Here is a 63,414-nt window from a genome sequence, read left to right on the forward strand (position 1 = left end):
AGTGAAGACACGGGTGAGCCCCCAGGCAGGGCGGTGTCCGGAGTCTGGGCTGGAGTCTGGCGGAGGCCCTCAGCCCACCCCCTGCTCCAGCCCCTCCCCCCCCCCCAGGGGGCCAGTGGAGTGGCTTTCTGTCCTCTCCCAGGCATTCCAGTGCCCCCCTTCCCTGCTGGGTTTTGCTGTGGGCTCAACCCCTGAGCCTCTGCATTCAGCCCCGTACACTTTGCAGCCGCTGCCCCTCCCCTTGGCCTGTGAAGGGGGCTGGCAAGGCCGGGCAGAGTCCGTCTCTCTCCCAGCACAGTTTTCCTTTACCCAGGGGGAGAAGGCCCTGGAGATTTTCTGTCTGGCTCCTTTCCAGGGCTGTCCTAAGATGCTCACAGACCAGCTTCCTGCAGAGGACCAAGGTTAGTAAGCGGGTGCCCGCTTAGGCCGCTGTTGGGCAGTGCCTGCGGTCGCTCCAGGCTGCCAGCAGAGGGCGCCATGCTCCACCCTCTCAGGGAGCCGGCACAGGGTGTTCTCTCCCCAGCGGGCTTCAGGAGAGGGGTGAACCTTCGATGCAAAGGCTGGAGACCAGCAGCTCTCACACCAGATGTAGGAGGGATCCGTTTTCTACCCTAACCTGAAAAACCCTATTCTGTCGTCATCTGAAATACTGTTGCCCCCAATTTAGCTGGTAGCGGTGTTTCTGAAAGGTTGCTCAGAGGAGACAGCCTTTAAAGGGCACTCAAGAAAGCTCTGCTCTATCCTTCAAAAAACAAACTGCAGTTTTCTCTGGTAAAGCAAATTTGTTTTCTAATTCAAATAGAGACAGTGTGCTCTAAGACGGCAGCTGTTTACAAAAAGGGAGCCTCCCTGGCAGCGTGCACATCTGGGACCACACAGCCCCAGGAACGGCCGTCACCTGCAAGGCTGCCCCCTGCCCCTGCCAGCTCTGCGTCCACACTGCAGGCGGCGTGGCGTGACGTCCTCAAGCGCCAGGAGACAGCGTGGGAGTCCAGTTCCAAACAGGGAGCCCAGCACGGGGTGAGGGGCTGGCAGCTCACTTGATTTCCTGCTCAGCCTCGCGCCCCGGGCCCTTTCCCCCAGCCCTCTTCTCCGTTTTCCTTTCCTAGCTAGTCCATCTTTTGGCCCTGGCCAAGGGACCCTCCCCTCCCCGATTGTAGGTCTCAAGGAAGGAAATGCAACGGCAGTGACGGGACTTCAGCTACTAGTAACCTTGAGGCTGGGCAAGAAGCTACCTGGCTGAAAACCTGTGGGCAGAAGAGGAATCTCGAAAGACGCTGGCTGTAGTCAATGGCTTTGTGAAACCAGGGGTGTCTGTGACCCCTGTGGGTCTTGCTCCCTACTGCTACACACAAAGCCTGAGCGCTCTGTCCTGGGTGCCGGGGAATGCGCACCTGTCCTGGCAGGGGCTGTTATTACTCCCACTGCGGGCAGTGGGGGCAGAGAGGTTAAGCGGCTGGTCTGAAGCCACAGTCAGGAGCTGTGATGGGAACTGGGTCCGGGCTCTCCAAACCCACTCCCTAACTCCTGCCCAGGGGTGGTGACAGACTTTCTTCTGACACGGAGACCTCTTGGTGGAGGTGGGGGAGAATCTCCCACATTTCCAGACAGAGGGATGCCTGGATCTAGGAGAGAATTTCCTTTAAAAAAAAATAAGATTTATTTCATTTATGTATGCATGCAAGAACTGGGGTGTAGGACAGAGGCGCAGGGGGTGACGGGACTCACCAGAGACAGAGTGGGGAGCAGGACAGGTGGAGCTACTGAAACACACTGCTGAGGGGAGTAGCGGGGAGACAGGAGAGGTCTGCTGCACCACGTGGGTCCCTCCCTGGCCGGGAATCGAACTTGTGCTGCAGTGGCCGAGGACAGCTTCGTCGTGCTGTGTTTTTACCCCTTGTGCCACCAGGAGGCCAGGTGAGAATTAAAAGTCCATTCAGCCAACTGAAAGTTTGAGCTTATTCTCATTTCATTTTAACCCAGTGGGGTACTGAAGATGATGAATTGGGGTGCAGGAAAAATACGAGTCACTTTGAGTGTGTTCATTCCTTCAGAATGGGTATACGTTTCATAATCTACGTATTTAGAGCCCATCCTTGTAAGTCAGCAAAGGTTCACCACGCCAAGTCAGTGCCCGCTCAAACATTTTCCTTCCCCATCACTGAGAAGACGTTGACTATTTATTGCTCGGCCCGCCTCCTCGGTGTACATAAGCCAGGAGAGTGAGAACCACTTTTGACTGGTCCATCTTGTTTGGAAGCCTCGAGAGCATATAGCTGAAGGGCATCAAGCAGGGCATCTTTTGTGCAAACTGAGTTATAGATTCCAGATATTTCTGTCCGGACCTCCGGTGCTGTGCTGTGCTGGGCAAGAGGGGCTCATGGCGCTGAACTCTGCCCGAGTTCAGCTAGTCCGCGAAAATTGGGAAAAGGAAAAGGCGAGGGGAGGGAAGAAAGGGAAGTTCCAGTAAGACATTAGCTGAAACTTGCCTCATTTTTGCGATGACTTCAAGGGGCTTCTCTGGAGTTGTAGCCTTCAGGGTGGGCGCAAAGGAGAGCGCTCAAGAGGAGGCCAATCGGACAAGGGGGTTTTGAGGAAATATCTCAAGACAGTTCCGCTTTGAGCAGGATCCGGAACAAGCCAGAAGCAGAAGGGCCAGACTGGTGGCCCGGGGCAGGAGCCACACGGCCAGAGCACACTTGTGCCAGCCTTTCCTTACCGTGCCAGGCCCCTGCACGATGTCTCAGAGACATCTGGAGAGGACAAGAGCTGGGGGAGACCTTTCCGGAGCTGGCATTGGACTGCGCATCTCTAGCTGGTGAAGGCACATTTGGCCAGGCTGCTCAGGCTGACAAACCAGTACAGGCTGTCAGCATAGACCCTGCTATTGCGGAAGCCATAAAGGGCCCCCTTTAGAAGAGCTTGACCTAAAAGAACAAAAGGAAAAGAAGAGAGGTAAGGGTGTGGGGTGGGCAGAAGAGCCGTCCTGGGGCATCATGTCATGCCTGCCCGGGCCAGTCCCAAGCCCAGACAAAGGCGAGTGAAGGGAAGGTTTCCTTTGAGAGATGCTAGATGCCTTTTGAAAAGATCCCCATTGAAAACAGTTCCAATAAAAGGTCTCTGAGCTTCAAGAATCAGCCTCCCATTATCTGGCTGCCCAAGGCCTCCCGGGTGGTAACCCCCAGCCGCATAAAGGAAACAGCCTGTTCTATTGGCCCTCAAGTACCTCTGGAACACCCATTCACTTACAGAAGATGCTCTCCGGCAAAACGCCTCCTCCCTGAGTTAACACGGCGCCCCCAGGGCTTCTGCCAGCCAGAAGACCTTGTTACTGGGTATCCATTAGCACAGTACTTGAAATCATAAAGCCGCATTTAAAAAGCATCGCTTGTTAACAAGCAACAAAAAGACCCGAGGCCGCTCACCCTGAGGGCCCTTGCTGCAGGGAGCCCCTTTGGACTGTCTCCACTGCCATCTGCCCCTGGGGAACAACACCTGCTGGCACCCTGGGAGCAGGGGCTGAGTCTTTGTTTGGTGAGGCTTGTCCCCTCTCCGGTCCCCACGCACAGCACGGATGTCAGGAGCCAGGTGCCCTCACTCTGGCCTGCAAACGCCCAGTGACCTTGCCCCCAAAGAGATACGAGAATGGGGAGGGTGCACTGCCCTGGTGCTGAGTCCTGCACGGGGGTTGTGGCGGGTGATGCCTGGCCTGACCCCATCACCCAGCATCTCTCAGCCACACCTGTGGGTGGAGCGGCGGGTCACCAGGCCTGAGCAGCTGCTGTGCTGTGCTGTTCTGTTTCCTTATTTGATATTAATTTAAATGCATTTATTTAGGTATACTTTACTTCATGGTTCTCACTTGCACGATGTTTGCTTTCTCTTCCCGGGTGTGGCCCCCGGAAAATCCCCACCACGCAGGCGCCATAGCCTCTCCCTCCCCGTGCTGTGTTTACAGGCATCAGGCCGATGGCCCATGTTCCCGGCAGGGTTCTGTTTGAATCAAGAGGCCTGTGGCCAAATACACTTTGAATTCTGGTAGCGAACTGGTGAGGACCAAGCCACAGGCCAGGGGAGATATGTCCCGGGCAAAGGACTGGGAGACAGGGATTCCAGGTTCCGAGCGGTAGACCTGGGGGTGAGGAGCCCCAGGAAAGTTGCGGCCTTAGGGTAACACCTGGGCAAGGCAGACTGGCGAGGCCCCAGGGGGTGCAGATGTGGGGTCAGTCCATGAGGGTGAAGCCCTCGGGGAATGGAGCCTCGTAACAGGCCGAGCGGGAGCCAAGAGGGCCAGCAGTTACTGAGTTCCAGGCAGCTTCGCGGGACCCACGCCGGCTCTCGGTTTCTATCTGGGGTCCTTTTATTATTTTTCAAAAGATAACAACTTTATTGAGATAATAAACATACCATACAATTCACCCACCGAAAGGGCACAAGTCAATGTTTCGCTTTAGGTATTCACAGAGTCGGACAAGCACCATCACAATCCATTTCAGAACATTTTCATCACCTACCTGGAGCTCTTGATTCTACAAAGTGGATGGAAAATTGGAGAACAAAGCGACGGGAGGATTACAAAGCAGGAGCTCACAGAGTGGGTGGAGATGGGGCTCTTTAAGGAGGCTGCAAAAATAAAAAATCTGGTGTTTAAGTATGGAACTACTAAAAGGAAGAGAGTTGGCCTTTGTTTCCATGAAGGACAAACAAAAACTGTGCTTTAGTAAAGTAAGAATTTAGGTAAAGCATGAAGGAAGAGAGACACTCAACTTCCCCACGATGTTTGTAAATTCTGGGGTTCAGCTGCCCTTGAAAGAAGACTGGTGAACAGTCACCCCAGAGTGCTTCTGCTGTCATGCTGCTGGCAAGATGATGAGGCGCCCCTTCAGGGCTGGGTGAGCCCTGCCTTTTCTGAGCCTGCCGGGTCCTGCCGATCCGCCTACTAGGCTGGAACTTCTAGAGAGTCCATTCCATGCTGCCGAATGAACGGACATTCCACATAGTAACTTCCTGGACTGATCAACCTGGCGGGAATGAACCAGAACATTCGAGTAGGGCACTGGAGACCACTGCTACCGGGCTCTCCTCCTCCTCATTTTTTTCTGATTAAAATTACGCCTCAAAGAATTATTGAGCTCTTACTGTGGGCCAGGTGTAAGGCAGACACCAGAGATAAACAGTGGTTCTCAACCAGGGTGGCTTTGCCAAGCAGGGGATCCCTGACAATGTCTGCAGACAATTTCATTGAGACAATTGGGGCAGAGAGAGGGCGCTCCTGGCATCTCACGGGTAGAGGCCAGAGCTGCACATCTCACAAGGCCCCGCGCCGCGCCGTCTCTCAAGAAGCAGCCAGACCCAAGTGCCAGTGGAGCCGCGGTGGAGAAGCCTCGAGCGAGAGAAGACGCAGCCCCCTGCTCGCCAAGAGTTTGTTCCTGCTCAGTGTGGTTTCTTAATATGTCTCAAAATGTGTTGCAGCAAAAATTTCTGCATTGATGAAAAATCCTGAAGCCCCTTATTAGATGCAATCATAAATGAAGCCAAATTCTCGGTGCCCTTCGGGACTGACATCACGGCGCTCTTCTTGCAAGGGGCTTATTAACTTATCGACTGTGTTCTCAAGGCTTAGATTTGCAAAATGACTTAGCAGAGTTTCCTTTCTTTCTTTATCAGCAGAATGAGACGACATTGTCATTTGAGTGTATGTATAGACTAGTTGGATGCAAAATAACCTACAAGTGGGCTACTATCGTAAACCTCAACATTTCATCTCTTGTAACTTGAACATGTCAAAATCTTGGCGGGGGGTAGCTAAAATCTCACCTTGTGTAGCACTCCCCTGGTCTAATAACAGTTGCCCATGGATTACTTGCACTATTTTGAAACTACTTTTAAACGCTCACAAGCACTACTTACTATGAAATCGACCACGATCCTAATTAAAATATCAATTTATTACAATGGCATCCTACGGATCTCAAATACACCCTGTGTTGCTTCTTCGTTGTGGGAGTTATTTGACCTGGATGTTCTGGAAATTGCCTTTTTTATTTAAGAATGACCTCTACTGCCTCTTTTTCTCCTGCTGTTAAAAAGTTTTCAGCTTAGCAGCTTTTGAGTGTGGCTGTTAGCGACTTGGCATTCCCCATTCTAAGCTTGAGATCTCCCCTTTGCCGCTGTACAAAGTACTCTGGGTGTTCCCGCGAATGAAGTGGTCTTAAAAATAATTGGAAAATATCTGTAATTCAGACTCTGCACTAATTCATACTGGTTTTGTCCCTGAAGGATCCAAATTCCTGTGGGTTCATTGGGCTTTAAGAATTATTGCAAAGTACACATTTTTGAGTTGTTGATGCGTAGAACCCTTTCACCCTCACAGAAAACTCTCCTGGGCTTCCATTTTCCCCCTTTGAAAACAGAATCTAAATCCTTCCCTGCTGTCTTTATTAATTATGCTGTTGGTGAAGATAATGACTACACTGACATATTTTCCCAGTAACCGGCTACCTTTCCTTCCTCCTTTCCCTTCCTTCTCCTCCCTCCTTCCCTCTTGTTTGGAGTTTCCATAATTGCAGATGTATTTTTTTCAAGCTTAAAGTGTGAGAGTTTTGCTTTTGAATCTAAACAAATCTTTGATCTCACTTTACAAGTTTCTACTCACTGTCAAGGATTTCCCCTGCTTAGGACACTATCTACTCTTTAAAGCTTTCTTTTTTCCCTCTAGATCGTCTAGTTTTTACTTCACCAAGAGCATCATTACCCTCAAATATGGGATTTTTGTAACTTGTTCCAAATTTTTGTCATTTCTGTACTGAAGCCAGCTGCAGCCATCTTGACAAGTCTGTGCAAATGTCAACACTCCTGGGGACTAATCAGATGTTCTGAAAGAGTCTTGAAAGGCAGTTTTTTAGGGACTTGACCCTGCATTTTTTTTTTTTTTTTTTAGGAGAGATGGGACGTTCAGTCATGAGAAAAAGTCTGGGGCTCCTGCATGTGAGGGAAAGAGTAAGGGTGGCCACGGGGGGCTGAATCTAGCTGAAAAATGAGGGGCCCAAGTTTTCCAGTGGCCCACTGTGTGAGCCCTGTGGGGATGAAGTATCTCAGGCCAGGAGCCACAGGTCCAAGCTGGCGGTTGTACTTCGGGAGTGTGTGAGAGGCCACACACTTCTGACTGGGGCGGGGAATGCCAAAGGCAGCCGGCAGGACCTGTAGGCCCATGGTGGCTCTTCCTGATTCCTGCCCTATGGGGATTCTAGTTTCCATCACCTTGGGTAGGTGGGGGTAGAGAGAGCGCCTCACTGCTCATGTAGCACAACCCTGCTCGCCACATAACTTCTGTATGCCGCCTCCACAGATCTCAGGAGCCAAGTATCCCCAACTCCAGGTAGCCCCCACCACACACACTCCCCCAGGGGCTCCCAGTGATGGATGGCAAAACCCATAAATAGGGGTGGCTGGGGAGGCCCGTTTTGGGGAACACATCCTAGGGCCAGGGGATGGAACATACTGGCTCAGCACTCAGGGCTGCCCGTGGGGCCCACGTTTCTCACCCAACCAGACCTGAGATCTGAAGAGAAAGGGCATTCCTTAGTGCAACACGGAGAAATGTGTGGCTGGAGATTCTTAATAAAATGGCAGGTTACAGATGCCTTCTGCGCTATCTAGGCAGTGCTCAGCTGTATGCATCTGCTTCTCGGGGCCTGTGGAGACTTCCCTTCTGCTGAGAAGCAGTAGGTCTTCTGGGTACATCGTGAAGACGGGAATCCTGCCTGGAGCGGCAGGGCGGCTGAAGCAATTATGGACATGCCGAGCAAAGGCATCTGGGAACAGGAACGTTAGGCCCCAGGCACATCTGGTGCTCAGGAGACATGGCGAGAGAGCCATGCGGGCAGCTGGGAACGGGAATGCTAGGCCCCAGGCACATCTGCATGGGTTGTATTGGAAACTGGAATGCGTGTGTCGTGCTCAGGACACATGGCCAGAGGGCCAGAAGGGAGTCCATGTAGAAAAAGATGCTCTGGGTACTTTGGTGCCACAGAACCTGAATAGAGAGCCTGACGAGAAACAGCTACTTGCCCCTTTACGAATAGGTCACTCTTTCCAAAGAAAATTCAACACACAGGACGAGCAGAAAAGAACATCCAGTCTGGGCGTCTGGTGCAGGACCAGTGAAACAGTAACCCTGTGCACGGAGGGGTCTGGTGATAAAAGAAGGCACCGGCCTTCGGTGTCCCAGTAACACCAACACACATCATTGTAAGATGTGAAAGGAAGAGCTTCCTGTTTAAAAATAAGCATGCCACAATCAGTCCAGCCCCCTCCATCCCACCCCACCCTGCACAGTTTCAGACACAAGGGTGATGGCTGCCTGGCTGACTGTCTTCAACGTCCACTCAGTTCCTCACTTGCGTGGGTGGCTTTATGCTGGCGCAGGGGGGTGGCACTGTCCTCTCCTCCCGGGGACATCACTTCCATCCCTGCAGAAATGGCTTCACCAGGGGTTCTTGGCCTTGGCAATATTGACTTCTGGGCTGGATCATCTTGATGGGGCTGTCCTGTGCGTTGTGGGGTGTCTACTAGCATTGGGGGGCTCTACCCACCAGAAGCCTCTTGCAGCTGTGACAACCAAAAGCGTCTCCACACATTGCCAGACGTCCCCTGGGGGCCACGCTCCCCTCCAGCTGAAAACCACAGGGTTAGACTGACTAGGAGAGACTTTCTCCTCCCTCCCTGACCCCACTCCCAATAGCTCTTGCCAAGGCCCGGAATGTCTAGAGACTTGGAATCCACTGACCCTGGACTTGCCTCTGGCCTGAGTGGCCTTCAGGGATGTTTTTTGACTTACAAGACTTTCAGTCATTCAGAATAATGCTGATTGCCTTTGAAAGGAAGGTTGTTTCCCGCTGAATTCTGGAAGAGGGCAGGAAGGAAGCAGGCAAATGTTCCTGGTTGAATGTATGGGAGGCGCAGGCTCAGGATTCTACACATCCAAGGTCAGTGTAGCTGGAGGGGCCCCGAGCACTTGAAAGTCACCTCCCCAGCCCCCTCTCTTCGCCAGGTGTTTAGACACGAGAACACCCAGGTCTAGAGCGGGAAGTGACCCATCCAGGGTCGCCCCTACTCCTTTGATGGAGACATAGGCCGATTGCGTCCTTTGCCCAATTATTCCTGAAGAGTCTGGGTCTCCAAACACAGGTACACAGCAGAGCTTTACAAGGCAACGGTTTGGGTCAGCCAGGCTAGTTAAGGAATTCAAGTTTTATAAATGATGGAATACTGCAACCAATTAGTGCAAACAAACATTTATTGTGAAATAGTCATCCTACCCTTTATTAGGTATTACATCATCAAAGCACTTTGTGGCAATGAAAATAGCTTTTTTACCCCTCTGATTCACCCACTATTCCATTAAAGCTGCAAAAAATGTGCAATCTGCTTGAAAAATAGGTTGCTCTTATTTATTCATTTGTGAAAAGTCAAAAATTAAAAAAGAAAATGATACTAGTTTACAGGGCCCCTAGAGCCAATCCGCCTTCCCACTTCCCAACTACTCCCCCAAATAATTAACAAAGATAATTTGCTTTAAATGCCTTTTTATAAAACCAATGCACCTTTCTCCATATTATAATCATAAAAATGTTAAAAAGCCATCATTTACTTTCTTGGAAAAAAGGTGGCCAGCCGTTGTTTTTTGATCGGGAGCATGTGTATTTCCTGGGAGTTCACTTTCTTTAATTTTATGCTCCGGTTTTTGATGGGTTTCCTAAGGGGCTCTGCATTGCCCATGGACTCTTCGCCGTGGCTGTTGATGTCATAGCCCTGAAGCACGGAGTCTTCTCTTTTGAAGGAGAAGTTTTTGGTGGACACCCCCGAGAGGCCTTTGATCTTGCCACAGAAAATGGCGGGCACAGCGTCTTCCACCGAGACGATCACCTTGGCCGCCTGTGACTCGCTCGCAGCCTCGAGGTTGCTTTCAGCCTTGACCTCGCCGCTGGGCTGGCCGGGCTGCTTGAGCGGCTCGGGAGCCTTGCTGCTGCCCACGTGGCTGTCCAGCAGGGCCGACGCCTCGTGGCGCGTGGTGAAGGGCGTTTCCATGGCGCCGGGAAGCTTCTCCACCAGGCTGTGACGGGGAGTGTCCACGGAGCCACTGCTGTCGCGCAGCGTCTCGGGGGCAGGCTCGGGTTTCCGGTGGGCTGCCAGAGACAGGTCTAGGGCTGCATCTTCCTGGCACATCAGGGGACCAGCTTCGCCAGCCTTGAGCCAGGGCACCGACTTCATGGAGAGGTCCAGCGCCTCGTTCTCACTCCCCATCTTGATGACCGTGTGGCGGCTGAGCTGGAAGTACTCCCTGGGCTGGAGGATGTCGAAGGGCTTCAGCTCCTCCTTCTCCAGAGGGGTCTGGGTGCCTTTAAAGGGGTGCAGGCCGAAGGAAGACGGTGGCTTGGGGAAGCTGGAGCTGAACTTGGATTCGGAACTCGGAGGCACTGGGATGGGGATGGGGATGGGCACCGGCACCGGCAAGGGGACGATCACCGGGTAGGGCACCAAGAGGGTGGCCGGCGGCACCAGCGGGGACAGGGGTGTGTTCAAAGGCTGGGGGGGTGCAGGGGCATACCCAGGAGGAGGCTGACAGGGCGGGGGCCCGAGGGGGCCCTGTGAGGGAAACAGATTCTGGAGCACAGCCTCAAACGGCAGCGTGGCCTCCTGCGGCTGGCTGGGGATCCGCAGGTCCAGGAGCTGGGGCTGGGCCTCGGGGTCCTCGGCCCCCTGGAAGAGGTTGCTGTGGATGGCACTGGAGGAGCATGGCGCCTCTTGCGGCAGCACCAGAGGGGAGTTGAGGTGCTGGAAGACGTGCTGCTCCAGCACCACGGGCAGCTGCACGGGCCCCTGCGTGGTCATGACGTAGGCGGCGTTGCTGTTAGGGGTGAGCTCGGGCGCGGAGCTGCCCTCCACCTGCATGTGAATGGGCATCACCACGGGGCTCTCCCCCAGGCACAGCGGCTGCAGCACGGTGGCCGCCACCTTCAGAGCCATGCCGCTCTGGGACTCGGCCGGCGGGCTCAGAATGGACGGGGCTGGCACCGTCACCAGAGCCTTCTTTACCAGGTCAGTGGAGTTGATGTTCCAGGCCTCTGTGGTGATGAGCTGGGCCATGCCATTCTCCAGTCTGTTGTTGGCCAAGGCAGGGGGGGAGTCGGTCATGTCCATGGCCAGGTTCTGGGACTGCAGGTCATCCATCACTCGGCTCTGCTGCCACTTGGCCTGAGACACAGAACACGCAATATTAGTCTCCCCTGAGGGCCTCTTCACAATTTCTCCAAGAGGCCCTCCCTGGTGGTGCAAAGCACCACGAAGCTGTCCATGGCACGGCAACTTGAGTTCGATCCCCGGCCAGGGAGTGACCCACAGGGCGCAGCAGACCTCTCCTTTTTCTCTTCCTGCTCCCCTCTGCAGTGTACCTCAGTACATTCATCTGTTCTGCCCCTTGCTCTGTTTCTGGGGAATCCTCTCACCCCCTGCACCTCTGGCCTGTACCCCAGTTCGTGTATGCATAAGTAAATAAATCTCAAATTGCTACCAGACTCCCTCTGCATCTTTGAAAGGTTTCCATGATGGAGTGAACCGGGTCTTAGTGAACCAGGGCGCACCCCATTCTCTGTACCATATACGTCACAGGCACTTCTGAGCCTACGCGCACACACCTGTGTGATCAGCTGTGCACGGGAGCCCCACTTTCGCAGGCGATGTAATGACTAAATGGCCAGCTGAGGTTAATGAGAGTATTTTCAAGATTAATTCTCAGCTTATGTTTACCTCCAACAAACACCAACTTTCCTTCCACATTGCTATCTGGAAAAGTTAAGCTATGCAGAGATTTGACTTGTTCCAAGTCAAATAAGCAGCAAAGACTTGCTTCCCTTTGAGGAAAAAAAAGGAAAACCCACTCACATTAGAATATTCCGAGGGCCCTCCCTGGTGGCGCAGCGGGTTAAAGCACAGCACTGAGAATCTAAAGCCACTTCCGCATGAGTTCGATTCCCGCCTGCCCCGGAGGTGACCACATGGCGCGGCAGACCTCTCCTGACCTGACCCGCCTGCTGCTCCCCTCAGCAGCGTACTTCGTCGACCTGCCTGTTCTGCTCCCTACTCTGTCTCTGGTGAATCCTCTCACCCTCTGCATCTCTGTATGAATAAATAAATAAATCTTTTTTTTTTTTAAAGATTTATTTATTTGTACATACAGAACTGGGGTACAGGCCAGAGACTCAGGGGCAGTGAGAGACTTCACCAGAGACAGAGTGGGGAGCAGAACAGGCAGATCGAGGAAGTACACTGCTGAGGGGAGCAGCGGGCGGGTCAGGAGAGGTCTGCCACGCCATGTGGTCTCCTCCGGGGCAGGCGGGAATCGAACTCATGCGGAAGTGGCTTTAGCTTCTCAGTGCAGTGCTTTAACCCGCTGCGCCACCAGGAAGGGCCTAAATAAATAAATCTTTTTAAAAAATTAAAAAAAAAGAATATTCCGAAAGCGGAAGGGGGCGTCCCAATCACAGGATACATTCAATGAGACTCTTTGTGGCAGAAACTGGAGGCGCGCGCAAGTTCCGCGTTCACACGCGCTCCTTCGCGCCATCGTGTGGCCACTCTCCGACCAATGGCCTCGTCTCACATTATTAAATTCTACCCCGAGGGCAAGGAGATAGGAGAACTCGCATGAATGTTCATGGGGTCCAGCCTCAACTTCCCCATCAGCTCATCTGCCAGGCCCGTGTCCCCTCCTAACTGCAGCTCTCGAGGATGGGGGTTGAGGGGCGGTGATGATCCTGGGGCTAGGGCAATGCTACACTTTGGGAAACAAATCCTCAGGAGAGAGAATCTTTCTGGAAGTCTGTGTCTCCTGGGTCGCCTCCCGGGAGGCCAGCAGAACCCAGCACGGGCGCTTCCTGGAAGAAGCAGGACGCGTCTACTCTATGGTTCTCCATGGAAACGTGGCCACATTTAGCCTTGTTGCCATGGAGAAGGCAGGCACCATGTCTAACTCAGGGATCTTTGCAGCCCTGGAGTCTAGTTGGGCTCAGTAACAATTCAATAATCCTCAGGTTAGCTGGGCAGGCTTTGGGCGACTCGGATTCTTGAATTCGCCTGTCTGAGCTGTCTAGACTGAGGCCAGCAGTCTTCTTTTCACCTCCAAATTACCAACACAACCTCCAAAACGGTAAGAGAGGCAGCCCAGCACACCATGGGAGTTGAAATAAACAAATGCGGCCTCTCTACAGGGAGGCAGCTTTAATAAATGAACAACTGTGATATTTCCAAGGCAATCGAAACGTGTCAAATGCAAAGAGCAATTTACTCGGTGTTTCTCTGCAACAGTCTCTGAAACAGGAGGAGGAGTTGCCTCCGAGAGGGAGCTCCAGAGCCTGGCTGCCTCGGGTGGGGCATAGCACCTCCAAAAGCATCAGGTGATCAGTATGCTGGCCAACAACTCTAGGGACAAAGTGAGGAAGCAGCCCGACCCCCAAGAAGTGAGGAGACCTGCCCCAGCTGAAGCACCTGGCTTCTTCTTAGAAGACCCTCAAGCCTTTTCCAGAAGGGTCTACCTGTCCCTATGGTTAGAGAGGCACGCACCTGAGGCCACCCAGCTGAGGAGGATTCTGAGGGCCTGAGATGCAGGATTATCAGGATTATAGAGCAGTGAGGTAAGGTGACACTTTCTCCTAACCACTGCACCTGTTAGTCATTCCAGAAATGGAGCACTCTCCTTCCTGCGCACTCTTTTCTGTCTCCCCCACCTCCGTCTCTCTCCCACAACACCGCCCCCTCCTGGCTAGGGGAGAGAAGGCCAACTTCCCTTCTCTCCCTCCCTCCATCTCTTCCACAACACTGCGCCCCCTCCTGGCTAGGGGAGAGAAGGCCAACTTCCCAATGCCTTCTACCCCTGCTCTTCACATCTACCCCTGCTCTTCACATCCCCCTTCAGCTTAGGTACCATCTGGCATTTCTTCCTCCAAAACCTCATTTTCCTCCCTACGCAGCCCTGGTTCTAGCCCAGCTAACTCTCCCAGAACCTTCCTACTCAGAGTGTGAGGAGGGGCCCTTGCTAGGGCACTTTCCACAAGTCCCTGCTGCTTCCACAGATGACAAGCCCTAAAACTCACCAAACATTTTCTACATTCTAGGCCCTCTACTGAGAATGCTAAGAACATGCCGTGTTTTGCCTCATCTAGTCCTCAGAGCACTCCTACAACAGGACTCCTACGCCCATTTTATTGTGAAAAAAAAGTGATTCCACGGGCAGATTAGATAACTAGTTGAAGGTACATTGTTACTGGGATTAATGTTTAGAAAATAAGTAGGGGATTGGAACAGACAGTTCACTGGAAAAGACAAAGAGAAGGCCAATAGGCACATGAAAAGACACTTATCACCTCTTATTAGGGAAATCAAAACACGGAGGCAATACTTCACAAGGACAAGAAACAACAGTGCTGGTGAGGGTGTAGAGAAGGAATCCCGTGTGCACTTTGGTGGGAATGTAAATTGGTGCAGTCATTACGGAAGACAGTATGGCGTTTCCTCAAAAGGTTAAGAATAGAACCACCATATGGTCCAGCTACTTCATTTCTGGATATTTATCTGGAAAAATGAAAACACTAATTCAAAGAGATATGGATGCATTTCCCTTGCGTGCACGTTGAACGCAGCAGTATTCACCATCACCAAGAATTGAAAACAACTTATATGCCTGTTAACAGATGGATAGTGTTGTGATATATGTGAGTGATGGAATACTACTCGGCCATAAAAAAGATTAAATCCTGCCATCGGCAGCATGGATAAATGTAGAGGGTATTACATGGGACATAAGTCAAGCCAAAGGAAAACAAACAGCATGGTTTCATTCACATGCAGTAAGTCAAGAAACAAAACAAATGAACAAAGAAAACAAAAAACCCTCTGAGACTACAAGAAGGGAAGGGGGAATCAAACAGATACACTGGGTCAACTGTACGATGACAAATGGAAACTGGCCTTTTGTGGACAAGCTGAGTGCAGTATATACAGATGATGATTTAAGTCTGTGCACCTAAAATTTATATAATGATATGAGCCAACATTACTTAAATAAAAACGATGAAATGCTGCCATTTGCAACACACTGTGGATGAACCTTAAGGGGATTATGCTGGGTGACATAAGGCAGACAGTGTATGATTTCACTCATGTGTGTAACATAAAGAAACTTAGCAAACAAACCAAATAAAACTCTTAGAGAGAACAGACTGGTGGTCACCGGAGGGAAAGAGGGTTGAGAGCTGGATGAACAGATAAAGGCGTCAATTCCATGGTGCTAGATGAAAACCCAACTTCGGCTGTTGAGCCTCATGCCACTAGAAAGCTGTGCCCCGAGACTTACATGATGTCATCCACCAATACAACCTCACTGCAGATTTTTAAAAAATCCAAGGTCTATCGCAGGCTCCTCCAGTGCGGAGCTGTGAGGAACACACCCTCCACGCCATCTTGGTTTAGGCGGGAGCGGCCCCAACGGCTCCCGCTCACCAGCAGGTGCCTGTGCCCGCGGGCTTCAAAATGGTGGCCAGGTCCTTTGCTGTTCGCGCCCTCTCTTTTCTCCTCCAAGGCCTCGCTCTGTCCCTCTGGCCAAGTGAGGTGCTGAAAGGTCCTGCCCTCGGGGAACGCAGGCCAAACGGTACCTGTGTTCCCTCTACTAGAGGGAGGCCTCATCCTCTCAGCCCCCTTTCTGTGCCCACCTACCCCGCCCTGGCTTCTGAAGACAGACATCAGGACGGTGGGAGGGCACCTGGGCGCCCATCAGATCTGCTGCTGGGGCTTCACGTCGCTGGGAACAGGGCCGGGACCAGATGGGATGCCAGACAGGCCGGATGCGACATCTCTGGGGCAAAGGGCCAAAACCTCACTTCCACCTCCTCCCACACGACAGCTTTGTCCTATCTGACTACTTCAAGCCAGGATGGTAAGCAGCTGTGCTCCTCCCACCTCAGAGCTACTGACCCCCCAAGAGAGGGCTGAGTGCCCGCTTCCCAGCTGGGTAATGAAGGGGTACCCTGCTCTCATCATGAGCTCCCCCAGAAGACTTCATCTCCTCTTTCCCTCTACTGTTCCTCCCCTGTTGATCACCCTGCCAGCAGACACCCCAGAGCTGGGTCCGCAGCTGGGGGCCTGAGTGCCCCCAGGGAGGCCACTGCAGTTGTTGTCGCTGCAGGAGCCAGTCCTGGAACCCTGTGAAGCCTGGAGAAGCAGCTCAGAAGAGGGGCCCCAAGGGCCAGTGCATCCGTGAAGAAATGAGTGCAGAAGGCAGGAACTGGCCTCCCTGTGATGAGTGTGGGTGGTGCTGCACAGAGGGGACCTTTTGAAATCAAGGGGTGTCCCAGGAGCCAGCAGCTCACGTTCAAGTCAAGGGCCATGGTTGCTTGATGTGACAGGGAAAGGCCATTTGCCAGTGAGTTTAGGGGGGCTGCCGCCCTTTGGACTGGATCCTGCACTCTCATCATTGGGGGGGGGTCTGTGAAGGAAGTGAGCGGCTGGGTGGGAGGTGGGCAAGCTGGAGCTCCTGGAGAGCCTCGCTCTTGACTCCTGGCCAGTGGCCAGGGCTGGGCAGCTCAGGGCTGAGACTCACCCTGCGTAGCCCATGCCCCAGGGTGGAAACTCGGGGGGGAGCCTCAGGGCCCAGGGAAGGTGGGGGACTACCTGGGGCAGTCCATGGGCACAGGCCTCAGAATAGTGCCCAGTCCTCGTGCAGATGTAATACCTGAGGTGCGTCCTCGCTAAGGCCCAGCCCTCAGCCTGGAGCCCCTGGGGCGTCTGCCTTCTCCCAGCCAACGCCAGTGCATCTGTCACTTTGGCGGCTCCTCCTTTAAGATCTTCCTCCACCCTCACTGAGCTCCCACAGTCGACCCCGAGTCTAGTCTTGACCACCCTCTGCCCCTGGGACTGTACATTTTCTCTTTTCTCCAGGGTGGAGACTCCCACCACGGGCGCAACATGGCAGCTCCCACTCTCACTGGCCAGTGGGGAAGTCTGATGAGCCAGAGGATGAGGAAGCCCTTTGGGGATAGTGAAGGGGCTGATGGGGTGGGTGTGAGTGACGTCATCTGGCGTCCCTGGGTTTCTCTGACACCCAGAAAAGGAAAAGCAAAGCCAAGTGGCACTCATGAAGAAGCTGGCCTGCCATGCACCTGTCTCACTGGTTGAGAAAATCAGCTTTGCTCTCCTTACTGGGTGTAACAATTGTCAATTCCTTGGCCCAGTGATTAAATTTTTTGAGTTTTAAAACACGAGCGCAAGGCTGTTTCCTAAAGCTGCGAACGTAATTGCCACACGAAGTGGTCCCACATTGGTTCAAATACAGAGAACACACAAGCCGCTTGCCCGCTCCTGCCTGACTGCCTTTCCCACCCAGAGATCTGCACAGGCCTCCCAGAGGAATGCGACCACCTGGATTCACTTCTGAAATGAATTTACCAGCGCGCTCCCTAATTTATTCAAAGGGTGGTGGCCACGGTGTTTACGACTTCGCGACCTTCGTGACCATGGGCAGTAGTTGGCGGGGACGGGGCTCTTCCGGAGAGGACAGAGGGCAGACTTCAGCTCTGACACGTACTGGTGGCAATGGGCGCAGTGGGCACACACGGTCTGGCCTTGGGCACAGGACACCCCAAGGGGAGCAGAGTCAAGCTGTCGTTCATTCTGCCACCATCCTTTTGAGCCCCACTTTCTGTTTGATAGTGTATTTAAGACAAGACATCCAGAATTTTAAAACGTGTGTGGCTGGGGGGCGTGCTCATCTGTTTTCCTGATGGAGACGCAAGAGTGGCAAAGTTGCAACTCAGCAGGATAAAAGAAACACTGGAGGCCTGAGATTTGCCCCCCCCCCCGTCTATATGAGTCTTGGGGGTCACAGGCCCAGTCCACCCCAACCCCATTCTGCACAGCAGGACACTGACCTGTGGCTAGTGGAGCCGAGAGGCCACAGGGCCCAGACCCCATATGGTCGCGTCTTCAAGCGCACAGGGCATCTGACACTGTGGCCTCAAATTCCCTGAGTCTAGGAGGTCCCTCACTGTCCCTCTGGCGTGACCAGCGCTGAACAGCAGCTTGGTGGGATGTCTGGTTCAACCACGTGACCGTCAAAGAGTTGGACAGGGGCGGAGCTTGATACCAAAGCAACGATAAACCCCTTGACGGCATGATAGAAGGCGCACGTGTGCGTGAGTTGCGTGAGTTGTGTGACTGTGGGACAGTCGTTTCATAGCCCTGGGACTCAGTGTCCTTCGCTGTAGCATGGACTACTGCTCTGCTCTTACGGGTGGTGGGCGGTGACTGGGCCCCCAAGAGTGAGTGCTGTCTGCTGGGAAGAAATCGAACCTGGTCTCCAGGGGACTGCTGTGGCCTGTGCAGTCGGCTGCAAAGGCCTGGCAAGTGTGAGCGAACAAGCGGAATCAGGGGAGGGAGGGGGGTTGGGGGGGCTTTCTGGACCATATCAATTAACCCTAAGAAGACTCCCCTCCCCAGCCTCTGCGCTCCACCGCCCAGGGGTGGGAGAGGAGGGACCAAGAGCATGAAGGAGTGGCTGGAGGACTCCAGGCTGGCTCTCCTGGCGCCCTGAGCCTTCTTTAATCTGGTGAAGGCTGAAAGCAAGGGAGGAGGTCGGGAAGCGCCACTGGCTTCAGTCTGAGTGAGGTCAGTCTTCTGTGACTGAACTTTCCACAGTAGGGTGGCATCTGTGAATTGAAGACATCACAGCCCTGGTGAAGAACATACCACATGCCACACTGTGATCTCTGGAGGGTCTCGGGTTAGGGCTGGGCCTTGCCAAGGAAACAGCTGATTAAAACAGTCTTAACACAGCAAATCTGAAGGGCACAGGGACAACATCACAAAAGCCAACGCTTGCTGGTTTGGTTTCCTACTGGAGACCTTTACGGGTGCCACCAGAGCCCAGGAGGAATCTGGGGAACACCACGGAGTCACTCTGCTTCCTTTTCCGTCAGGTGGAGAGCATGGATGTCTCGGTATGCATCATGTCGGTGCCTACTCCCGACGACCTCTGACTGCCCCACAACGCGTGGCGGCCCAGGCACAGGAAGGGCAGGAGGGCTGGCGTCAAGAACTAGGGTCACACTAGCGGACGCTTTCAAAACCTAGCTGGGCGTCTCTGTGTGCCAGCCAGCGCCCCTCCCTCTTCCTCCACCTTGGAGCCTTTTCTCCATGGGCTCCTTGCCCTCGCTCTTGGCTCAATTCCTAAAGTATTAGCCAACCTACATTCCCTGGGGTTATCTGCTTGTAACAAGGAGCCCCGAAGGCAGCATCTCTTGCACAGGCAAAGGAATAGCCAGTTCCCAGACAACAACAGAAGATGTTAATGCAAGGACCTCAAAGGCAGAGAACGAACACTTATTTTCTAGAAAGGGCTGTCTCGGGGGCTAAGGGGAAGGAAGGGCCCTCCTCAGGTCCTGGCGAGTCAGCAGAGAGTGAAGGGCACACTGCAGAACCACAGGAGGAAATCTGGAAGCTGCAATGACACGCAGGGAGCACGTGGACACTGGCCTGAGCATCAGTGGGAGTGTGTCCCGTGTTGGGTGGAGGCCACAGTCCCCCACCAGACACAGAACCCCAAACACCCCGAGGTGCTGATGCCAGGGAGGTATCTTGCACGGGAACAGAGGTTACGTTCAGGTCTTGGGCCAGAGTCCCTCATCTTACAATGCTGTGAATTGGGGAGGGGGGATTGTTTGGCCATAAAGAAACCTCTTAAATAGGAGTGAAGGGGTGGGGGGGAACCTGTCTCTAAGAGAGAAAATACTTCTAATTAGATTGAGATACAAAGGTTACATTTTTGCTCTGGGAAAAAGACTGTTTATAATCCCGTGTCATTAGCAGGACATTTTCCAGAGACTGGTGTGCCAGAAATAGACCCTCTGAGGGGTCACTGGAGGGAAGGGGTGTAGGTTTGTGAAGCACAAAGGATGAGTTCAGATTTTCCCTTTCTTCTAATTCAAGTGAGCCCTTCCCTGGCCACGCACATGGAGGAGGGCCTGGCTTTTCATGGGGCAGGGCCCTTTGAACTCAGGCCTACGTTCAGATGTCAGCTTTGCCGAACTTTGTGCGCTACATTACCTAGGCCGCGTTTGTGCTATGCCTCAGTTTCCCTGTGCAAAGTAGGGACTCGAAAAAGACCATGGTGGTTGCAATGATTAAGGGAAATAACCTACATAGGGGACTTAGGCTAGCTCCTGGCACATGCAGCTGCCGTCCTCATCACTGTCACCAGCCGACGTCATCATCACCATCCGCACAGTCACGGCCATCAACATGCCGTCATGCGTCAGGGTGTCACATTGTCACCAGGGTCACGGTCATCATCAGGTCCAAGGCCATTAAGCTCCTCTGAGTGTCTTACACAAATGCACCGATTTCATTAACCACGTAAGAACTCAGCTTGTTCAAGGCTCACTTGAAAATCAGCTGCTAGGAACTGAGCCGGCATCTCCACAGTGAATGTCACCTGCTGGTGAGGTTTCCACGCAAACTCCCCTGAGTCCAGCATGCTGGTATACTGACCCTTTGCAGTGAACAGCGAAGACCATGTAACCCTACTGGGGAGGAACGACAGCAGGAAAATGAGTAAGTGCGTGAATCTTATTTTTGGTTCAGGCTGAAAGGCTGGCAGAGGAAGCAGACGTGGCTTAGCCTCAGAAACCGACTTCAAGAAGAGAGGTGTGTTGCGCTCAGGAACATCTGTGGAGTTCCAAGCTACCGCCGATCCGCTACGCGACACCATTCCACTTCAGAGACCACAGTTCCTCCTCTTGGCCTAAGTAGCCTACGTAGCTCTCCTCTTCTGCTTGTTAGGGAGACCAGGGTCCTTTCCTCACAAGAACCAAAACAAGAGTGGGATGGAATGGCAGAGCAAGCAGGTAAAGATAGCAGGGGGAGAGAAAGCAAAGGGATTTTTCAGAAATAAGTGGGCGGGAATTCAAGGAAAGAAGGGGGAGATTACAAAGTACATGCATGCCCTCCCTGGTGGCGCAGCGGGTTAAAGCACAGCACTAAGAAGCTAAAGCCACTTCTGCATGAGTTCGATCCCCACCCGCCCCGGAGGTGACCACATGGCGCGCAGACCTCTCCTGACCCGCCCGCTGCTCCCCTCAGCAGTGTACTACGACGATCTGTCTGTTCTGCTCCCCTCTCTGTGCCTGGTGAATCCTCTCACTGCCCCTGCACCTCTGGCCTGTACCCCAGTTCTGTATGCATAAATAAATAAATCTTTAAAAATAAAAAGGTACGTGTAGGTTGGGCTTCCCTGGTGGCACAGAGGGTTAAGTCTCAGCACTATGAAGCTATCACCAGCCACTACAGCACAAGTTCAATCCCCGGGCAGGGAGTGACCCACATGGTGCAGCAGACCTCTCCAGTCTCCTCACTGCTCCTCTCAGCAGTGTGTTTCAGTCGATCCGCCTGTTCTGCTCCCTACTCTGTCTCTGGTCAGTCGTCTCACACCCTGCACCTCTGGCCTACACCCCAGTTCTTGTGTTCATAAATAAACAAAAATAGCTGTTAATAAAAGCAGTAAGGGTAGGCACAGATGAGAGAGGGTGCTCAGCTGGAAGAGATAAAGCACAATGAGGAAAGCGGTTGGAAAAATCACTGAACGAGGATTCATTAGCTGACCACAAGGGGACGCTGTCGGTCTACAACAGCTCAGTTGCCACTCGTGTGGTAGAGGGAAAGGTGAGGTCTGGAGCTTCTCAGTAAGCTGAGGATGTAAGGAAAGCAAGTCGTTCAGGAGCACCAGAGGAAATAGGAAGGTGGTCCAAATCCGGAGAAAGCTTTTGCCGTTTTTTAAACCACCAGGCCCAATCACTGTGACTTGGCTGTGCGGTCATTCCTAGGAAGAAAGTAGATTTATTTTTCTTGGGTGTCTGACCATCATCTTTGCCTCCTTGGCCAGTGAAAAGTGGGTTACCCTAGCAAAATTAAGTTTTCCTGAAAGAAGCTGAGAAACTCATTCTTACTGAGGTGTATGACTGATAGTTTCAAGCGTTAGGTTTCCTTTATTGGCATGCTAAACACAACTCAGTCGGCAATAAAGTTGTGGACAAAGAAGTAAAGCTTCATTGAGGGATTTCAGATAACAACCCTGGGGAGGGATTTTCCTGTCTTAAAATCTCGTCATAGAAGAAGAACCTACCACTGTGACCAAGTTTCCTGGCTCTATTAAAAGGGACTTGAGGTTGGAAGATGGGGGGGCAGGACACCCCCCCCCCCGTCCGCCCACCGGCGCCTTGTGGGTCTCAGATGGCATCATCTGGAATTATCCTTACTCCGTGGCACAAGACCCTGCTCCTCGACTGTCTACCTCTTGAAACTCTGATCTCTGTTTTACCAGTCTCAGCACAAGTTAGGGGTGCGCACAGGGGCACGCTTCGAGGCACGAGCTCTGGGGTGCCGGAGTCGGCACAGACCAGTTATGGCAGCCATGGCGGGGAGGAGGAGCTGCTCGTTTTCAGTAAACCCAACTGGTTCTCTTAGTTTACATTCTCCCACAAGCAGAATGGATTGACTGAAAGTTGTTTATTTGGGAGACGGTCCCAGAAAATACCAGGAGAGGAGTGAAGCAGTGAGGCAGAGAAAAGAAGGAAGTCAACTTAGGAAGGAAGTTACCACCGTGGACAACGGGGGCTCCGTTCCACTGGGGGGCGCCAGGGGGCGTGGGGAATTCTTGCCTCAGAGTGGACATGTTTTCAGCAACCCCCTGCACCACAGGGCCCGGGCTGCCCCTGGATGGGATTGCACTGACGTCTTGGCCCCTCCAGCTAGCCTAGCTCTTGAGATCAAAAGTGAAAAAAGTCCTCAGGACGAGTGACAGGTATTTGCAGGAAGCAAGCTAGCTGTACAGAGGCGAAGGAACGTAGAGGGAACACTGGGGCAGGGTACCAACCATGTCTGCTACACCAGGCATGCCCTGGAAAGTTCCAGATCTTGTTATGTAACCGCCTCAAACCATCACTTCAGGCCATCATGCAGGGGGGGTCTTCCCCAATGGGTGGCACTTTCTGTGACCCCTAAGAAACACTGCTGTAACAATCTCCAAGACACAGGAAGCCGCTCGCGAGAAGTGCGCCTGAGATCTCGCGAAGAGCCAGGACGTCAGGAGGCCCCAGGCAGCCCTCCCTCCACAACTTGGTCCAGAGACAGAGACGGCCGTCTGGCTAATGCGTTCTTTTGCTAACATATAACGGGGCCCTTGAGAAAGTTCTTTTCATCATATTTGTGCTGGCTGCAAGGCAAGATGTTCCAAGGATGAGTCACACAGGGAGTTTCTCTTCTGGAGATCTTGTGTTCCAACCCAGGGACCCAAAAAAAAAAAAAAAAAACACTAAATAAACAAATGCCACTTCACTTCATCCGCTGCACACTGCCTAAAAATAATAACACTAATAACCTCAACCGAGAGCTACAGAGACAATGCAGGGAGAGGAGCAGAGCGCTGTGAACCAGGGAGCCTTCTCTCTAGAACTGTTTTGTCAGAAGCACCCCTTGCCTGGAGGCAAATTCTCTCAAGAGCAGAACAATGCACTCCGTAGAATCTTCTGTGGTCTTTTGAAGTCCCCACTAATTCCCTCTATTTATCTTAAAGCAAGCGTGTGGCTGCATAAACAAGGCAAAGTTGGGGTGAGGAAGGAAAAGGCTGGTGTGTAACATCTGCTTGGTCGACCATGCAGATTAGAGGTGTTATTTCCTAGTTTTTTGGGGGGGAAAGTTCTGCCATGCACATGTTTACACATGTACCCTCACCACCAGCACCAGCACCCCTAGCAGCACCCCCGCCGTGGGCAAGTAGGAGTGAGGCACTGATGGTCCCTGTAACCCTCGAGATGGGTCCTCAAAGCAGGGTACAAGTCGCGTCTCCTTTGTCCTCACCTGCTCTGCCTGAGTTCCAGTCACCAAAACTTTACATGAAACCTTTATTCCCGGGGGTCACATGGGAGCTGGGCTGTGCCATCTGGGCAGGATTTCAGCTGGAGGGGCTCGCAGAAGCAAGCGGGAAAGGCACCAGGGAAAACTATGCCGGCCTGGCCAGGGGGACAGAGGGCTGCAGTGGAGGGGGGGGCTGTGGCCTCAGAGGGGGCTCTGGCTCTTGCCAAGGGTGGTCAAGGGTGGCCCTTGGCAATGTGCCCTGTGCCATAAAGGATGGCAACACAATTCTGATGTCTTCGCGCTCCCTGATGAGCAGGAGGCCCTGGATTCAGTAGTGAAGCCATTAAGTTGGGAGGAAAAGATAAAGTAGTTAATTTACAGGCCTTGGCTAGCTCGAGCTGTCTCTTGCTCCCTCCCCCTCTTCTCTCACAGGCAGGCACCTCTCACAAGATGATGATAATAAACGGTTTACTAAGCATTTATTTATTATGTGCCAGGCACCCTGCTAAGCATTTTACATTTATTTTCTCAGCCGAGTTTCTCAGCAACCCCTGCAGATCGGTACCATCTTGGTGTGAATTGGTTTATTGGCTTTTCCCTCCTGTAAACACCCAGGGGATGGTTGTCTTGATGGGAGGGAGGGACAGAGACTTCCAGAACGTGAACACTCAGCACAGGAAAGGCATGTCTGGGAGAGAAAGCTACGGCAAGGTTCCTGACGCCAAGGGTAAAGGCAGAGGGGTAGAGGGCAGGAAGAGGCAGAAGCGGCAAGTGCCTCCTGGCCTCTGCACAGACCCTGGACTCTTGGGCCTGGCTCTGCACCTGGGTGGTCCAGCCCGTACTCCCGCCGCCCCGCTGACGCGGCAGCGGCCTCTCCTGACCCCGAAGGATACAGAAGCTGCTGTGGCGTTATGGACACCAAAAAACTCTTCCTCCACCTCCACAAGTCCCAGGCAAGGGTTCCCCCCGACTCTTCCCAGGAATACATTTCACTAGTGGCTGACCCCTTGCCGCTCACCATCTCCACTTCCTCTCTGCATGGACTACATTTCCCAGCCTTCCTTGCAGGCAGGTGTAGCCATGTTGTGGCCATCAAAATGTGGGTGGAAGAGATAAGCACCGTCTAGGCCTGGCTTCCACACACCTTTCACACCTGCTGCTCTCCTCTTTCTCCACCCTTGGCTTGACGCGCAGGGACTTCTGGGAACCACCTGCACGGGCCAGGGAACCTGCATAGAAGGGCCTACATGCCTGCATCATGGCTCAGAGTGGGCCATCTGCCACCAGAACATCCATTTTGAGCTTCATGTGAAAGAGGAATAAACCGTTATCGTCTTTGCGCCAGGACAACCTTCCCAATCATCTGTATCGGCAGCAGTCACTGCCTTAATGGATGAACACAGGGTTCTCTGGGGCCACTCAGTGCACAGAAACTTCTAGGGGCAGGCCAGCTTGCAGCCTTAGAACTGAAGCCCACTAGCTGAACACCAGCATGGTAGAGTAGATCAAGAGCCCAGAGGCCAATTCTTAGCTTCTCTGTGCTCACCTGTCTGCACTAAGAACTAGGGACTCCTCCAGGTGTGGTCCCGACTTGATCTGACCTGTGAAAGGGAGTCCCAAGCTATTCTTCACTTGGTCACTGTACAAGCATCCTCTGAAGGAGACTACCTCATTGGTATTCAAAGCTGGCAGAGTAGGGGGCGGGGGCGCTGTGCGCGCAGCTAGCTGCCTGCACGAAGCAGGAGGCAGGCCTGTCGCTGGCCTTCTTCCCTGGCACCCGCAGGCAGCCTTGTCCGTGGGAGTGGGTGTGGGTGTGGGAGGGAGAACAGCAGGGCCCTGGCACAACGCAGGCAAACAGACCCAGGAAGCTGGTGTGCCTGGCATCTGGCCAGAGGAAATTGCTAGGACCACAAACCCCCTTCTCTCTCTACCCTTTGCTGCTCTGCTGATCTGGAGGCCTGCGCCGTGTGCCCTCTCTCCAGTCGTACCCCAGTCTTTCTAGGAAAGGTCGCTGCGGATATCCCTCTGGGCGAGTTCACTGGAGCTCTCTGGGGCCAGCTTCCCCTTGGTGGGCTCTGTGATTGATTTTTCTGGGCAAAGTCAGCCAGTTTGCTAAAGTGACAGTGGAAAGAGCGCTAAAACTTGCGTGGTGGGTAAGGTGAGGCTTATTTTATTCACGTAGAGGTGAAGATGTACCCCCAAAGATGGGTAAATCAATTGAAAAAAACAACAGAAAATTCTTATCTAAGCAGATGTAAATGATAATAACATTTTGAAAAACTTGCTTTGCAATTTTAGTTTTAGTGGGTTTGATTTCTCGTCATAAGGATTTGACCTGGACAGGAACAAATAAAATTTTCAGTAAATACTGAAACCAATACATAAAAAAGCTCTAGCCTTATGTTCAGCATAACTACCTCTTTCCAGGTTCTTCTCCAAAACAGTGGTCCGTCTGAGGACCCTGCGTCCCGGCCACACAGACTGAAGCTTTCAGAACGCTTTCCTCCACACGGGGCAGCCGTGGCAGATGCCCCGACAGTCCCTGACAGTCAGGCACACCTGACCCCCACCGGGAGCCGCTCCAAGCTCTAAGCAGGAAGCCCTCAGCCCCAGGCTGCAGTGGGGGGCCTGCTGGGAATTTTAGAAAGTTTCTCTTGGTGGCAAAATGGTCAACTGGCTCATCAGCAGTACGACTAAAATGGTTGATATTCAAGAGACACAGATGAGCTGAAAAATGTGAGAGGCAATCCCCACCCTCACGTGGACAGACTTGGAGAACCCGGAAGGCCTGCACCCAGCCCCCTGTCCCCCCTCCCCCCCCACACACACGGTTCTGCACGGGACCACTGCGTTCAAAGGACTTCCGGTTGCTTACGCCAACAAGAAGGTGACCAAATCCTGCTGCAGAAATGTTGTCACATCTGTGTTGAGTAGAGCTTTGAACAGTGTAGGGTCACAGCAGCTGAAAGGGACAGCCAGCTCGGGCTGCCTGGGACTGGCTGGGGAAGGAGCCTGCGCCTGCAGGCCACGTTGCATTCGCAGTGTCTGCACCTCAGAGCACCAGGCCCAGTGCAGGAGCTCCTCCCTTCCCCAGTCCCAGTCTCTCGCCTTCCTCCTTCTGGGGTTCAGCCCTGGGCTTGCCCAGTGGCACCTGCAGGCAGCCCTCGGGGCTGGGAAGACTAGTGAAGGACAGGAGTGATGCGCAGAAACTACCTGTCCATAAAACTGCGGTTCTTTCCTGCTCCCCCCACTCCAAACCTGTTTGGTGTGTGAACTGTCACTGATTGACTGACATGCTGGAAGGTTCTATTAAATGTCCTTTAAGATTAAAAAACAAAAACAAAAGTAAGGGATCACATCCGTCCTTTGAATGCTAAAATAAACAAAGATTGTAACAAGAGTTGGTGAGGCTATGGAGCAACTGGCATTTCTATTATCTACTGCTAATAAAAAAAAAGTGGTCTAGTCACTTTGAAGAAATTTCAGGTGGTTTCTAATGAAGTTAAACAACGGCGTCCCCTCTGGCTCCGCACTTCTACGCCTAGGTATCCTCCCCAAAAAATAGAAACACGATCACACAAAAGAGATCTGTATACTACGTGCATAGAGGTTCTGGTCTTGAGAGCCACGGATTGAAAAAACCAAGGTCAGCAACCAGCAAACTGATCAACACAGAACACAATACCAACGAGACTTCCTCACACCATGAAAAGCAGAGAGCGCTCTTGACTTAGTGAGTTCCCAAAATGCCACGTGGTGTTAAAGAAGCCAGATTCAAAAATGTGCCTGTGACATGAGATTTCAATGGCACAAAACCCAAAAACAAGCCAAAAAATGGGTAGTGACAGAAATCAGAGAACAGCCGCTGGAAGAGGGGGCGGGGACTTTCCTGAGGCGATGGGAGTGTTTTATAGCCTCTTTATAGCCACCTGTGGTGCTTACACAGGTGTGTGATTGTCAAAAAGGAACCATCTAACCACTAAGGGATCATTTGATTTTATGTTAATTATCACTTGATTTAGGAGACATTGAAAATATTATCAAACAACTGCAGAAAAGAACAAAGCAGCAACGAGGCTCTGAGTCTGTGCAGTGAACTGTGATGGATTCCGAGCAAGGAGGGAGGGGAGATATGGCAGAGGTTGCTGGGGCAAAGGTGTCCTCCCCCACAGCACCTGCAGGGGACCCTTTCACCTCAGTCAGCCCCCCAACAAACAGTGTAAGAGCTAAAAGAGCAGAGACTCCAAGGACAGCTGGCCTGAGAGTGTGGGATAGCTCTCAGGCGTTGAGCCAAAACCACTTTCCAGGAAATGCCAATATTTGTGTTTGGGAAAGGGGAGGGCACATTAAGGCAAGCCAGAGCCAAAATGTGCTGGTCTTGGACAATATTTGTTGGCCAACTGAGGGACACTGTGGGACAGGCTTTGAAGTGCTGCTGTAGAGACCCCTTTGTGGGCGTCTGGGGTGGGGTGGCCAGAGAAGCTCCTCACTGGGCTAAAGGTGGAGGTTACCTAAGGACAGAGGTCTCCTATATGCAAGGTGGAGAATCTCCCATTGCCTGAGTTCAGAGAGCTGCCCGGCTCCCAGCCATTCGCCTTGTTAAGCCTCCGACAGCCAAGGGAGGCGCCATCACGCACGGTACCACCTGTTACACACCCTGGTCTGCCCCTTGAGAACCTTGTGGCCCGGGGAAAGCAACTCAGCCCTCTGAATTTGTTTCCTTATGGTGAAATGCAGAGAACAATGCCCACTGCTGGCCAAGTAGAAACTCCTAGTGCCTGTGAAAGCTCCCCTCAGGTCCCCACATGGGCTTCAGAGGGCCATCCAGGAGGGCCATCCAGGAGGGCTGTCCAGGAGGCCTATGGCAGTCTCTCAGCTGGCTAGGGAACCCTTCTGGCTGAACTGGCATTCATTTTTTAATATTTTGCCCACGTGTTCAGGAGGTTTCTATAATCCTAATCTTTGGTTCATGACACAGTTCCATGCATATGTGGCTTGCTTTTTATTTAATTTTTAAAACTTTTATTTTAATATTAAAAGACTAAAAACAAAAACATGCATGGGGCCATCACCCAACTCAACAACATGGAGGTCTCCCTCTACCTTTCCATTCTGTTCCATTAGCTCCTGCGTGTCTCATACTTTCTGTTGGTGCAAAGTGCTAGGAAGATTGTCCGGCAGGTTAAGTGGCAAAGGGAACTAGCTCGGGGAGGGCGATCAGGGAAGAGCTCTCTGAGGTGGAGTCATTTGGATAAAGACCTGAAAAGGGAGGACACACGCGAGTAGCGTTCCTGTGCGCCAAGCCGTGTGTATGCGCATGCGCTATAAAGAAAGGGGCAGAGTAAGTTCTAGAGTGGTGGGAAAGAAAACAAGGCCTTTCTTGGCCTTCCAAGTTTCACTTAGCCAGGGCTATGTGGTACCACCCATCGTACAGATAAAGAAACTGAGGTTCGGAAAAGGTGACCTGCCCCAGATAGACGTCTAGTTACCGGCAAGATTGTGGTTAGAGTTCAAAGGCGCCATTCTTCAAGGCCACCGGACAACCAGCTGCTGCTTCAGCCTGCAAATGATCTGAATTCCACAAAATGCCTCCAAGAGCTTTGCTGCTAATGAAGTGAGAAATAGTATAGTAAGATGGTGCTCTTCCAAGCCAGCACTTACTGCCAAACAAAATTACTGAAGACTGGTTAGCATTCTGACATTTTTGGTGACCTTACACCATGTTAAAATCCATGTGACTCTCTCCAAATCACTTTCTTTTCATTGGTGACATCTGTTCCTAAGAGGACATCAAAAATACTCTAGTGATGTCCTTTGAGATTTGAGTTGGGTGCTATGGTCCTATAAACAATACTTTTCTTTAATAAGCTACAAATGACCGAGAAAAATACTAGATCAATATTTTCCCATGTATTTCATTAAAAGTTTTTCCACACCACCACTCCTTATACCGCTTCGATTCTCTGTCCCCCTCCTTCCCTCTGAACCTCAGAAACCCCAGCTCAGTTATCAGTGGCTACTAAGTTTATAATTACTTTGCTTCTTCACTCCACCTGCTGTGTCTCCTCATATTACTCATATATGTGACAGCCTCCAGCGTTTGCCTTTATCTTTCTGACTTACTTCAAGTTACGTAACCCTTCGAGCTCCTTCCATTTTGCTGTAAATGACAGAACTTCATTTTTCCTTGCAGCTGAATGGCACCCACTGCACCGCTAGACCACATCTTCCTGACCCAGACCTCTCTCGGTGGGCATGTCCCAGCTATGTCAATAAGCTTCAGTGATCACTGTGGCACAGAGAATGTTTTGGGTGCATGAGCTCTTGGATACTCATTTATATATATTTCAATGCCATTCCCGGAATTCAATAAATGGCAAGAATTCTTTTTTATAATGCTGTGTGTGGAAATACTGAGGTCAGAATTTAAAGGCTCACCAACCTCTTTTTTTTTTGCAGCTTTCATTTTGGTGTGAGATGAAGCTGGGACCGAGATATGAAGACATCTGAGTCCATCTGACCTGCATTCCCATTAAACCTCAGGCTGAATGAATTTCTCAAATCTGTCTTCCTCTTTGACCGCTAATCCCTTCCTTCCAGGAGCTTCTGGCCCCTCCACTCTGGACTGGTCTGTGGCCACTGGCCCACGTGCTGTTGCTGTCTTCCATTCCCACACTGAGCCCTGCTACAGCTGCAGAAATGATGACTCAAGAGATCACGGTTGCTGACTTCCGAGAGCCTGTGCCTTCTCCCGGGAGAATAAGCAGATGAGAGGGCCTATGTATTTTCAGAGATGAGAGGCGAGTGCAGGCAGTTCTGAATCATGCCTGGGCTCTGCCTCCCATTTTCCTCTTGAGAACAGTCCAGAAAGTATGCAGATATGAAAGCTAATGGCCCCGGGGCCTGCCATCTCTTGGCGCAGGTAAGAACTGTGTCTGCTTTCAGTTACTTCAGCTTCGTCTCAGAAAGGTCTAGCAGGTACCACTAAAGTGATTCAGCCTGGAATGACAGCCGAGGGTGACCCTCTTTACAGCAACCTGTCCTGAGCCACTCTCTACCGCGGTGGAAGCTGGGAAGCACCACAGGTGCATTCTCACACACATACCCCGCCCGCAGCTCTAATTTGAGGAAAACACAGTGTCAAAGCCTAACCCACATCAGACAAACCTTCTGGCCTGTAGAGAGGAGCCCTAGAGAAAGTGCACAAGAGACGCCCACCTCAGTCACAGATCTGGCTGTGTTCCTTAACCTCTTTGTGCCTCAGTGTTCTCATCCGTACAATGGGGGTGATGCCAGTATATATGCCGCTGGGGAGGGAAGGGGAGTGAGTTCACACAAAAAACACTTCGAGTGGTCAGGACTTAACAGGGGTACCTACTGCTGTCATAATAAAGATAGGGTGCCAAAGGAGCCTCGCTGGGGAACACTAAACAAAATTTAAAAATACAAATGAATGATAAATAAGAAGACGGAGAGTTGCTTTTTCTTCCCAGGAAAAGCCCAACATGGCGCTGGCCTCTGGTCCATGGTGGGTGGCATGTGTGGGAGAACAGTGCCTATCCTTAAGTCTGAGGTGACGAGTAAGGTCAAGGCAGAGGCAGCAGATGGGGACGACCTGGTGGAGGGTTTTCTCACTGGCGTAGACTAACTCCCCCACTGAGGGTTTGGAGGAACTATCAACTAGGGCGGCACTAGGGACCCTGCTGAGGAACTTTGAAAGATCTGGAAAGCCAGGCCATATGCACCTGGGACCAGCGAAACGAGAATCCCCACAGCTGGCCCAGGCACCGGGTTGGGCAGAGCTCCTTGGCAATTCCAATGTGCAGCAGGGCGTAGACCCACGTCCAGGTCTGGAACTCTCCTTCCAACACGGATGGTGCTCACCCTGGTCACTGCTCAAGAGGCCCAGATACAGTCCATTCTTGCCATGGAGAGAAAGAAAACCCACCAAGCCCCAACCAGGACAGCAATGGGTAAGTATATGTCCTTATGACAAGTAAGGGTCCCCACGTGCCTGGGGTCCAGTCTCGGTGTTGAATCAGAAAATGGATAGACGGGTAGATGGATGGACGGGTGGACGGATGGATGGATGGCTACAACGCCATAGCAAATGTCTGCTGATATGGGAGTAAAACTGCTTAAAATCTTTCTAGAGAGCAATTTAAAAACATTCACAGCCAATGACCCAGAAAATCTACTTCTTGAAATCGCCCCGAAGCAATGCAGGCCTTGGCTGGATTTTGTCAAGCACCTACAGTTCTGACTGAGGAGATCTGTGGGCGACAGAAGTGCAGAAGGAGACGCTCCAGCCCAGCGTGGCCTCTTGCAATCCCACTTCCACGGGGTGGGAGAAGGGCACCCTCCCAAGAGGCCACTTTTTTTTCTTTCATTAGGAGTTGGAATTGGCACAGACGCTGGATAAGAAGTCAGCGTTGACTTCAGAGTTCGGGGACACAAACACAAAAGAGGTTCTTGTAGAAAGATTTACGGAAGTCTCAGCCAGTAGTTCCCCCCACCCCCCACAAAAAAAGACACAGTAAGGCGGAGTCCAGTGTCACATTCTCAGCAGAGCAGCCCTCCAACACCCTCCCAGGGGGTTACTGCAGAGTGCACCCCCATCTAGGGAATGGCATGGCATGAGAGGCATTTGGAGTTCTCATCTGATGCCCAAAGAGGGCTGTTGAACTTGGAAGAGTTAAAGATCTTTCCTTTCTGAAAATGCAAGCGTTTGGCCTTGGATTACAGCTTGCCAAGGAGAATTAGTTTGTCAAAACCAAGGCCTGTCCCTCCGCTGTCTCTGGGGAGGTGATGAGGGGCGCTCTCCACTCGCGTGTGCCCCAGCGTCAGGACAGGGGGCTTTGCGTGGGGGCTGGAATCAAGGGGAAGACATTCTGCAGCTGTGCCTTTAAAGAAGGTCGCTCTGCCCTCTGGAGCCATAAATGTGTTTAGAGTGTAGGGACTTCTTGGTACTTAAGAGGAAATAGAATCATCTTTAAATTGAAAAGCGTTCCCTGGGTAAGACCACTTATGAGAGGTTTAGTCCAGAAAAAATATTATTCTTGTGGTACAAAATGAAAGCAGTGGAGGGAAAAAAAATCAAAGGGAATGATCAGTCAGGAAAAATTTCGGGCTCCAGGATGCTGCAGGAGGCCACAGAGAAAGCACGGCTGAGACTGAGCAGACTTTTCCCTACCATCACTTTCAACCAAGTCTAAGTTTCTTTGTCCAATGCCCCTTCCAGAATTTAGCTGGGGGATTTCCTGCCGACCTCATGTGTAAGAGTCCAGGCCAGGTTAAGCGGTGGGGAGGATTCTGGGAGGGAGAGGCCTCAGAGGACAGCTGTGAGGATGTGCCGAGAAGGCCGGGGCTGCTCCCTGGCACCGGCGCGGCCTCGTCTCAAAGGGTTTGTGTCATAGTGTCGCCCTGTCGTGGGCCGGACCCGCCACTCTGCCAGGAGCCAGGAGCTGCGTGGGGCTCCCTGGGGACGGTCCCCAATCTGGAAAGTCGCCACCAAAAAGGTCGATGGTGGGCATGTCGTGAAGTGCTGGACTTCAAGGGCTACATCGGCGCTGCCGTCATCACTGCGGCCACTACAGCCGCACTGAACAGAGACTAAAGCCAAGCGTTCCCTGAAAGCTGACCGAAGCAGTGTTCTTGACCCCTTCAAAAGCAAAGGTTTGCCCCTCAGTGAGTCTGCGGCTCGGCAAAGCAAAAGGCCTGGCTCACAGCTGCTGTCCACTTCCCCCGCAGTCGCTTTTGTTTAGGTTATGCTGACCTCCACGTGGCCAGATCCCCCAAGGCTCTCAGCCCTATCTCACTCATCTCAGCAGTGTTCCACGCAGATGACTGTTCCTTCCTTCTCTTCAAACATAAATCAGATTGTTTTTACTCAGCTCCTTGAAACTCTCCAGTGGCTTCACATTGTACTTCAAACTGAAAGCCAAGCCCCGCAAGGCCCTATCTGACCTGGCCCCATGTTAACTCTTCCCAGTCTCACCCGCCACCCCCACACCATCCCCCTCCATTAGAGTACTTCTCTCGCTGGCAACTCCCATGTGCCTGTCTACCTCAGGGCCTTTGCACTGGCTGTTCCCTCAGCTTGGAATGTCCTCCCCATAGCTGTTTCCCTCTCAGCCTTTAAGTCTCACATCAAAACATCTTCTTAGAGAAGATTCTAGCACCATCTGTGAACCTCACCTTCATTCCAGTTATTCTCTTTCATAGCAACTTCTGTGTCTTTCCTAGCCCTGAGCATATTTGTAATTTAGCTCCCCGCCTCCCCAAGTTTACTGTTTATAGGCTCTCTCCTCCATCCCATCTGGAGCGTAGCTCCTTGCGTTCACTGCAGTAGCTGCAACACCTGGAATACGCTTGGTCCATGGATGATAGTCAAAGAATACTTATTTGGAGGAGGGGAAGGGAGGGAAAAAAGGAGGGGAGGGAGGAAGATGGGGGTGGGGGGGAAGAGGAAGGACGAAAGGGAAGGAGTGAAAGAACTTCATATTTCTCACACTGGCACCCCTGGGTTTTGAGGAATGGGTTCCATTTCTGTTCTCTGGAAGCAAAGAGCAGGAACGGCAGCTTGGCGCTTCTGACGAGTAAGGGGCTCTGTCCTGGAAGCACTGCCCAGGGGTGCTGGGTCTGAAGAACTTGCCCTCCGGGGCTGACAGGAAAGCGGGGACTGGGCCATGGGTGCTCTTCCACAGCACCTGGTGCCGAGGAGGAGGGGTGAGCCGGTGGCCTGTTGCAGGTCACAGAATCAGGGCTCAAGCACCAAGGCACTGCTGGCTCAGAGCCACGCTTGGAGTGTCTGCAGGGTAGGGGTGTGGCCGTGTTCAGCGCCCAGGAAACTTCTGGTTGGCTAAGGTTCTTCATCCAGATGATGATGTTTTGTTTACAAAACACAAGTGCTGCCGATGGGCTGCTACGCTTCCAGATGTCTGCAAATACTCCAGCAGCCTCACAAGCAAACGCCACTATCATCACTACCTCACAGAGGAGACTGAGAGTGGGAGGCCTGCCCTTCAGGGACTGGAACTAGGGTCCCCAGCTGTATGCAGGCTGAGGACGGCAGCCTGGGAAAGGGCGCGTGGGACAGTGGGGCGCCCGCCCCTTAAGGGTGGTGACATCGCACATGCTACCCTGCTGAGGGAAGATGAGGAGCTGGGAGGTTTGAGGGTCCTGTTCGTGCGCCTCTGTGGCAGCAGCCCCTTCTTCCCGTCCAGTTTCTGTCCCAGGTCTAGGCGGTGGCTCTCAGCCTGCTGTGATCCCGTGCCTGCCGCCAAGGGACACAGGCAGTGGCTGGGAACATTTTCCGTTGTCACAACTCAGAGAAGGGGTGCCAGCGGCACCCGGGGGTGGAGGCCAGGGGTGCCCCCAGGCACCATGCAATGCATAAGACAACCCCCACGACAGAGAATGCTCTGGCCTCAGATGTCGATACCATTAAGATGAGCCAGCCCAGACACCACCTTCCAGAAAATGGGCGACGTGGGGTTAGGCCAGCAAGGGAAGGCACCTCTGGACATCCCTGAGAAATGCCAGCCTGGCCCCTGCTACACCTCTACAAAAGCTGAAGGGCAGAAGGCAAGAGCCCTGGTCCCTGCCTGCCCTGCCCCCGCTGACCTGCACCACGGCTTGGACACCACGGTGTCCTCTTGCTGGGAGGCTCAGCAAGCCCACAGGGCATCCCAAGGCCACTAGTGTCCACTTCCATTGGCAGCTTCTAAGGCCCCTGGCTTGGAAGGCGGCATTCCTGGGGCCTTTCCTCTCAGTTCCTTCTGGAGAGAGAGGGAAGCCTCTGTCAGAGTCGGAAAGGGTCCCACCTCACGTCTGATACTTGCTGAAGCGAGTAGGCCAGCACGGCCCCTCCAGAGAGGTGACAGGTGGCTGGAGAACTGCTCCACTGCTCCCAGCTGGATCCAGGGCAGAGCCCAAGAAAATTGGAAACACTCTTCATGGCTTATAAAAGAGAAGGACACTGCAGGCCTGGCAGGATGGAGGAGGTGACGAGGGGGGCCCGGAGGGCCCCTGTGGCGGTTGGTGCTGCCCTTCAGTTGTGACGTGGGGTCCACAATCCGCATCAGGGTGCTGAGAGAGCCAGTAAGGGTGCTGTGAGAGGGTGATGAGAGCAGGGCTGGGGGGCTGTGGCGGTCTCTGTACACTCACCCTTTGCTACGCTCCCCGACGTTCACCCATGTGTTCTCCCCATTTGTCCTTCTAAGCGCGTCCGCACCCAGGGATCCAAGAGCCCCCTTCTCTCTAGCCCACCAGCCCGGGGCAGCCAGGTGCCCCGAGCACGCTGTAGAGTGATGACAGACGAAAGGACGCGGGGAGAAGACCGTGCCACGCTTTGATGTCCCTGGAAGGAATGACAGCTTGACTGGGCTTTAGAATTGGGCTTTTGACTAATGAGTGACTGGACAGTCCGGAGCCGGTGGCATTTGCTGAGATGTTATGCCAAGGCCATCTATGTGGCAAAAACTGTCTGGATACGGTCCTGTCCAGGGAGATGGGCCAGGCCAGCAATTCTCTAACTGAACCAACCATCAAAATCCTCAGGGAGCCATCCGAGCACACGGACTCTCTGCCTGAGCCCCAAGCGGCTGACCCAGTTCATCCAGTGGGGTCCGGCAAGTGCAGGTCCCAAACTCCCCCTCCCCAGGTGACTCTAAGGTCAGCCAGATTGGATTTAGTAACCTCTGGACAAAGTTTTGTAAATTGTGTGGAGCAATTTAGCAAGTGCCAGGCACTAACCCATGATCCTCAAATCGCTTCCAAAATCCTTAACCAAGATGTTTCCCAAACATTGTTCAAAGCTGCAATTGCTTTTAAGTCTAAGAGAACATTTTTAGATATGAGATTTGTTTTCCCTCCAGCAAGATGCTCTACATCACTACTACCAATTAGGCAAGTTCATTTAAAAGCGTCAAATCCATACTTGTAAAATCCCCCCTTTGCTCATCCAACTTTATGTCTAAACAGTGCAGCTGATGGTTGTACAGTTCCATTTATGAATTCCACTCTTGTGAATATATTTCCAAAGCTGTTTCAGAATTTCTTTGTCTGGGAGAGCCAGGACTGCTGGTTTTAATAAGAACATGGTTTAAACATAGTTATCCAGCTCACTGATATTTCATGGCTTCCCAGAACAGAGACAGCACACAGACCCAGCGTACCTTCCTTCAAAACCAGACTGTCCTGCCCAGCCCACCCTTTCCTCTTCCCAGAGGACTCCCTCCCCACTCCCGTCTCCAAAATGGCCCACTAGGAGGAAAACTGAGGTTAGACCCTGCGAAGAAGGAGTTGGTTGCCAGCTAAAACTCATCAATATCACACAGTGACCCACCCCGGTGACGACAAGACCCTCGCACCCACGAGTGCTCCACCTCTCGCCGAATGAATCCAATGACTGGCCACCAGCACTGTTGCACGTCCATTTAAGAAAACCCAAACAAGAATTCTCCGCACAACTGAGACGTTCCATAACGTGCACATCTGAGAACATATTCTATTACGTAATCAACAAAGTAAAAAGAACTTTATTTTTAGCTACTGAACTTCACAGGGCAGATCGGGCTCCTATTTAAACTTCTCTTTCATCCATAACCTTCAGATGACACTCCCATGATTTGCTTTTCTCATCTGTATTTTTAAAAGACTCAAAGATAGCCTCGGGTATATTTAAAACAATATAGAACAACAAGAGAAATAAGCCAGATGGCACAAAATCGTAAATCAGGACAAGCGTGCTGAACCAGCTACAGAGCAAGGCATGGCCAAACCGTGGAAGGAAGAAGCACATCGTTCCTCACAGCTAATTCTCCATTATTGCTTCCTGGAGGAGAAAGGCTGGGAGGTCACCAAGGGGAGGGCGGCAGCGCTCCCCCTTAGCTTGTCACCAGCTAGACTGGAAAGAGCCGCATGGTAACTGGGAACCCCCACAGGGTCACTATCCAGAACAGGTGGGTGGTGTGGCTGCTTCCCAGATGATGGAAAAAGAAGACTCTGGAAGGATATGTTTTAATTCCACAATAACAAAAATAGGGCAAGAAAGAACAACTAAAAACCTTAACCCAACCTATCTAGACTGTTTCTGACACCTGGTGAAGACTCTTCTAGAAAAATCCTCCATCCTAGCTTTCTGAAAGATGCCATTAGAAGGACACAGTGTATCGAAACAACCACAGATGTCCTCTAAGCTGAGGAATATCAGAAAAGTCTCAAGTTCAAGACCCATCCTGCTAGCTTGGGTCTGACACGAGACTGAATTTCTGCACCTCACCATGGTGATGTGGGCTTTCGTTTTGGGGGGGGATTTGTTTTATTTTGTTGGGCCTATGATGACTGGGTGGAAAGAAAACTACTAAGAGGTAGTAGCTATGCATAGCTATAGATCTCTGTGAAATGAAAGAATGGACAGATGAACCAGCCTTTCAGATCCAACAACAGCTGCCATATAATTCTAGTGCAACAACAAGTTTGGATTTTTTTTTTTAAACCAACACTATCTGGGCCTCTTGGGCAACAGCGCATGTCCACTAGTTTTAGACACTTAGAAGTACATGCTGTTCTGTTGTAAAACAACACACAGAGGGCCTGGCACTGACTTTCTCTCCTAGAGCCCTGTTACGAAAACACTGCACTATTATTCCCAGCGCATCAGCCCTGTCCCCCAAGACCGCATCTTATCTTCATGACCTGAAAAGTTGCAATTTACCAGGGTGTGCTTGTCAGTGAGAACTCAGGGCACGCACAGCTCCAAGGTCTCCTGCTCATCCCCCGACTGGCTGCTCTGCTCCACCCAACGGGCACCCACTGTGTGGAAGGAGGGGTGACACAGACAGACGTGGGATGACATCCCAGGCTGAAATCTACCCTCCCTCCTCACTCCCATCCCCACCTTTTTTGGAATGCATTGGAGTTTGCTGTAACTGCTATTCTGGGAAGATCTAGAACATTGTGGCTATACTATGGGTAGCGGATTGTCTTCCACCTGCTTTCACTGCCTCTGGTATTTTTCTCTGGTATTTTCTCAATCAAAGCAATCACTACCTTTCTATCAAAGCAAGCATCAGACTGCATTATAATCACCTCTTAAAATCCCATCCCACTGGGCCCTTCCTAGTGGCGCAACTGGTTAAAGCGTGGCACTATGAAACTGGCCACAGCCACTGCTGCCCAAGTTTGATCCCCGGCCAGAGAGCTGACCCACTGGGCGCAGCAGACCTCTCGTCTCCCCTCTATTCCCCTCAGTGTGTTTCAGTAGATCACCTGTTCTGCTCCCCACTGTCTCTGGTGAGTCCTCTCACCACCCCTGCACCTCTGGCCTGCACTCCAGTTCTGTATGCATAAATGAATCTTTAAAATAACTAAAAAATTAAAAGACAGTAGAAGTCCCGGTAGGGGTGACCTGGAGGCGGGGTGGGGGTGTGTAGGGGTGGGCAATGGTCTCCGCCTTGATTTGGACAGTGTAGTGGCGATGCAAACGTCCAAACTGGCACATGCAGTAAATCATCCATTCAGGACGGGCTTACTCAGTGAATGTTGTAAAACCTCAGAAAAGAAAAACAAGACAACAAAAATACAAAATCGACAAAGGAGAGGCTCTCTTTAAGCGTGACCAAGCAGCACAGTCACTTAACCCCGGGGAACGAGTTTCACCTCCTCTGCGAGTCCATTATACTACCTACCTGCTCTGGCTGTCAGATTCAATTCGATGAAAGTGAGTGGAGTGTCGTTCAGTCTCATTTGTTCAATGTATGCTCAACAAAGCCAGTGCCGTCAGTCTCAATGAAATTAAGGTTTGTCAAAAGAAGGATCCGATTTTTCTTTCTTTTCGGTGTGTGTGTGTGTGTGTGTGTGTGTGTGTGTGTGTTTAAATAAAAGACAGCTTCACCCTCGGTATCTTTCCAGTAGCCATATCTCAGCCTATTAGTCAAAGGCAGGCGCTAGGCCAGCTGGTTTGCTGGATTTCACTTCCCCATACACCATCATTTCAAAGGTCATGTTTATGTTAATTTACTACCTGCATGTTATTTGAGATGATTTTATGACATTATTTTATGTTGATTTATTCTTTCTCCTCCTCAAGGAAATTCTGGATTCTAAAGCGGATTCTGGATTCAATGGGGGTAGCTCTGGGTGGTGAGGAGACATCAAAGAAATCACTGTTGTCATTTTTCAAATTAAACATGAACGCACGCAGGCAATATGCCTTAGTCGGACATGATTATGATTGCCGAGCTGGAAGAAAGACGTGGGTTAAACAAAAATTGCTCATGTTGGAAAGTTAAAAAGGAGAGAGCCAGCAAGAGAACTCTCACTGCACACTCTATTGGAACAATTATTTGACAGTGGCAACGCAACGCTCATGTGGTGGATTTGACAATGTCTAGGTCTTAACAATTGGATTCAATTTACTTTTTTCCTGGGGGCAACCTAAAGGCTTAACTATTTTATTATAAGATGATGCCGTTTTTCTTTTCTATGGGTTCTGTGTGGCCCACAACATCCCAATGCTGAGAACATACTGGAAGAGGAGAAAGCAGGTTTGTAACAAGGTGCCGGGGGGGGGGGGAATGAAGGAGGATGAGGATGGCCAGGCCAAGGCAGCTTAGTAGGAGGCAAGTTGGGGGATGGGCTGGGATGGACGGGGGTCCTGTGGGGCTGTTGCACAGGTGAGTTAGGCCCTGTGAGGTGGTACAGGCAGCAGGGTGGTTAGGGAAAGAACAAGTGGTCACAAGAAGGGGCCAGGGAGATTAGGCCTTGGTCAAAGCACCAGCTGAGCACTGCCACCAGCACCTGGGACCTAGGAGACCCATTCAGCGTGCGCTGGGCTTGAAGAAAATGACTTGTGCTGCTCAAAACGTGCAGTGAATGATCGCGATTGTTCTGCTCGAATGTCACATGCAGGCGCCTATGTGCTGCCATTCAGAAATCTATTAGCAGCAGAGGGAAGTCAGGAACTTCCCTGACCTACTTTTACCAGACAGAGGAGGTTTCTAATTCCACAATCAGTGAAACAGAAAAAAAAAAAAAAAAACCTGATTCAAAAATATACGTGGGGCCAGGCGAGGCGAGCCAGCCAGCCAGAGTCCTAGGGAAGGTACTAGAACGCAAATTAGATAGCTCGTGAGCTCCCAAACACGCTGGGCAGGGAGGAGGACCAGACAAAAGGGGGTCCTCGAGAGCCCCAAGTGCACCCTTCTTGGAGACAGTGCCCTCTCATCTTGCCCCCAACACCCTCCTGCCCCAGCTGTGCCCTCAGCGTGGACGCGCTCTCCTGAAATGCTGCAGGCCTCCCGTCGTCCCCGCCCCCAGAGGTGGGTCCTTGAGTTTATCCTTCCAGAACCCACAATTTCAGCTCAAACCATGGAACCATGAATCTAATTCTCTCCTTCAGCCGCAAGCGACCTTCCTACGTGGTGTCCTGTCTTAAGAGAGAAACTGGACAAACTCCTTTGTGAATTACAAATTTTCTCCTCCAAAGGATACAACTAGAATTTTGGAAGCATGTTCATACCTCTACTACGGCCGCATTTTGGAAAATCGAAAACAAGGAAACATGCATTCAGGAGCTGTATGCCCCTAACAGAATGAAACTGGTTTTTGTTTTTTTTTTTCATTTTATATTTTATAAAAATGACCCCTCACCGCAGAGATAAGATTTTGTCTCTTCTTTCCCCCTCTGCATTTCATGACAAGTCACTTGCCTGGGGGCAACAGGGGGACTTGGAGGCCCCTGAAATGTCAATGTGCACCCCTCTCGTCGCTCCTCCACCTCCACATCCCCCACCCACAGTGCTTAAATGCTTCCATCTGCCCACCTCTCTGCAGTGTTGCATGTGTCCTGCACAGGATTGCAAGCGACACTGACAGGCAGCAGAGGGACAAAGGCTGTCTGCCTTCATTGCAGCCTGACAATTAAATACTGTTTATTACTGCCTTCCCTGGGGTCAGCCACTGAGCTCACACTTCACGACAAAGATACCTGACTGGGGCGTGACACGACTCCCAGAGTAAGGATTGCGAAAGGTGCCATGGAACTCGGAAAAATTCTGGACGAAATTAATGTCATGCCAGAGAGCCTTTTGTCTTGAGGACGAGCACGGCTTTATATGGGAGCTCTCAAAGCAGACCTGAAACAAAGACTCTACTTAGGTGCAAGTGGGTGATGTGGGCTGAGGGGGGAAGCTGGCAGGTAGTCTCTGCGTGGAGCGGGGAAGCGTGCTGGGCTAGGTCAAGGTGGGCCAGGAAGCAGGTGCCTGCTGTGGGCAGCCTGGGCCCCATCCCCCCAGGTGGGCCCTGGCGTTTCTGTAGAGATAAGCTCAAGAGTGTCGTGTCCTGCATACTTGGGCAAAATCGGAAAATGACCAGTGTGCAGCGCAGATCCGTTCCTTCCTCTCCCCGCACTCCTGTAACCCCTCCTGGGGATCAGGCAACAACTGATGTTCCCGGGGTCGGCCTACCCGCCAGCTAAACTGGGCATCTTTCAAAGTGGTCTGCAGCCAGCCTTAGGGGCCTCCCTCTGGGAGGAAACCCAAAGCCCACAGCACCAATGGCCTTTCCTAAGACCTCAGCTTGCCCCCAGGGAGTGATGTTTACATGACAGGGGACACCTGGCTGGGTGAACACAGCAGCACTCAGAGCGCATGTCTGCTCTGTGTCCTACAGAGCCCGCCCCATCCACTGTAACCCCCTCTTCACTCCTCCCGAGGTACGCAGGTAGTGAGAACCTTGACAGTTGCGAGCGAGCCTACAGATTCACTCCTCCCAGCAAACCTGCTGGAGTCGACTGGGGGGGGGGGTTGTTATTTTTTTTTCTTTTTGCAAGCTCTATCTTTGTCAATGCCATCACAGGCCACATTCAAACAGATCTACATATGGCCACCAAAAGACATGTTCAAGAATGTTCGCAGCAGCTTTGTTTGCCATCGCCCCAAACTGGAAACCGCCCAGATGTCGTCAGCAGGAGACTGAATAAACAACGAGCGCTACAGCCCTGTCATAAGGTCGTGAGGAGCAGTGTGGAGCCGAGGGCTACAGGTACAAGAGGGAAGGTGGACGCGGCGCAACGGCACAGAGCTACGTGAAAGCGGCCAGTCCGTGACTTCCTGACCCCACTGATGTGAAATTCCAGAGCGAGACAGCACAACCTAGTGGGAGAATCGCAGGTGCCTTTGGGGGACATGGACCGGGAAACAGCTCAGGGAGCTGGGTGGGGTGCTGGAAACGAACTCTGTTTGGGTGTCAGGGTGGTGACATGGGGGCATACAAGGTCGAGTTCTTCAGCACTTGTGATGTGTGGGCTGCGCTCCAGAGCGTTCTGTGTGCCTCGACAGGAAGATAAAACGAACAATGACTAAGAATACAACACCGTAAGACAGTTGTGGAGAACACTGCCTCTCATGCTGGCTCCTCCAGCAATGTGGCTTAGCGGGCTCGTGAGCGCTTCCCTCAACCCTGACCTTCTAAGGGAGGGAGAGGTGAGACGTCTGTCTTGGCTGAAGGTGGCACTTTTGCACAAGAAATAGGAAAGACAGGAGGAAAAACTCCAGGTGAGCGACACAGAGTCTTTAGTAGGTCACTGGCCAAACATCCCCACGCCAGCACCCACATCCGGTACGTGCGCCCCGCACAGTGCACACACTCACACGTCACCGCCAGGTCGCGCACCACAGTCCCCACACGGCCACGCCACCACAGAGCACCGTCCGCATCGCACAAGCGCGACGTCCTGCACAGACATCACACTCACCCCACGTGCGCACGCTGCGCCGCGTGACATGCACACACATGCAGGTTCAGTTCTTAATGTTCCAGCACGATCTGGGCAATCATCTCCCTTCTCTTGCTGCCAGCCGAGCCACTGTCATCATCATTATCATCATCACCATCATTGCAGGAGCATCCCTCATGGACAGGGACGTCTCAGCTCACACAGCTGTGCTCACAGACAAAGCATCTGCCTGCAGCCGCCTGCTCGCCCTGAAAGCTGTCCAGGCACGTCAGGTTCTCGCCTGTACCTCAGAAGTGTGTGCCCGGCCTGAAGCAGCAGCCCCAGCAAGAAGCACTCAGCATCGCCCCCAGTCATGCCTGTCCCCTCCCTTTCTGACCTGCTGGCCACTGCCCCGCCTCTGGAGGGAAACCTGGCCTCAGCTCTCACAGAACCTTTCCCGGGTTCTCAGCCCTGGCCTTGTAGACAATGCTGGCCTCGTTGCCAGCTGACTGAAAGCAGCCAACAGTCGCAGGTGCCACCTCCTCCCAGTAGGCCTCTGTCAGGGCTCTGAGCATACCTGCCACACTGAGAGATTCTGGAAAATTTTCCCTCTGCTATTCTTTGTTGCCTTCACTTGAAGAAGTGACGCCCTGGCATTCATTTTAGTATCTGTTGACTGTCTGGGACTCCTGCTGCCGTACGTGGAAGGCATGGGCTAGAGAGGAGCCAACCGTTGTGTAGCACAATACCCTCTTAGCCAGTGACCCCAGAGATGTGCTCAGCGCGCATCATCACTGCTCTCTGTGCTCCCAACTCCAAACACTTACACGAACCAGGCGGGAACTGGTTAATTATTGTAAATTGTTACACAGTCGATTACCAGCTGTTGTTGAAGATGACACCAGCTGTCGTCAAAGATGACACTGATTGGTATGTCCTGACATAGAGGAAATTACTTGAGAGGGGAAGAAAGGGAAAGCATCATGTAGGGGGAAGAGAAGCTCGATCTTCCTATACACAAAATGAGTGTGTTGGTGTGTGGTAAAAACTTAAAAGAATAAAACTTTTCTGTAGCTGTTATCTCCGACGCTGAGAGACAGGTGTTCCTTTGTTTTGCAGGTCTATTATATCATCGTTGTTTTTTTTGTGTTCCTTTCTTGAATCAGAACGACAGGATGAGGGCCTCCCTGGCAGCACAAGGAGTTAAGTCTCAGTACGATGAAGCTATTGGCAGCCACTGCAGCACGAGTTCGATCCCCAGCCATGGAGGTGATCTACATGGCGTGGCAGACGGCTCCTGTCTCTCCCACTGCTCCCCTCAGCAGTGTATTTCAGTCAGTCTGCCTGTTATGCTCCCCACTCTGTCTCTGGTGATTCCTCTCACCCCCCCATTCCCATCACCTGTGGCCTACACCCCAGTTCTTGTATACAGAAATAAGTAAAATGAATCTTTTTTGTAAAAGAAATATAAGATGAAAGATAAAAACTCTGCTAAGAGTCATTCACTGGCTACACTTCTATTTGTAAAATTTTGGGCTACAGAGAATCAGCAGCAAGACCGTGAAGCTAGGCAGACCTGGATGAAAGTGTGGGTTGGGCATTTTCCACTGGGCCCTGGGCACTGGCCTTGGCCTTGCTTAGCCTGCCTTTCCAGCATCATCCACAGCCTGAGTCTACCCAGTGCCACCCTCTGTGCCAATCCTGGGGAAAACACTCACTCCCTCCCCACTTAGGAGTTGTACCAGGGTATAAAAAGTGAGGTTAACTCTGCGGGGTTAATGAAAGGATTTCTGATAACATAAATATTTCCTTTGAGGTTGTCAGCCTTTCAAAACTGTCAGCTATGTTATAAAAACCACCAAGCAGTATGCCTTAAGTTAAGCTAGGACTGACTGGCTGCTTAGCCGGTCTCTCCATACTTGTAATAGCTCATTCATGGAAGCTTATTTTTTTATATTTCTGCAGTCTGAATGGGGGATCCAGGTCAGGTACTCTGCTCCAGGAAATGGTCCTTCCCAAGGAGGCTCTGGCCTTTCAAGGTTACCCTGGGAATTTGCTCCATGCCAGACAGCCACTAGAAGAGAAAAATAGCAGGGAATAGAATCTGGAAAGCTTTTGTGATTGGACCAGAGCTGCAAACATCCTTTCTACTACTATCCCATTGGGCAGAACTCAATCACATGGCCACACATAAAACTGCAGGGAAGTCTGGGAAATGTAGTCCCACCGGTGGCCTGGGAAGATGAACAAAAGAGGTTTGGGAAACTAACCAGCAATTGCCATCACAGCGAATTAGAGGAAGAAACACACCTCAGCAACTGTGTGTGCGTGTGTGTGTGTGTGTGTGTCCAATTAACATAAAGCCAAAATTCAAAGAAACCTTTGCCCTGGGAAGTTCAGAAATTCCTTCTTTGTTGAACTTTTAGTTTGGGGGAAGAATTCTAAAGAGACATTTTTTTTAAACCTTTTTATTCTTCCTCTTATTATTATCAAAGTTGTCCTGCCACCATCTGAGTTATTGCTAAAAAACACCACCAGCCTCAAGCTCTGACTTTCACAAGATTTGAGATGTTGTCAAAAGTAAATGCCAACTCATCAGATTCTGCATGAAAGAGTTGCCAACACACGTATAACTCAAACTACGAGCTGTAGATAAGAGCTTCGTGGAGCGCACACTGTCATCCTCGTCTCTTAAAGGATCATATATGCCAGTCAGCAAATCCTTGGACTTCATCGTGGGGACGAAGGGGAAACATAATTTTTCCCCATAAGCTGGCACTTTGTAGAACCAATACTTATGCATCTGTCTGTCAGAAGCTCACATGCCAAAGTCAGAAAGCTAGCGCTTTAATGCTCCAGTTTGCTTTGACTTTGCTGTCCAGGAGGTCGCAGAGAGCTCACATACATGGCTACGACAAAGGATGAGACGCACAACATGAGACAATGGATTTGTTCATTCGTGCATTCATTGATTCACTCACTGAGTATCTACTGACCGACTCCTCAATTACAGCACTGTGGCTCCTAGTTGCAGAAGCCAAGAGGGAAGGTCCACTCACTCAAGACCTAGGGTAGGGGGTCTGTTGTGTGGACACATACCTACAACATGATGATAAGCCACGGGCTGCAAGGGAAGCAGAAACTAGAAAGGCCACTGGGCTCTTGGTGACTCGGGCTGGCCTGGCGGCATAAAGCAACACATCAGGTCTTCTCCTACACCCGTTGTGTGAAAGCAGTGGAAATGCAAAGAGAAAGGCCCGGGGGCCCAAAGGCTTTTTATAGTTGTCACTAGAAAGAGAAATGGAGTAACGCGAATTGTTGACTTGGGACCCTGCCTCTGTACTGGGCACCAGGCACACTTGTTCATTATCTTGCCAGGCAAGTATCACTGCCGCCCATCTTACGGATCTGAGGCCCAGAGGAATTTGCACTCTGGCCCCACTAGGTCACGATCTGCAGACTTGGAAATCTGGTGTCTTTCACTCCATAGACTGGCACGTTTCATTGCCATCCCTCACACCCTCCCCACATGAAAGGAAGGTCAGAGAAAGCAGAGCCCCAGATAGTGGGGAGTATGGGCCTAACCGGACAGCTCGAGAGAGGCAGCCACAGATGGGGGCAGGGAGGCCTCCGGAGTCAGCGTCCACCTCCTGGTCTTAATGAAGGTAAACCCTGGCCATTCGCTCCTCCACGGACTCAACGAAGAGTATTCAACAACAACGAGGTGCTGTTTCAGGTGCCAGGGATTCAGGGTGAACAAATGGGGCAATGGAAAAGGGGGTGTACATATGCTAAAACTGAGAGGTAATAAAATGAAACCCTTTCATTCTTGATGTTGAATGAAATCAGAGAAAGGCCCGTTAGCAGAATGAACAAATCCATGTAAGCACGAGAAGACTTTGCGTGATGGGTCAGACCTGGCACAGCCCTGGCGAAGGTAAAGGGCAGGTGGTCAGGAACCAACATGCTTACAAGTGTGACCCAAAGACATTGATAAAGGTCGTCTCTGGGTATCAAGATTACAAATGATATTTAGTCTCTCCTTGTTGACTTTTTAAACTTGCAAATGGTCTGCAATATACTGATTACTTTTACGATCAGACAGAAACCACATCTACTAAAACGTCAGTAATATGTAAGTCCAAAGAACCATTCTCTCCTGGCCTTCAGGCAAGTGAGGGCCAGGTCAGCCAGGTGGCGATGCAGCACGGCTCAAGGATGGCCAAATGCTAGCTTATTTCCACACACTGCCTGATGATTTCAGAGCCCCTCACATGGGTAGTAGCAGCGGGAGGAAATACAAACTCATCACTGAGATATTAGGGACGGGACCCAGAAGCTTATATTTCTCAATTAAAACAGGTTCGTCTTTTTTTTTTTTTTTTAAAGTGCTGAAGTGTAAAACCTCGTTTCCTTCCTTAGCACCCTGGCCTTTGGATTTTATTTTTAATTGATTTCCATGTGCTCTTATGAAGGACAGAGAAAGGGGGCCAGTGAGCTGTGCTTTCAGGGTTCCTGGAGCTGGAAAGGAAACCGCGCCTTGGAGAACAGTGCTTTGGAAAATGCATAAAGCCCACTGGAGCACACCTAAGACCTGTAGGATCTGGCGCGCGTTACTCACAGTGGCTTTCACAGTGAGAGCACAGGCTGAAACGGCGGTCGCCCGGCCCTTCAACAGCGCATGTGCCTGGAAGCAGAGGCCAGGTCTAATGGAGAAGCCCAAGAATTGGCTAATACCATCTTGATATAGGACTGAGATATGATCTTTTTATTAAAATAGATGTCCACAATTGAGATGGAAAAAAATGTACAAAATGATGTAAAAATAAACCGTTATAATAAAAATATATATATATGTCCATGCTTTGTAATAAAAGAAAGGTTGCCACTATCCTTTTCTTATCATGTATCAAATCTAGACAATAAAAATACCCTCAGTCAGGGTCTGTGAGAGGCTTGGGTTCTTAAGATTCTGTTTCCTGCTAGAAATATTGCTTCAGAAAAAAATAGACGCAATGATAGAAGGGCCACAGGAAACATCTGTGTATACAAACAGGCCAGCTCACTAGGCATAAAAATGCATTATGCATCACGAAGGTCTAAATATTTTTATTAACATAGTTTGTTAACCAAGAGCTGAGAAATGAGGTTCCGTAAGAGTCCTCCATTGAACGCATTCTTCAATATTTCATTTTATTCTTAGAAGAAAGGGAGCTCTGAAATCTTATCTTAGAATTTAGCAATGAGTTTTCTATTAAAAGTTATTTCTTTTCCATCTCAGACTGAGCAAAGCTCTGGGCCAAGGGGTTAGGGAATTTGTTTCATAAAACTGACAGCTTGGCGAGCATTCAATCACTCGGCACTACACAGCCCAGGAGAACAAGTAAGCCCTTTTCTGATACGGCTCCAGACACATCACTGTGTATGTACCAGAGCTTTATTCTCCCATTCGTACTGTCTGCTTCCTGCAGCAAAAGCAAAAGTTTGTCCCTTGCAGCAAACAGTGGGCAGAAAGCACATAGAACTACCAGGAAATGAAACTGACCAATTAAATTATCGCCAGAAGTTGCAGAAAAATAAGCAGGTTGGATCTGCTGGTTGAGTGGCTGTGTCTTTCCACAGGGACTCTGTTTGGGGGATTCTCAGCCATTTTGTGGTTTTGTCCTTAGTGCACCCGGACATGCATCTCTGCAGGACCCGACAGAGGGTTTAATGAGGCAGATAAGGCAAGCTCTGCGGCTGCCTTTGGCAGAGGTGGCGCCAAGGGCAGGCTACTGGCTCGTGGCCTGGACATGGCTCTGGGCAGTTCAGACCAGCCTGCCCCAAACCCTGCACCAGCAAGGGCCCAGCTCAGAGACTTCCTGCTTCACAGACCTAACTCGGAGGAGCCAGAGAAAGGAAACCATTGCAAAACTTCTGCCCTCCCCCAAAAGAAAAAAACTTGCAAGGCCTTTTTTTTTTTTTTTTTTTTTTTTTTTTGGTATTCACACACAAATCCACTATTGAAAACTTCTTGTGTGAGACACAACTCATCCTTGCTGTCAGAAGACAGTGGTTATGGCTGGTGAGGGTATCAAAGGGGGCCTCGGGGGACTTGAGGGAGGGGTGGTCCCTGTCTCTGTCAGGGTGCTGTTAACTGGGTGTGCTGTTTGTGACTAGACCTCAAGCTGTACGCTTAATATGATGCGCACTTCTATAGGCTAGGATTTGAGACAAAATAAAATTCCATGATGGCTAATTTAGCATTTCTCCCCTCTGCATAGCTGACTTTAAAAGTCAAACATTACCAAGACAAGAATAAACCATCTCCACCCATTGCTTTAAAATTCTGGCCTATTTCAAGTGTACATGTAATAGAAACCCCCCTTTAAAAATACTGATACTCTCAGTTAAACTTTTACCTACCACGTCCTTTATGCACGGGAAAGAATATACTTGGGAAAGGCAATTTTTCTATAACTAATATCCACTTCTCCTAAAGCGATTCAGAAGGGCCCAAAGAAATGACAAAACTCACTTTCACTGAGGGGACTCACTTTAGGACAGGATTCTGAGGAACCTCCTCCCAAAGACCTGAGTCTCTTTGGGCGCTTTTCTCAACTGGGCCTGACCCTGGTTAGCTCCTGAGATCAGGCACATTCAGGGTACTCTGGAGCAAGGCAAGTGACCAAAGGGCTCTCATCCTTACTCTCTGGCACTTCTTCCCCTACTTCGCCTTTCCCTTTTATCTCCTGCACCTTCTAGTTTCTGCTCTGCCACCTTGGAGAGGGACTGGAGGCGTCTGTCACTGAGCATGGCTGCCTTAGTCCCATTCTCTCTGCATTTCTCAGTGTGGCTGAAGGCCTGCGCCAGGGGAGTCCCTCCCGGGGAAGTATCTGTCTCATCAGCATGTACTCCTCTCTCCTCCCACTTACGGCAGGCTGTATGCCAACTCACTGAAGTTTATTTTGCAAAAGAAAATAGTTGGGGGCAGGGAAGGGAGCTTTTGAAGACAAAAAAAAAAAATGGTTGTTTTGCAAATTAAGATCTCCATGGCCCTATTATTACAAATGATGCTGAACTTTGCTGATCTTAAAAAAAAAAAAAGGAGGGGGGAGGCTTTTCGAACCCTAATTTCAAGGATGTAGGAATGTTCCCAATATGTAAAGAAACTTTTTGTTCCCTGAGATCCCAGTTCGAAATATTCCCGAGTCCAGTGAAGGTCTTGCGAGTCCCAGATGCCAGCAGGACCAGAGACTTTGTTCCCTCCCCTGAAATTCACCCAAAATGTAAGGATAAACTCTCAGGCTCTCAAGGACTGGCACAGGCCAGCTTCCAGAAGGAGAATGCAGTTTCCGGACTCCTATTTTAGATATATATTTTTAATTTTAAATTTAATTACCCATACTGAGGTACTGCTAGTTTCCAACGCTGTTTATATTTTAGGGGGACAGGTCACATTTCCACAGAAGTATGTTATCACACTGCGCCCTCCACAAACGCCCATAGTCCTCTGCTCCTATTTGAAAGAGAGCCCTTCATTTGGACCTGAAGAAGCAACCAGAAAAGGCTTGGGTTACATGCTCTGTGGGCATCCCCGCACTGGGTGCCCGGCCTCCCGGCTCAGGCCCCGGAGGCCCAGCCGCCCCATCCAGCGGGGTGACCAACTCACCCTCCTTTGCCTGGACTTTTTAAAGCTGCAAGTCCATGTCCCTGGAACCCCTTCTGTTCCTGGCAAACCAGGACAGTTGGTCACCCTGGTGACAGGCCACCAGCCAAACCCTCTGCCAGCTGGACCGGTCACACTCCAAAGCGGCAGGATTACCCCGACTCCCATTGTTTACAAATGCTGACAGATTTAAAGGCTAGGAATATGGAAAGTGGATTTAAAGCTGCTGGCCAAAGGCCTCCTGGCTATGGACTGTCAGGTTTTATCGTTTCACCCCAAGTCCTGGCCCATGCATTGTTTCATCACAATCCCTTTGCCATGGGGTCTCAGAGGATCCCCAGGACCAGTGCCAAGACAGCATGATTACACCTAGGTCTGGCTGCCCAAGGGGGCAGAGCCCCCAGAAGCAACCTCCCCCCTCCAGAGTGTCCTGGCCCGTCAGCTGGCCTAGAAGACAGAACGGCACGTGATGGCACACGTGCCCGTCTACCAGCCCTCACGGAGACCCGGGGGCTCCTGAGCTCCTCTAGCGCCAGGCCCTCACTCCTTAGCCTGGACTAAGTAACCCGCTGCCCCGGATTACTGCCTTTTTGATCTCCCTTCCCACAGTGCTCCCCAGCTCCTTTCCCCTCTCTCCGCCTCCCAGTTCATGCTCCACAGGGAAAAGCCCAAACACTCAGAAGAGGTAACGGCACTGGCCTCCTTGACGTTACCTAGGATAAAGTCCAAGTTCTTTATCAAGACTAAGACCCTTCAGGATCTGGGCCCGCCCACCTTTTCTACTCCGGCTCACACCCTTTGCTCCCTCGGTTTCCTGGCTGCCAAGGCAAATGGGGGTGGGGGCGGGGGGCACTGTACTGTGAAGCGTGAGCAGGTGTTCTGCCTGTCTCTGGTCTAAGCGCTTCAGCGTGACTCTCCCAGCTGGAGTGGGGAGCGAGTCCAGTTCCCTGGGGGGCTGGGGCCTGGTTCTCAGCCCCTGAGGACTGAGGGGGGGCTGGGGAGAGGCAGGGAAGGAGTAGGTGCCACTGGCGCACTGGGAGCAGCTGGGCGCTCTCCTGGGTGGCTGGCATGGAGCACGAGGGGAAACAGATGTACTCAGAGCACAGGAACTTGACATTCTGCCCCTGACTCCTGGGGTCAGGAGCCTATAGTAACAGACGTCAGGCCTGGAGTTCATGCCTTCGGAGACTTGCTTTTGGAAACAGATACATGCGGGTAGATTCGTGTTCGCACTGTTTTCTTGAACATATCATCAGCTTCTAAGCTCTAAATACGCCACCAGCAGCCCAAGGGAACTGGACCCTTACAGATGGTGAGGAAAGCGAGCTTCCGGAAGTACTGCCAGGCACGCGGGAATGCACACTGGCTGGACACCAATATGCTCACACATACTCACACACACACCACACGATTCCTGCTTTCAAAAAGCAGGCAAAACATACAAAGAGAAAACTAATTTGCGCACACTCACTTGGGAAAAGATGATTCCACATTTTTCTTTTGTTTTACAAACATTCATAACAGCCTATCCAGCTGCTTTCCCAAATAACCTCAGCTACTTCTTTACACCTGTATTTTTTTTTTTTTTAATGTAAGAAGAACATTCTCTGCACTGAGTGGAGGCGGCCAACAGGCAAGTCCCTTCTGCAGTGACCTCTCCAGTATCCCCCTGTGGCTCAGATCCCCTCCATGCCTGCCCAGGGCAGCTGGCCTGTGCCCTCTGAAGTGGACAAAGACCTTATTAAAGTGAGGACATCACAGACCCCACCCACTTCTTGTTTCTTCCTTTCCTACTTAAACTTTACAGCCACCATTTAATTACAGAGAATAGCAGATGGGATAAGTGGGCCTCTCTGCTGGGTTGGTCAGGCACTCCCTACCGATCAGCCCCTTCCTTTATCCCTCCCAAGAAGCCTCAAATTGACATGTGTTCCAGAACAATTGCCAAGGGAGTGACCAAACCTAAACTGTGGCCCAAAGAAAGTTGGCACAGAGAGAGAGCCCCAGACAGCAGCAGGAAGGAAGCTTCTCCCAGCGGAACTTACCCAGTGACCACTGCTCTCTGCCCGCCCGGAGGGAACAGCTGAACCCTGGCCGAGCTGCTTTAAGATGCAGGAATTAGTCCTTCAGCCCAGGTAGGTAATGTTCAACCAGAGGTCCCAGCACCAGAGCACTTGGGGCTTTATTAGAAATGCAAATTCTTCAGCTCCACTCCATCCAGCAGTTGGGGTGGCCCCAGGGAGCTGTGTTTTAACTAGTCCCCAGGCAACTAGTGCTGAGGAACTGTGAGTCTGCAGACCTCCGAGAAAGGGAAGAGCTGGACTGGGCCTGGAGGAAGAGAAATGCCAAGCGAGGGGGCAGGGGTCGGGGAAGAGAGCAGAGCAGGGGTGGGGGAAGGCGAGGGCTGGCTAATGAAGGGCACAGTGAAACAAGCATGTTCCAGAGCTGTGCTGTCAATAGGCTGACCATTACCCACATGGGCTGATTTACATCAAACACTGCAAAGCGACAAATATTGCGTGATCTCATCTCTATGTGGATCGCAAAAAAGTGAACTGGTAGGAGAATAGAATGGTGCTGGCCAGAGGGCGTGACCTGAAGGAAAAGGGGGATTAAAAAGAGAAAGTAGAAGGGTGGTGGCCTTGGTGGTGGGGGTGGGGGACTTGGGGTGAGATTGTGCAGGAGGCACAAAGATACAGTTGGCAGGATGAAAAGAGGTCTGAAGATGTTGGGTGGTGATGGCCACATAACAATGTGAATGGACTTAATACTCCTGAACTGTGCATTTTGAAACGGTCAAGAAAAGGAAAATAATAAATATTTTTAATTTTTTTAAATTGAAAGTCAGTAAAATTAAAAGCGGAGGCCTTGGCCACTCCAGCTACATTTGTAGTGTTCTATGCCTGCTTGAGGTCAGTGGCAGCCCCTACTGGGACAGCAGAGGACATGCCTGTGATTGCAGAATGTTCTACTGAGCAAGGGGACAGAGAATCCCAGTTCCACCTCTTATGAGCTGTGTGACTTTTTCTAAGTTACTAGCCCTCTCTGAGTCGCTGATTCGTCCTTTACGAACTGGAGCTCACAACACCCACACATCCTTGGGGTTACCATGAAGCTGGGAAGTAGACTACTATATATACATCACCTGATACAACCGCTCACCTTAGATGAATGTTTGGTAATACCACTGCAATGATGATATTGGTTTTGGAGACAACCGTTTTAACAGAATGGACAGTTTGCCTGGCCAGGATGGACTCCTTCCAGTACATTCCAATTGGACAGGCCAAGCCAACAGTCAGATTTTAATAACACTCATCTGCTGGCAGGCCAGAAAACTTCTAACCCAGAAGTAACATGTGAGAGTCTTGTAGTAAGACTCCAATTCTTGAAGCGAGAGAGCTTCATCCTGTGTGAAGCTTTGTGTTTGTTTGTTTGTTTTTTGTTTTAACCACAAAGGTCGCAGTCCCTCACAGGCTCTGATTCAAAGCTTCAAAGCTTCAGTTTTCTTCAACTGGAAAGATGCCTGAGAGACCGCATGACCTTCTTGTAAACCTCTTCCCCTGTGAGAAACCAACAAAACCCTGTCCAGAGTAACGTGGAGACAACCTCTCAGGGAAGTCCAGTCACAAGGGGAGAACGGGCTGGGGACACGCGCGGTTCCATATGTGGAGTGCGTCTACATAATTAGGTCATAGGGAATCACTGAGTGTTCTTGAGCTGGTGCAGCTGTGTGGAACAGCAGCTGGGAGAGCAAGGACAGGAACGGGCAGCACAGCAAGGCTGCTGCTCATAGCGGTCAGCAGGGCTGAGGACAGGAGGAAGCAGGGTGGAGCCCAGGCGGACGGGCAGCAGAGCTGACCTCAACCAGCCAGGGAGAAAGGGCTGAGCTCCCAGCGTTGAGGTGGCATCAGGTGTTCGCGTCCAAGAGGCCCGTTTTCCCGTTCAGACTCCAGAGAAGCAACTGCGTTCTTCACAGCGGCTTTGGACAGGCAGCTCTGCGTGTGACAGGTTGACTGGGCGGCCCTCAGACCAGCAGCCCCAGGCCCCTCAGGCTGCTTGGTGGTTAGTTTTCCCAGCTTAGGAATCATAATGGAGCCCCTCCCACCCCCCACCCCCCAGGGTTCCAGACTGCCTACTTTCTGATGTTCTGGGTAAGAGACATTAAAAAGGGAGGGTCCAATATGAATTGGACAATTTGACTCTGTCAGGGTCCCCCAGAAAAGTGGGAAAGGACATCCTAGAATAAGTGGAAAATGGAAGCAGTTTAGCTGGAAACACTAACTCTACTACATTTCCCCTTTCCGTTTCAGTGCGAGGGGCCCATTCTGTCTCATGCAGGCCAATTCCGCCCTCTGTAGTGGTCAGCAAGCCTCATCGGTGGGAACCACCAGTTGACAGAACAGAGCAGAATGGTTGTCTGTGTGGTCTGGGCTGCAGAATCAGCCTTGATGACCCCAAATCCAGCTGCCAGCTCCGTAGAGCAAAAACAAAGCCGGAGGTTTCTGGTGTGGGTGTGTCCATGCAGAATCAGTCCCTCCCAGCCTTCTTAAAATGCCACTGACAAGTCACAAAGGCTTCTAGTACAAATGGCCTCTTATTGATATTTTCACATTCAATAATTTCACATTTAGTCTAGCGGGTTAGTGATTTTTTTTTTTCATAAAAGGAAATTGCAGCCAGAGCTAATGGCTCAATCTGAAATGTATCTGGACATTGTTTAGATGTTGGAAAGGAAATGATAAAGTCTCAGACTATAAGCACAGTGGAGGGCATTATTTTAGGAAAAAAATATGTAAATTAATAGAAAATGTAGCCCCATATGGGTTTCAAAGCTTTGCCATACAGAGTGGAAAGAGCACCTTTATTTGAGCTTTCCTTATTTTTGTTATTCCTAAATGCGACAGGAAATTCATCGAAGCAGGGTTCAATGCATTCCCACTCATTGATCTGTCAGCCAATCAATGGCCATTGCAATCTGAAAAAGAACACCACCGGTTTCTATGAACCTCTCCAAGTGAGGCCATGTCCCCCTAAGCTTAATAAGGAGCAAAGCTTAATAAAGAGGAAGGACCATCTGGAAAACACTCTTCCGGAGTCGCGAAAGATAGTGGCAGCCTTTGCCCAACCTGCTATAAATAAGTGTCTCAGAAAAAAAAAAAAAAAACACCCAATGTTCGAATCTGTTTCTACTTAATACAGCTGCAATAGAGTTTATTTAGATTTCCCTATAGCAGGAAGACTGTTTGCATCTTTATGACAAGGGTCTAAATGTTTTTCACAGCCATTGCCATTGCCATTATTTTGAGGAACAACAATATCTCACGGACCTGTCTGTTGCTTCTGCAGCACACAGCGGTGCTCCTGTGGCCTCTGCACCATGAAACTGGCCAGATTTATGACCCTGTTTCCTCTCCCAGTGTTGCAACCATCACCCAAATCTTGGCCTGCACAGAGCTGATGATGAAGAATGCCCGTGTCAGGTACTGCAAATCAAATCTGTATCCCTTGCCCCGGCGCCCAAGGGTGCCTGCCAGTGCCTCGCCACCTCCTTCGGGACACAGGGAAGACACAGGCTACTCTTCAAGGGAGGCTGCACTATTGCTGGCTGGGCAAACCCCATGCTCACCTTCCCCTCTACAAAGCAATCCCCACGCACAGGCCTCTCTGAATGCCGTCACACACACTCTTTGGACAAAGTCGGTTTACCTTGCTTGGCTGAAAATTGAAGCGGCCCCCACTGATGTCAGCACTGCACACCTGCCCAGCGCCTGCCCTTGAGGGCTGACCCCAGGATGCTCTGCAGTGGGGTGAGCGGTCCACCTATGCTCTCCCTCTCCCCAGCGCCCATTCCCTGTCCATGATTTACCCCCAGGGCTACCTCCCTATGGATGCATTGCCCTTCTTGCTAGTTTTTCAAGTGGCCACCAGAAAGAAGGCTGAGGGCTCTTCTGGTGACACTTCACTGGCTGCTGTTGGCCGCAGCATCACTAGGTTGGTGCAGTCGGCGGGGGAGGCCCGGGGATGTCCTCTTCCCTAGGCAGAATGGCTACAAGGAAGATGCTTATAAGAGGGGAGACTGAGGGGAACACCCGAGTCTGAACATCCAATAATTTAGAAGAAACGCTCCATCCATCACGGCTGACTTGTTCTCTCCTCGGTGCTGGGAAACAGACACCCGTGGGGATAAGAGGGCTGAAATGAGTCTCTCTGAAATACTGCGAAGGGCTAACTTCATGGGCTCATGGATGCTGCAGGAGAAAGGAGAGTGGGAGGGGACAGGGTGGAGGGGCGCGCAGTGGCTCTGCAGGCAAGGCTGGAATCAGGTGCCCATGAAAGGGAAACGAGGGAGGCACAAGCTGTTCTCTTCCTGGAAAGCCAGAAGAGCCCTCAGCCCTGACAGCGTCCCCCATAGTCTTGCCTGGGACTTATTCAATAGCCCACCTTAAAACAACTCTCCGTGGCTACAGACTCCTCTTCCAGACTCCTCTGCCAGCCATGGAACTCAATCAGGCACACGACCCACGTCTAGCTGTTAATTAATCACCCCTATGAATTGTATGCATAAAAGTGAGGGGGAAAGGTGTCTTCCTGTTTCAAATTGAATTTTTCCCAAAGCACAAATGACTTATTAAATCTTGGTCTAGACCCGTGGTTCTCAAGCTGGGGCAGTTTTGTCCTGGAGGATATCCTTGGCAAGGTCTGAAGACAATTTCAGCCGTCGCAACTGGGGTGCACAGGGATGCTGCTCAGCAGCCTGCAGTGCACAAAGAAAGACCCCCAGCAAAGAGTGGCCTGGCCCCAAATAGCAACAGGCAACAGGAGAGACTGCAGTTGATAAAGCCAAATACGCGCGGCCCTTACTGCTCTTCCTTGGCGGTCATCAAACAAGGAAGAGCCCACTGGCTTCGAAATCTATGGTTGGTTTGCATATGTGTCATTAAAGGACGTGTTTCCTCCTTTCCAAATAAGTGAAACAGCGTCTCGATCTGAATCTGGGCACATGAAAGAAACACTGTGATGATGGTGGGGGTAGGTACAGTGCACTTAAACTGCGCATTTCATCTAAGTGCATGGAAATTAATATCTCATAAAATAAAAATGATTATCTGGTTATGTTCCATACAAAACCAAAATCAATATATGTTGGGACTTACTTAACCTGCAATTAAAGTAAAAAAGGCAAAGAAGGAAGCGCCATGCTTTCTCCTCCCCTGTCAGCTGCCCCTTCTGGGCAGAAGGCATTGAGAAACAAACAAGCAGAAAGAACACTTTTCAAGGCAGATTTTTTCCAGAGCTTCCTGAATCCTTCCGTTTTATTTACTGTAGATCCAATCATTCTTTCGTAGGCCAAACATGCAGCCCATTTTCTTGGTTATGCCTGCTTGGCTTTCCAAGTGCCCTCAAAATCGGGATGATGAATCACACACTCCGACTCCACGGTGCCAATTAATAGTGAGCAAAAAATTCTACAGAGGCAAGATAGGACTTTCTGCCCGGCCGAGGGCTGCAGAGGTGGGGGAGGAGAGACAGTACCTCAGCCAATTGTCTCCAAAGGATTGCAAGAGCAGGTGTTGAGGCTCTCTACAAGTCCCTTAGTTCTAGACCCTTCTGTGAGACCCTGCGGTGCTCTCAACTGAGGGACAGGCTTTGCTCAGGAGAAATGTATGTTCTCAGAGTCAGCCTAGAGCTTCCAGGCTTCAACCACGGAGGAAACAATGGCTGACCACGACACCATTTTGACCCTTCCAGGCCACTGTTCTTTTCTCTGAATTATAAGGCAGAAGTGGTCATACACACAAAGACAAAAATAACAACAACGGCCAAAACCCTCCCCAACGCACCCCGTCTTGGCTGCCAGCGAGAGCCGATTCTACTGCTGAGAAAGAACAGTTGCTGCACTGCAGCTGGGGGAGCTTTTCCAGGGACCTGGTAATACCCTGGCTGTTAATGAATTATTTTTCGCCAGAATGTCGGCTTCTTCCTGTACTCCAGTAAACAGTCTGCTTCTGCCATGGGAAACAAAAGCAGCTCCTTCCGAGGAGCTCAAGGAGGTCAGCCAAGGGTCCCCCGTGGGGGCAGCCCCCTTCAAGAGCCAGAGCCACAGGCGCCTGACCTATAAATCACTGCAGCCCCGAGTTCAGGATCCCAACCCTGCCATCTGCTTGGGCCCGGCGTGGCGCCCAGGGCAGAGCTGGGGGAGACTCAGTGTCATCGCGATCCTTCCCCGCCTCCCGGAACTGTCCCGGGACCAGGTTTCCTCATCTGCAGCACCTGGAGTGTGAAATTGGGCTTCCCTGCATTTCTTCTGTCTCTCTCCCAGAAAACTGTTTATTTCCTTGCGCTTGTTTTCCTCAAGCTGTCAGGAAATGACCAGCGATGGATGCATCCCCCGTTGTCCTTTCTCTTCTTTTAGATGGGCTCCAGTCCCAAATAAGCCACTCTCAGCGTTAGCGTGTCTATTTGGGACACTGCTGTCCAAGCACAATCACCTGGGGAAGGCTATTACCAGAACAGGTGTCGAGGAAGTGAGCAGCACAGGCAGGAGACAGCGCTCCAGTGGCCAAGGACGCTGACCGGGGGGCAACAAAGGACGGAACCATTTTGTCCAAGTCAGTCCTGCCCACTCCCCACCCCCTTGCTCCCTCTTCTCCGTTACCATTTCGGGAGTCCACATTTCCCACGGACCTGGCTGAGCAAACATACTCATGGATGGGCACCCTAGCTACAAAAGTCAAAGCCAGCTGATGCCAGGTTGCTGTGGCCGAGCCAGCCCGTGCCTCCCATGGGGGTCTCCCAGGGAGACCCAGGCCCCTCCAAAGCCTCTTCAGGCGCTAAGGAAGCTGAAGGCACAGGCTGGTGGCGGTTTTCACTTGAGTTGTGCCATCTAATAGAAATGTGTATGTGGGCCCTCCCTGGTGGAGCAATGGGTTAAAGCGCAGCACAATGAAGATAGACGCAGAGATGTATCTGTAACGTTAACATTTCTAGTAGACACACTAGTGGGCGTAAAAGAAATAAGTGACATTAATTTTAATATTCTTGCTTAGCGCGTCTATTTAAAATATTATCCTTTCACCACATAATCGATATCAAAATTGTTCATGCGCTCTTTGGCAGTATTTGGGGGGCACTGTCTTTGACGTCCACTGCAAATGCAGTGGACCCACCACCTTTCAAGCGCTCGATGGCCACGTGTGACCAGTGGCTACTGTAAGGAGCCGTGCAGAGACAGAGCATTTTCACCATCAATACAAAGTTCGATGAGCCAGTGCTTTGCTGAAAGAGCAGAAAGCTTGTGGGAAAAGGTGTGACAGGCGAGAGCGAGCGGGCTGGGTTCCAGAGTGAAGGGCGCTAGTGATGACAGCAGAAGTGGGAGTTGCAAGAATTGGGATGTTCCAGGGGCCCAGCCCTACCTCAAAGTGGAGTTTAAGGTGGGTTTCTGCTACGGGCGCAGGGCACGGGCCTCTCACCCCGTAGCAGGATGAAGGCCAGTGGTGTCTCGAGGCATCTGCTGGTTGGGCTGCCTCCATGTTAGCGCTCATGATCGGTGTGAGGCAGAGTCTGGGATACGAGATCACCAAAGTCACATACGTTCTTTCAATAACAATTGTGGGATTGCAATCTAATTTGGTGAAGCAGATACAGAGACGTGATCAAATTACGTGCGCCTGTGTCTGCGCGTGCTTGGCGTTCGGTCGTGTGCTCTCGGCTGAGAGAAGGTGGTTGTGTGCGATACTGCAGGTACGAGCGTGGCTACCCAGATCACCTCACCAGCTGCCATCTGAATGCAGGCGAGCAGCAGATTCAAGAGGCTCATCAAAAATTGGGAGCCACAAAGGAGACGCCTTGAGCCTGGAAAGAATGAGATGATGGGCATCCACGCAGACAGTAGGGTGGGAGGGAGAAGCAGTAATCAGGGGCTTTCTCCAAGGACAGGCGCTGCTATCGACAGCAGGGATGACACCCTGATCCTCAAATCAAGCTTAATTCAGAAACTCACGCGGGCTTTTGTACAGGGGAGAGTATAATTAGCTGCCTTCCCTCTCACGAGTCTCTTCTCAGAGGTCCTCCTCATATTCTGATCATATATGGATTCAAACCTGGCTCTCCCAGTGCCTCCAGCATTTCTAGCAGGCTTCAGAGTTTCTGATGGGGAATGAGCTAAGAAACTTGCTTTGCTGGCGCATGTTCATAAGCAAGAAGGCACCTCATTTTTTAAAAAAGATTTATTTATTTATTCATACAGAACTGGGGTACAGGCCAGAGATGCAGAGGGTGAGAGGATTCACCAGGGACAGAGTGGGGAGCAGAACAGGCAGATCAACGAAGTACACTGCTGAGGGGAGCAGCAGGCAGGTCAGGAGAGGTCTGCCGTGCCATGTGGTCACCTCCGGGGCAGGCGGGAATCGAACTCATGCGAAGCGGCTTTAGCTTCTCAGTGCTGTGCTTTAACCCGCTGCGCCACCTCATTTTTATCTGGAAGTTATTTGAGGTGGTTAAGACTCAGACATACCTTTCTACCTGTCTACCCTTTGGTCCCAGCTCCGGCTCAGCTTGTTGCTTAGCCCTGTCTCAGCCTCCGTTTCCTCTCCCACAAGAGGGAGAGCGCTAATGCCCACCTCACATGGGCTCAGAACCTTCAACTGCGGGGGCTGGAAGAGCAGGCACCAGGAACTCCAAGTCCCCAACAAACATATACCTCCCTGCCTTCCCCCTGTGTTTCTCCCTTGACAATGACTTACAGCTCCCTCCCCACCAGCCATCATTTCATCGGGCTCCCTCCCCTCGTGTAGTCACTGGGCTCTCATTTATTAAGCAACAATTGGGTGCTAGGTGCCGAGATGAAAAGGCACAGTCCTTCCACCTGAAATAGTCGGACTATCTGGAGCCTGCCTGCCCGACACAACTATGGACCCTGGTGCCTGGTAGCCTCGTTGGCGGCCTTCCCCGCCCCCAGCCCCTGGTATTTGGTGAACGGGTGGGGTTGAGGACAGACCTTGGGCAGAAATAACTGAGACGCCCTGAGAGGTAGAGGGACATGTTGCCCCTTTAAATCACGACTACCAAAGTCTGAAATCAGACACTGGGCTGGAAATTTCTGAGTCTCAGATCGCTTATCTGTAAAATAATGCCGACATCACATCATGGCTTCCCACATGTGAAGTGTCTGGCATGCAGAGGGCAACAACAAATGTTAATTCCTTTCCTAATTTATTGTCCTCCTCCCTAAAACCTAAGGGTAGGGCAGGAGCCAGGGAACACACGCTCGCTAGTTATTATTGTAGCCTCAGAGCACGCAGCAAGTGAAAGGCTCCACGGCCAGAATCCATCCTTTCTGGGGCAAATGGATCTGGGGAGGTCAGTCCCTGCCAGTCTTCGGGTCGGGTCATCAGAGTAAGCTCTGCCTATCTCCTGGCGTGGCTCTCCCAGCAACACCTCAGCACTCACGACCCAGCCTTTTCTCCTCCTTTCCTGCATTTCACAGACCCTGGCTGGGAGGCTCTGCTTTCTGGCTCTGAGCCTTTCTATTGATTCACAGTTCCAGCCCAACTGGCGGCCACCAAGTTCTCACACTGACAAGGGGCATCACCTGGCAAGCTGTTTGTTCCCGAGCTAGGCAGGTTTTCCTGGGCCAAACCTCACCACTGGCGGTCTGGGGTTTCTCTGCATAATAAAGGACCCCGCTGGGTGGCCGAATGGTCCCGAAGGCTACTGCCAAAGCCACCTGCACTCCAGGTTATAGTATGATCTGGTTCAAGGTGCCCGGGGTTGCCTTCGCCACGCCGCTAGTGGGCATCTGTCAGGACGGGACACAAGAGCCCACACTCAAGATACAGTCTGGGGGTGGCGGGGTGACTCTTCTGGGCTTGTAAGGTGACAGAGAAGTTGCGATGCCACAGGATTTCTGCCTTTTAGCCCACTCTCCCTCTTTTGAAAATGGCACGGGCTCCCCACCTTGCCCTCTGAGAAGAACATACAAAGGACATAGCGGTGGGGGGGGGGGGAGGGCACTGCTCTGGTGAGCCTCCCTGGCCAGCCTCCCCACTGCTCAGCCACACCACCACCTCTCTCCCTCTCTGGGTAACAA

General features: G+C 51.3%; 1 protein-coding gene across 1 annotated transcript; it reads right to left on the reverse strand.

The window, feature by feature from the left end:
* Window positions 1-9,280: 9,280 nt before the first annotated feature.
* On the reverse strand, window positions 9,281-29,522 carry RAI2 (retinoic acid induced 2). The gene is made up of 2 exons (XM_004689890.2): window positions 29,445-29,522; window positions 9,281-11,256 (listed from the first exon to the last, which is right to left on the reverse strand). Exon 2 carries the CDS (start codon window positions 11,230-11,232, stop codon window positions 9,649-9,651), a length of 1,584 nt encoding a protein of 527 aa, XP_004689947.1. The 5' UTR covers window positions 11,233-11,256; window positions 29,445-29,522; the 3' UTR covers window positions 9,281-9,648.
* Window positions 29,523-63,414: the final 33,892 nt, after the last annotated feature.

This window comes from Condylura cristata, unplaced genomic scaffold (assembly GCF_000260355.1).
Source record: "Condylura cristata isolate star-nosed mole 26May11 unplaced genomic scaffold, ConCri1.0 scaffold00027, whole genome shotgun sequence".
Classification (NCBI taxonomy): Eukaryota; Metazoa; Chordata; class Mammalia; order Eulipotyphla; family Talpidae; genus Condylura; species Condylura cristata.

What these genes read in the sequence shown, in the direction of transcription:
- RAI2 (XM_004689890.2), bottom strand. Translation starts at nt 11,232, where the DNA reads ATGGATGACCTGCAGTCCCAGAACCTGGCCATGGACATGACCGACTCC.